This window comes from Schistocerca piceifrons, chromosome X (assembly GCF_021461385.2).
Source record: "Schistocerca piceifrons isolate TAMUIC-IGC-003096 chromosome X, iqSchPice1.1, whole genome shotgun sequence".
NCBI classification, from domain to species: domain Eukaryota; kingdom Metazoa; phylum Arthropoda; class Insecta; order Orthoptera; family Acrididae; genus Schistocerca; species Schistocerca piceifrons.
This window is the reverse complement of record NC_060149.1, coordinates 740,510,436-740,582,524: the sequence shown is the minus strand read 5'-3', so window position 1 is coordinate 740,582,524 and position 72,089 is coordinate 740,510,436. Positions and strand designations below refer to the sequence as shown.

The 72,089-nt window shown below is 43.1% G+C and overlaps 1 protein-coding gene across 1 annotated transcript; it reads right to left on the bottom strand.

The window, feature by feature from the left end:
* Positions 1 to 30,657: 30,657 nt before the first annotated feature.
* Positions 30,658 to 48,379, bottom strand: LOC124722686. The gene is made up of 2 exons (XM_047247828.1): positions 47,863 to 48,379; positions 30,658 to 30,773 (listed from the first exon to the last, which is right to left on the bottom strand). Exons 1-2 carry the CDS (start codon positions 48,362 to 48,364, stop codon positions 30,658 to 30,660), a joined length of 618 nt encoding a protein of 205 aa, XP_047103784.1. The 5' UTR covers positions 48,365 to 48,379.
* Between the last annotated feature and the right edge of the window lie 23,710 nt (positions 48,380 to 72,089).

Below are 72,089 nucleotides of genomic sequence, written 5' to 3'. Positions count from 1 at the left end.
ACCGCAAGAAATACTGTAGACAGATTAGTATGCGTTTCAGTGAAAAAGTATCTACTTAGTTAATAAAGAATATGCTCATTAACAATGCGTCTGCCCAATGTTTTCCTCCAAACTAAACTTTTGCTGGGATTTTAAGTTTTTAGCAGCTTCTCAAACGACTTCGATTCGACGACGTGTAAAGGAATCATGTTCGTAACAAAAAAGTTTACTCTGCATTGGTCTGCACTATCTTGAGGCACACCACTGCCAGTTACTGCAGTGCCAAAGCCTCTCCAATACTAATGTGTCGCTTCCTTCTAACTGGGTTACTGCTACTAGCTTTGCTGTCGATATCGAATGCCCCAAACTGATTTTATGTTTTGGCTTTCCTCGACTGGATCCTGACTTCACAGTTTCTTCAAACTGTGCAGACCACGATTCGTGTGCTCTCCTTATGGGATGTTTCATATTATCAAGGTTCGAAATGTGAGCCCAAATTGTTGATTTTTTAGGCAATCACATTAAAATTCAGCCACGGAGTTCCCTCAGTTTTAGAGCTAGAATCCAATTCCACGGTTTAGTTTCCAAAATTAATCCACAAACAAAAAGTAATACTCAGTAGACATCAACAAACAGCTAATACCTACAAAAAATAGTTATTCTCGCTCGCACTCGATTGTTTACACAATCGCGTGCACCTCGGCGTAGCCACACACATGCATGAACATAACTTGCCGCGGGCGGTTAGGCGTCATTTTTGTCATAAATAGTAGGTAACTAATTAACGATAAATGACTCAAAGAAAGTTAATGGAAGTTAAAGAGTCCTTTAACGTTTTTTTTACATTAACAAAATTTAATCCGTTACTCGAAAAGTTAACTTTGTTGATTAATCATTTACGAATTAACAGTCTTGTGCCCACCTATGCTGTCCTACAGTAAAAGTGAAGTATACACAGTTCTTCTTGTACTTTACGACAATGATAAATATATATAATGACATTCAAGTGGACATGGGATGCATCTAAGTTAAATATTCTATATTGAAGAGTTGTAGTAAAATGAACTAATATTTTATAAGTGTTGTAGTACCCACTCGCCCTCCTCCTGAAGTAAAACTAAGCTGCTACGATAGACAGAAATAACATTGGGTATAGGCTACAACCTTGTCTCACCTCCATCTCAACTACTGCTTTCCTTTCATATATATAGTCTTATTGCTGGTCTCTGTACAAGTTGTAAATAATCCTTTTCTCCCTGTATTTTACCACTGCTACCTTAACAATTAGCCGGCCGGAGTGGCCGAGCGGTTCTAGGCGCTACAGTCTGGAACCGCGCGACCACTTCGGTCGCAGGTTCGAATCCTGCCTTGGGCATGGATGTGTGTGATACCTTTAGGTTAGTTAGGTTTAAGTAGTTCTAAGTTCTAGGGGACTGATGACCTTAGAAGTTAAGTCCCATAGTGCTCAGAGCCATTTGAACCATTTGAACCTTAACAATTGCACGCACTCAAAATGTCCTCTAAAGCTACAAATGCTATAAACGCACGTTTTTCTCTCTTTATCCTATCTTCTAAGCAAGTCGTAGGATCAATATTGCCTCGTAAGATTCTACATTCTCCGTAGCCCAAACTGATCTTCCCCGAGGTCGGCTACTACCAGCTTTTCCGTTCTTCTGTGATGAATTAATCGGTATTTTGCAACCGTGAGGTGTAAGTAAGTGTGCTATTGGTAGACTGAGATTTTTTCTCCTGCAGTTCTACGTTCTTCTGTGTACAGCCTCTGGCAGATACGTGCTGTAGTACCGGAGCCATGGCAAGCTTACCGTAGGGACGCCGCTGAACGTGCGCTAGCTAGAAAGGCAAGTCCCATGCTGAACACAATTCACAATGGGGATAAACACGACGTAAGTACTGACTCATACCTCGAATGCTCTCAGTAAGACTCTTCCCAAGCATACTGATGTGACAAAAGTCATGAGATACCTCATTATACCGTGTTGGACCTCCTTTTGTCCCACGTAATGCTGAAACTTGACGTGGCATGGAGTCAAGAACTCGTTGGAAGTCCCATGCAGAAATACTGAGTCATGGTGCCTGTGTAGTAGTCAATAAATGCGAAAGTGTTGCGGGTGCACGATTTTCTGCACGAACTGACTTTTCCATTATGTCCTATAAATGTTCGACCGGTGGCCAAATAATCCGTTCGAATTGTCCAGAATTTTCTCCAAACCAACCGCGAATATCTTTAGCCCGGTGATACGACACCGATGTTTGGGAACATAAAGTCCATCAACGGCTTCAGATAGTCTCCAAGTAGCCGAACATAACCATTTTCAATCAATCATCGTTCAGCTGGACCAGAAGTCCATTGTATGTAAACACAGCCAACACCATTATGGAGCCACCATCAGCCTGCACAGAACCTTGTTGAAAACCTGGGTCCATGGCTTCGTGGGGCCTGTGCCACACTAGAACCTATCATCAACTCTTACTACCTGAAATCTGGACTCATCTGACCAGGCCACGTCCTCTAGGGTCCCACCGATATCGTCAAGAGCGACGCTGCAGGTGATTTCGTGTTGGTAGCAAAGGCACTCCCTGTGCCCATTAACGCCAAATTTCGTTGCACTGTCCTAACGGATACGTTCATCGTACGTCCCACATTGATTTCTGCCGTTATTTCACGCAGTGTTGCTTGTCTGTGACTTCTGACAACTGTACGCAGACGCCGCTGTTCTCGGTCGTTAAGTGAAGGTCATTGGCCACTACGTTGTCCGTGGTGAGAAATAATGCCTGAAATTTGGTATTTTGGGCACACTCTTGACGCTGTGGATCTGGGAATATTGAAATCCCTAACGATTTCCGAATTGGAATGCTCCATGTACCTAGCTCTAACTTCTATTCCGTATTCAAAGTCTGTTAATTCTCGTCGTACGGCCAGAATCACGTCGGAAACCTTTTCACGTGACTCACCGGAGTACAAACGACAACTCCGCCAGTGCACTGCCCTTTCATACCATGTGTACGCGATACTTTCACCATCTGTATATGTACATGCCATGACATCTGTTACCTCAGTGTAATATCGGTAAAAGCGATTAATGTGTGTGGAAGCTGCAACAATTCGGTTTATAACGTTTCCAATTACTTTTCTCCCACTAACCAATTTTGAGGTACTACAGATTTACTGACTCAGTAAACTGTTTCATTTACATTACAGGCTCATCATCAGATGGTGAGTATTTACAGGAACTCTTATATTCTATATCACATACAGCTTATCTCTGGGAATTTTGTGAAAGTGAGAAATGCTGATTTCGAACAGAATAATGCAGAAAAATTAAGCAATGTATCAAATACCTTTCTAGAGGGTACATTCCATCCCTGAGGTGTGGTACTGAAAGATCTATAAAATATCATCTGCCTGTTCATTAGACCAAAACGTTTTCTAGACACGAATTTGATGCCATGTGTGAATAGGTGGAAGTCAGAGGGTACCAGATATTTTAAATGTTGAGGACTTACGATAATTTCTGCTTAAACCCCTCAGTTTTGCCTTTGTCGAACACGTTTGAGGCCAAGTGCTTATAGTGATGAAAGACTTTTCTTTAACCCAATATTCTTCTCACTTGCTTAGTATTCACTAGTAAACGTCTTATCCCTTGCAAGGCAAAAAATAATAAGAAACCCCTTTTGTATTCTGTCTTTCATATCCTGTCTTTTCTAGCTGATGGAATCGTCATCGTCCTTCCTTTTGTGCAGAGCTATTACTTCCCACCCATTGCTTTGATGTATGTTTCGTTTCCGAAGGTAAGTGGTGGTCTCTCGTCTTATTGACCGTAACAAACTGGAGAAAAAAGTAAGTTGGAGTCTTTTTATAGCCATCCAAACATTTGTTTTGGCATTTGCTTATGGTTAGATTTCAACAAATGCAGTTCCTACATTATAGCCAGTCTTCTTACAATAATTTTTAAGTTCACTAGCCTATCCGCACTCTTTCTTTTGACATGACTATGGCTTCTGCACACATGTCTCATTCCCCATCGCCCAATACGATGCTGTGTACTTCCTCAATGTTTTTCATTTTTTGTTGCAGTTTTGGAGCGTCCTTCACGTGGACGCTGGCCACATGTGAACGCATATACCCATTCTTCAACTGATGTAAACGAAAAAACAGGCTTCTTACATAATTCACCACCTTATGTCGAATTTCGGTTGATGATAAATCGTTTAAAACGTAGAATTTTGTGAGATCAATGTATACCAGTCTACACATTTAAAAAACACATGTGACACGACTAATTAAAAAAAGAAAACAACGTATCTACAAGACAGCTGGGCAGATCTATTTGACTTATATTATTGTACAACGTACAGTAAGACAGTGAAAGGAAAAGTCATAGATATCAATACCATCTCGGTATCAAGTCGAGAACGTTTCACCTTGCTGTCAGATGTGGTCAGGGCAACGCGTTTATGACATGTGTTCGTCTATCACATAATCATATCTCTGTACCTCTCTCTCTCTCTCTCTCTCTCTCTCTCTCTCTCTCTCTCTCCCTCTCTCCCTCCCTCCCTCCCTTCCTCCCTCCCCCTCTCTTTCTTTCTCTTTGCAATCGACTGTTTTGTGAATTGGGACATTTCTGACAGACTGCTCTGTGTCCTGGATGGGAACTCAAACCCATATCTCTGAATCTATTCTGGATAATGCTCCTTCCACCACATATTCGTTTAACCAATAACAAAGAAAAATCGTTCTTTCTTTTCCTTCACAGCCTCTACTTGACGTAGAATCATCCAACTTCCCGGAATGCAAGTGAGGGAAAACTAACTGAAACGCACGCTCTCTCCATTTTCTTGATTGATCAGCAAATGTTAGTTGTAATGTGCGTTCATTACTCGTAGACAGAGTCTCAAGGAAACTCAAAATACACATTTAAATCACAGCAATTGTCTTTTTTTGTCAATGCTGGCAGTTTAAATTTCCGAAAAAAGTTTTGAGGCGTAATAAAAACAGAATAAACATTTCGAAAAAAATCCTTTTGGGTGTAAATCCGCATGTTTATGAAACACTAAAACTATAAAAACTGATGTTTAGGCCGCCGTTGTAGCAGTACGCTTCAGAGGACCGATTCAAAGGTGGTCGAAACGACGGTTTTACATATCCACACATTTACACATTACACTTTGTTATCGTATTTTATTTTCTGCGATTAAGAATACTGAGTTTTACTAGTTTTAATTTTATTTTTGGACATTAGTTTTTAAGCCGGTGAAATTGGATAGTTTGTTGTAGGAAGTGTAGCTCCTCACACAGTGATTTCTACAAAGGGTGCTTAGAAATAGTCTGAACAAAATGGCTCTGAGCACTATGCGACTTAACTTCTGAGGTCATCAGTCCCCTAGAACGTAGAACTACTTAAACATAACTAACCTAAGGACATCACACACATCCATGCCCCAGGCAGGATTCGAACCTGCTACCGTAGCGCTCGCTCGGCTCCAGACTGCAGCGCCTAGAACCGCACGGCCACTCCGGCTGGCATAGTCCGAACATTTTGTAAGGTTGCTGCGGGTTATATCGTGTTGAGAAATAATTGTTAAGACAAAAATTCGGTAAGTTACGCCGTTCCCGAGTTAATCTGCATTGAAGTTATCCAATTAGGATGGTATGCTCGCAATTTCAAGTGGCCAGCCAGACACAATTAGTGTCAGTTGTTATAAAGTAGATGATAACGCCCGAGATTGCTCAGCCTTTGGTTCGAGTTATATCCTTACGATCGTCCCATCTCCTGTTTTTGTATAGGCCTCTTATTCGGTTTTAGGAAACCAAAGGGAGGACGCGTTTGGCGGCACCGTCTCTGGCGGGCTGCTTGAATTTGCGCGCGCAGTGGCCTGGTTGGCTGACTTCAAAGCTCATTAACTCGGAAACAGCGCAACGAATCGATTTTTTTCTTAACAATTATTTCTCAGCACAGCCTATCCTTCTACACCCTTCCAAGCTTTTCAGACTGTTTCTTACCACCCTGTAGAACATGGAAAACGTCAGAATGATAACGATAACTACAAAAATAATCTTCTGTAAGTCTATCTTTATACAAATGGTTGCGGGACGTCGGCTATTTAATGTAAAATATCGAATAAAACACCTTCAACCGTCTAGATTTCCAGTTTTATTTTATTTCAGCACCCAGTTTCAGCGCTACGTTACACCATCTTCAAGCTCACTGACGTTTAGAAAGAATTCTGCCTCTGATTCAGTCAAAATAGGTGCGAGCATTCAATGACACAGCGATCCCTTCGATCGAAGGGAGCCTGAAGATGGTGTAACGTAGCGCTGAAACTGGTTGTTCACATAAAGTAGCAACTGGAAATTTAGACCGCTGGAGGTGTTTTTATTCAACATTTTACAAAAATAATTTGTCGAATTTGGTGAAACTTATCCAGTACGTAGAACAAAAGATTCAGATTAAACAAACTACGAAAACATAGTCCAACACAAACAAATTATATTCTTAAATATAATATGTTCTAAATGTTTTTAACTAGACGTCAGTATAGAAAAATATAAATGATATCAGTCTTCAGTTTGATTACACTGAGTAGAAGCACAGTGCATATAGCTCTGTGTGATGGTGTTAACGATGGTTTTGATGGGCTCTGTGGTAAGTGAATGCCATTCTTTCAAAGTTTCTCTCAGTATGTCAAGGGTCTGGGATGACCGCTGTCAGCTGTAAACCTTCCGATAAAATCCTAAACATGTTTCCTACGATTCACGTTGGGGGATCAAGCCGTAAAACTAATTACTGCAGACACAGGTCCGATGTGGTGATCTGTTTACGTAATGTAAGATGAAAACCTCACGTACCACCTACATACCACACGCAAACATGAAAATCTCTTGTTATAGCTATTAAGAGTTCCTTGTGGAAATGCGTGGTGTCTCGTGGATCCATTTAAATCTATACCAGGACGAAAAACAGACACCCCTCGTCTGGAAGGCAGGATTCGAACCTGCGACCGTAGCAGCAGCGCGGTTCCGGACTTAAGCGCCTAGAACCGCTCGACCACAGCGGCCGGCGATGGAAGATCCAATAGCTTGTCAAGCTGCAACTGAAAGATGACTAGGCGACAAGTAACTTACGAAGCTGTAGACGACATAACATATAGGAAAAGTGATAGGTATTAAGAAGATTGGACCTTGCCGTTGGTGGAATAGCTTGAGTACCTCAGCCATATGGATAGCAGTACCGTAGGTGCAACCACGGTGACGGTATATCTGTAGAAAGACCACAAAAACATGTGATTCCCAAAGAGGGATAGCAGGCTTTTCGGTCGTTGCAGGGGCAAAAATCTGAATGACTGACTGATCTGGCCTTATAACACCAACCAAAATGGCCGTGGTGTGTTGCTACTGCGAACGGCTGAAAGCAATGGGAAACTACGGTCGTAAATATTCATAGTGCATAGATTTCTACTGTGTGGTGAAATGATGATTGCATCCTCCTGGGTAAAATATTCCGGAGATAAAATACCCCCCATTCGGATCTCCGGGCAGGGTTTACTCAGGAGGATGTCGTCACCAGAAGAAACACGTTCTACAGGTCGAAGCGCGAAATGCTAGATCCGTTAATCGGGCAGGTAAATTAGAGAATTTAGAAAGGAAAATAGGTAGGTCAAAGTTAGATATAATGGGCATTAGTGAAGTTCGGTGGCAGGAGGAACAGGACTTCTGGTCGGGTAAATACAGGGTTATAAATGCAAAATCAAATAGCGGTAATGCAGGAGTAAAAATAGGAATGCGGGTAAGCTACTGTGAACAGCATAATTCGCAAATTTTCGTAACCAAGATAGACACGAAGCCCACACCCACCGTAGTAGCACGAGTTTATATGCCACCTAGCTCCGCAGATGATGAGAAGATTGAAGAAATGTATTATGAGATAAAAGAAATTATTCAGATGGTTAAGGAAGACGAAAGTGGGACTGGAATTCAATAATAGGAAACGTTAGAGAAGGAGAAATAGTAAGTGAATATGGAATGGGGGAAAGAAATGAAAGAGGAAGCCGCCTGGTAGAATTTTGCACAGGGTATGATAGAATCGTGAAAGACGGATGTATACGGGGAAGAAACCTGGAGACATCGGATGGGTTCACACTTACTATATGATCGTAAGACAGAGAATTCGTAGCCAGATTTTAGATTGTAAGACATTTCTAGGGGCAGATGTGAACTATATCCACAATTGTTTGGTTATGAACTGCAAACAAACACTAAAGAAACTGCAAAAACTCCTAGATAAGTAGAAAGAACCAGATGCTGTTGACAGCTTCAGAGGTAGCGTTGGGAAACGATTAACTGGAACAGGAGAATGGAATAAAGTAGTAGATGAATGGGCAGATAGTAAGGCAGCAGAGGATCAAATATATAAAAAGACAAGGGCTAGTAGAAATCCTTGAATAACAGAGGAGATATTGAATTTAACTGATGAAGGAAGAAAATGTAAAAATGCAGCAATTTTGTAAGCAGATTTTCGCGATATATATCACGTTTATTGTGTTAGACTGTCGGCATTTCTGGTTTACTCACTCGCCATTCAGACAGCTGTGTCAATGTTCACTAAGCCTTTCTCTGTATACGCTCAATGTACCCTGTTAATAAAAACAGATATGCTTCCAAACACCTGGAAAGTATTCATGTGTGCTTCATACAAGTGTTTCGTAAGCGATCACCTTGTACGCAGACTATATTTTCCCACTATATTTGGGCATGGATGTGTGTGATGTCCTTAGGTTAGTTAGGTTTAAGTAGTTCTAAGTTCTAGGGGACTGATGACCACAGCAGTTAAGTCCCATAGTGCTCAGAGCAATTTGAACCCACTATATTTGCTTTACCTACAAGTGATCTTACTTACCCTTCCACTTTATACCTCTTATTGTTCTTCTCAGTTATGTTTATTACGTAACCAACCCTGTCTTTGAGTCATTAATCTTGTATTCAGTAGGTACTACAGTTCGACGTTTCGTGAAATTCAAAATTTTACATTCCTATACATTAATTGTTAGCTCCCACCATTTGCACCACACTGATACTTTGTAGAGGTCTGCCTGGAAATGCCTACAATTTCTTTAAGATGAAATACGTTTATAGATAATCTTGACGCTCCATCCAGACATATTGTTACACAACCGAACTATTACATTGTCCCTAATGATACGGACGTAGACAAAATATTAACCTATATCCTTCTTTACGGTGACATCATTATCGCCAGCTAGTAAAGCTAACTGATTTTCTTCCTTTCCTTGTTCGTTTCTCCTGGAACGTCGGGATACGTGTACATAAAGAAGAAGGAATTGTTTTCAGCAAGAGCAAAGCTAGGCTTGTTGGGTGAGGGGACGGCGATGCGTGCCGCGCCGCCCGTCGCTGTCGTTATTGGAACGTGACTATTCACTTCTGATAAAAGAGATATCAGCTTCCTGGCGCGGGACAGGTGGCGCCGACAATTAAACGTTCCCTCGCCCCCACACCTTCCATGCCAGTGTCGCCGACGTCATTACCGTATTTATGTCCGACAGCGATCGTTTGTTGTGTGTTAACAAACCCGTGAAGAGGGCGGCTGCTAATATTAATTGCGTTAAAATAAAATTCTCTTCGCGCCTGGTATGCTCTCTAATTGCACTTCCGGCGTTGTCCACGGAAGCGCGCCACACGTAGCGCCAGCTGAGACAAGCTAAGCGCTCTCTAAATATTTTCTCAGCTTTCTGAGGACCTTCACGCGCTTATAGCTCAGGGCTGTGGAGAGACCGGACGTGAGAGCGTTATGCTATTCTGTCTTCTTTACTCCTGCGCACGCGCTCGCGCACGCGCTCTCACACACATACGCACACACACACACAGAATAGTTCAGAAAAAAGTACAGAACACCTTGAACGACTAGAGATAGAACCTTCATACTCACAGGGAATATACATTAGTACACTACTGGCCATTAAAATTGCTATACAAAGAAGAAATGCAGGTATTCATTGGACAAATATATTATACTAGAACTGACATGTGATTACATATTCACGCAATTTTGATGCATAGCTCCTGAGAAATCAGTACCTAGAACAACCACCTCTGGCCGTAATAACGGCCTTGATCCGTCTGGGCATTGAGTCAAACAGAGCTTGGATGGCGTGAACAGGTACAGCTGCCCATGCAGCTTCAACACGATACCACAGTTCATCAAGAGTAGTGACTAGCGTATTGTCACGAGCCAGTTGCGCGCCCACCATTGACCAGACGTTTTCAATTGGTGAGAGATCCGGAGAATGTGCTGACCAGGGCAGCTGTATAACATTTTCTGTATCCAGAAAGGCCCGTACAGGACCTGCAACATGCGGTCGTACATTGTCCTGCTGAAATGTAGAGTTTCGCAGGGATCGAATGAAGGGTAGAGCCACGGGTCGTAACACATCTGAAATGTAACGTCCACTGTTCAAAGTGCCGTCAATGCGAACAAGAGGTGACCGAGAAGTGTAACCAATGGCACTCCATACCATCACGCCGGGTGATACGCCAGTATGGCGATGACGAATACACGCTTCCAATGTGCGTTCACCGCATTGTCGCCAAACACGGATGCGACCATCGTGATGCTGTAAACAGAACCTGGATTCATCCGAAAAATTGACGTTTTGCCATTCGTGCACCCAGGTTCGTCGTTGAGTACACCATCGCAGGCGCTCCTGTCTGTGATGCAGCGTCAAGGGTAACCACAGCCATGGTCTCCGAGCTGATAGTCCATACTGCTGCAAACGTTGTCGAACTGTTCCTGCAGATGGTTGTTATCTTGCAAATGATCCCATCTGTTGACTCAGGGATCGAGACGTGGCTGCACGATCTGTTACAGCCATGCGGATAAGATGCCTGTCATCTCGACTGCTAGTAATACGAGGCCGTTGGGATCCAGCACGGCGTTCCGTAATTACCCTCCTGAACCCACCGATTCCATATTCTGCTAACAGTCATTGGATCTCGACCAACGCGAGCAGCAATGTCGCGATACGATAAACCGCAATCGCGATACGCTACAATCCGACTTTTATCAAAGTCGGAAACATTATGGTACACATTTCTCCTCCTTACACGAGGCATCACAACAACGTTTCACCGGGCAACGCCGGTCAACTACTGTTTGTGTATGAAAAATCGGTTGGTAACTTTCCTCATGTCAGCATGTTGTAGGTGTCGCCACGGGCGCCAACCTTATGTGAATGTTCTGAAAAGCTAATCATTTGCATATCACAGCATCTTCTTCCTGTCGGTTAAATTTCGCGTCTGTAGAACGTCATCTTCGTGGTGTAGCAATTTTAATGGCCAGTAGTGTATATTCTGCAGAAATGATTAGCACGTCAGTCACCTCAGTTCAGTGCGTGTCCTGCTGCCTAGAAGACACAGGATCCGCCATGGGCCCTGATGACGTTTTCCTTGCGTGATGGCATCGATGAGTAAAAGGACGAAAGGTGTAGTATGTTATAGCCATCCATGCTGCATTCTCTTGTTTCCAAAGTTCATCTGTGGTTGTTACCGTCGGGTCACAGCGCTGCATCCATCGTTTAAATATATCCCACACCTTTTAGATTGGCGACAAGTCTGGTAATCTGGAGGGCCAGGGCAAAAGGCTGACATCCTGTGACACGAAGAAGGCACGTATTAATGCAGCAACGTGTGGTCGTGTATTATCTTGCTGGAAAATGGTGCCTAGGGTTGTGTGCAGAAAGCTTATGGCTAAGGGTCACAGGATGTCATTCACGTAGGTCACACTGGTCACAGCGCCCTGACCATACATCAACTGTGATTTGTGGTTGTACACATAGCACCCCACACCATAAGGCCTTGAGTTGGCACTGTATGTCTTGTGTGAATGGAGTCCCTGTTAAGCCGCTTCCTCTCCCTGCGGCGAACCAAAATTACGGTCTTAATTTTCAAACAAACAGAATCTTTATTTATACGAAAACACTATCTGATGTCGTTCTGTACATCATTGCTGTCTAGCATGTTTCTGCACATTCGTCAGAGGTTGGCGGAGAAGTGGACGGCCGGCCGGTGTGGCCGAGTGGTTCTAGGCGCTTCAGTCTGGAACCACGCGACCGCTGCGGTCGCAGGTTAGAATGCTGCCTCGGGAATGGATGTGTGTGACGTCCTTAGGTTAGTTAGGTTTAAGTAGTTCTAAGTTCTAGGGGACTGATGACAGATTTTAAGTCCCATAGTGCTCAGAGCCATTTGAAACATTTGAGCCGGATGTGAACGACTCGGACGTAACCCATGCCGTAATAAACGGTGACGGACTGTCACCCCTGATAGTGTACGATGTGTTACAGTGTTCCACTGTTGCGCCAGAGCCGAGGACGCAGATCTGTTCTGCAATGCTATTGGGACGAGGTGTCGATCTTCTCGGGGATTGGTCTGGGTGGTACGAACTGACACATTTCGTCGTGTTCTGCTGCCTTCCGTCAATCATTCTGCGCACTCCTGTTGTACTGCTGTAACACTTAGTCCCACGCGAGCAGCAATTTCCCGGATGGATGCATCACATTCTCTCATGCCAATAATGCGCTCTGCTTCAAACTCTCTAATTTGAAGGTACGATTCGCGCAAACGTTTGCGAGCCATCCTGCACGTCTGATCCATTAACTTCTGTTTATAGCGACAACGAGAATCGAAGGGACATTTTACCGGTAGGTGGTTTTGCGCCGCGATATCGATGTTGGCCTTGAACGCGCGGGTCGACATGGTTCAGATGCTAATCATTTCTGTAGAACATACTAACGTACAGGTCCTGTGAATATGAACGTCCTGTCTCGTTCAAGGTGTTCGGTTTTTTCTGAACATGGACATATACACACATCAAAAAAAGTTTGGCATCACCTCGATCCCGAGAATTCCGGAATCTGTACAGAAAATTAGAACTGGGATCAACATAAACATCATTTCCACCCTTTTTATTGCTCATGAAGACACACAGTGCATGTTGTACCACCATACAGCGAGACCTTCAGAGGTGGTGGTTCAGATTGCTGTACACACCGCTACCTCTGACACTCAGTAGCACGTCCTCTTGCATTGATGCATGCCTGTAATCGTCATGGCATACTATCCACAAGTTCATCAAGGCACTGTTTGTCCAGCTTGTCCCACGCCTCAATGGCGAATCGGCGTAGATCACAGAGTGGTTGATGGGTCACGTCGTTCATAAACAGCCTTTTTCAGTGTATCCCAGGCATGTTGAACAGGCTTCATGTCTGGAGAACATGGTGGCCACTCTAGTCGAACGATGTCGTTATCCTGAAGGAAGTCATTCACAAGACGTGCACGACGCGGACGCGAATTGTCATCCATGAGGACGAATGCATCGCCAATATGCTACCGATATGGTTGCACTATCGGTCGGAGGATGGCATTCACGTATCGTACAGCCTTTACGGCGCCTTCCATGACCATCAATGGTGTACGTCGGCCCCACATAATGCCACCCCAAAACAGCAGGGAACCTCCATCTTGCTGCACTCGCTGGACAGTGTGTCTAAGGCGTTCAGCCTGACCGGGTTGCCTCCAAACACGTCTCCGACGATTGTCTGGTTGAAGGCTTATGCGACAATCATCGGTAAAGAGAACATGATGCCAATCCCGAGCGGTCAACTCGGCATGTTGTTGGGTCCATCTGTACCGCGCTGCAAAGATGGACCTCGCGTTGGACGTCTGGAGTGAAGTTGCGCATCATGCAGCTTATTGCACAGAGTTTGAGTCGTAACACGACGTCCTGTGGCTGCACGAAACGCTTTATTCAGCATGGTGGCATTGCTATCAGGGTTTCTCCGAGCCATAACCCGTAGGTAGCTGTCATCCACTACAGTAGTAGCGCTTGGGCGGCCTGAGCGAGGCATGTCATCGACCGTTCCTGTCTCTCTGTATCTCCTCTATGTCCGAACAACATCGCTTTGGTTCACTCCGAGACGCCTGGACACTTCTCTTGTTGAGAGCCCATCCTGGCACGAAGTAACAATGCGGACGCGATGGAAACGTGGTATTGACCGTCTAGGCATGGTTGAACTACAGACAACACGAGCCGTGTACCTCCTTCCTGGTGGAATGACTGGAACTGATCGGCTGTCGGACCCCCTCCATCTAATAGTTGCTACTCATGCATGGTTGTTTACCTCTTAGTACGGGCTTAGTGACATCTCTTAACAGTCAAAGGGGCTGTGTCTGTGATACAATATCGACAGTCAACGTCTATCTTCAGGAGTTCTGGGAACCAGGGTGATACATATATTTTTTTTATGTGTGTATAACGGACGATAAAAAGTTTCCGTTTGAATGTAACACTAACCTCTCGTTTCCATATCGGTGCTCATATACCTGCATCAGACTCGCGCTATGTTGCATATGCGCTGCAGCAACGCACGCAAACGGAAGATTTTTGATCGCCTCATATAGATACGCGTGCCTTCGCACATGTAAGTGCATATGAATACATTACACACATCTCCTCCTCCCCTTTCTCTGTCTACTACTTTCCACACAATAAGTGATATATGAACCAATTTGAGTTGAAACCGATCCAGTGGTTTAGGAGGAGATGTGGAACATACATATATACGTACGATATTGCAGTGCTTGTTATGTTAAGAAGAACGATGCAATGTCCCTTCGGATATGCATCCATTATGAAACATATGAAATGTATTTGCAGTTGCAAATATGGACAACCATCAGCTGTATAATAGAATGAAAAGTTTGTGCCGGACCGGAACTAGAACCCAGATTTCTCGCTTTATGCAAGCGGTCGCCTTAGCCGCTTTATCTATCCGTGCACAACTCATGATCAGACCAAACTTCCATATGTCGCCGTCCCTGCGTCACAACCTGTACTCACACACACATTAGATAATTCCCGTACAGTGGAGGACATTTTAACTGAATGTCACTGCCTGGTATCGGCGGGCAAATAAAATATTGCAGTGTTGTGTTATTAAGAAGTTTATGAAATCTTCGTTTGGACATGCACTGCTGACGGTTGTCCTTATTCACAACTGCGAATACGTTTCATATATTTCATAACGTCTGTAGTCGCCACAGTGTCTTTCCATCTTTCTTCTGAACAACACAGCCACTGCAATATCGCATGTATCCACTGATACCAGGCAGTTAATTTCAAGTAAAATGTCCTCCTCTGTACAGGAATTACATAATGTGTCCGAGTACAAACTGTGACGCAAGAACGACAACATATAGAAATTTTGGTCTGGCTGTGAGTCATGCACCGATAGCCTAAGCGGTTAAGGCGACTACCCGTGTAAGATGGGAAACCCAGGTTCGATTCCCCAGCACAAATTTTCATTGTCGTCATTTCATAATATAGCTGATGTTTGTCCGTATTCGCAACTGCGAATGTATTTCATGTACACAGACATACAAACATACATCCATTTTTATACAGGGTGAGTCACCTAACGTTGCCGCTGGATATATTTCGTAAACCACATCAAATACTGACGAACCGATTCCACAGACCGAACGTCAGGAGAGGGGCTAGTGTAATTGTTTAATACAAACTATACAAAAATGCACGGAAGTATGTTTTTTAACACAAACCTACTTTTTTTAATGGAACCACGTTAGTTTTGTTAGCACATCTGAACATACAAACAAATACGTAATCAGTGCCGTTTGTTGCATTGTAAAATGTTAATTACATCCGGAGATATTGTAACCTAAAGTTGACGCTTGAAACCTCCGACGTTCAGTTGCGTGTTGCAACAAACACGGGCCACGGTCGGCGAGCAGCATCTGCAGGGACATGTTTACGATGACGACCGTGTTTACGAGTGTGGCTGTAGTGCACTGTTGTGGTTTGGTCTAGCTGTCGCGGTGTCCCCATGTAGCGCTTGCTGCTATTGTTATTCTGCATTCGTCTCCGCACGCAGACCAACTGTAGTACACCGTGTTACCAGACGTCTGTGATTGTGTAGTGTTGTAGGAACTGTGACCATGGTGTATTCGAACTCTGAAAAGGAGGAAATGATACTCATCTATGGCGAGTGTCGACGAAATGCAGCTGAAGCCTGCAGGGTGTATGCAGAACGGTACCCGGACAGAGAGCATCCAACGTGCCGCACATTGCAAAACATCTACCGCCAACTGTATGCAACAGGTATGGTCGTAGCACGCAAACGGGTCCGTAACAGGCCCGTCACAGGAGAAGCGGGTGCAGTTGGTGTGTTAGCTGCTGTTGCCATGAACCCACACATGAGTACACGGTACATTGCGAGAGCCGGTGGACTGAGTCAAAGTAGCGTCATGCGCATACTGCATCGTCACCGCTTTCACCCGTTTCATGTGTCGCTACATCAGCAGTTACATGGTGATAACTTTAATCGTCGAATGCAATTCTGTCAATGGGCATTAACAGAGAATGCGTTCAGTTCTACCTGTTTACCGATGAAGCGGGTTTCACAAACCACGGGGCAGTGAATCTACGGAACATGCATTACTGGTCCGTGGGCAATCCTCGCTGGTTCAGACAGGTAGAGCGACAGCGACCGTGGGCTGTAAATGTATGGTGCGGAATCATTGGCGACCACCTCATTGGACCGAGCGAGGTGGCGCAGTGGTTAGCACACTGGACTCGCATTCGGGAGGACGACAGTTCAATCCCGTCTCCGGCCATCCTGATTTAGGTTTTCCGTGATTTCCCTAAATCGTTTCAGGCAAATGCCGGGATGGTCCCTTTGAAAGGGCACGGCCGATTTCCTTCCCAATCCTTCCCTAACCCGAGCTTGCGCTCCGTCTCTAATGACCTCGTTGTCGACGGGACGTTAAACACTACCCACCACCACCACCACCACCTCATTGGTCCTCACTTCATTGCAGGGGCCAAAACAGCTGCAACATACATCGCGTTTCTACAGAATGATCTGCCAGCGTTGCTCGAAAATGTCCCACTGGAAACGCGTCGACGTATGTGGTATCAGCATGATGGTGCACCTGCACATTCCGCAATTAACACTAGGCTGACCCTTGACAGGATGTTCGACGGGCGTTTCATAGGACGTGGAGGACGCATAAATTGGCCAGCCCGTTCTCCTGATCTTACACCTCTGGACTTCTTTCTGTGGGGTACGTTAAAGGAGAATGTGTACCGTGATGTGCCTACAACCCCAGAGGATATGAAACAACGTATTGTGGCAGCCTGCGGCGACATTACACCAGATGTACTGCGGCGTGTACGACATTCATTACGCCTGAGATTGCAGCTGTGTGCAGCAAATGATGGCCACCACATTGAACATCTATTGGCCTGACATGTCGGGACACACTCTATTCCACTCCGTAATTGAAAACGGAAACCACGTGTGTACGTGTACCTCACCTCTCATGGTAATGTACATGTGCGTCAGTAAACAGACCAATAAAAAGGTGTTAGCATGTGGACGTAATGTGCTGCTCCAGTCTCTTCTGTACCTAAGATCCATCACCGTTCACTTTGGATCCCTACGTAATTCGGTGCTCTCCGGTACACACGATCGAACAGCGGAGTGGCACTCAAGCGTCAACTTTAGGTTACAATATCTCCGGATGTAATTAACATTTTACAATGCAACAAACGGCACTGATTACGTATTTGTTTATATGTTCAGATGTGCTAACAAAACTAACTGGGTTCCATTAAAAAAAACGTAGGTTTGTGTTAAAAAACATACTTCCGTGCATCTTTTTATGGTTTGTATTGACCAATTACACTAGCCCCTCTCCTCACGTTCGGTCTGTGGAATCGATTCGTCAGTATTTGATGTGGTTTACGAAATATATCCAGCGGTAATGTTAGGTGACTCACCCTGTATATGTGTATTATATGATACAGTTATAAAAGTCGAGGGGCATGAAAGGGAAGCAGTGGTTGGGAAGGGAGTGCGACAGGGTTGTAGCCTATCCCCGATGTTATTCAATCTGTATATTGAGCAGTCAGTAAAGGAAACAAAAGAAAAATGCGGAGTAGGAATTAAATCCATGGAGAAGAAATAAAAACTTCGAGGTTCGCCGATGACATTGTAATTCTGTCAGAGGCAGCAAAGGGCCTGGAAGAGCAGCTGAACGGAATGGACCATGTCTTGAAACGAGGATATAAGATGAACATCAACAAAAGCAAAACGAGCATAATGGAATGTAGTCGAATTAAATCCGGTGATGCTGAGGGTATTAGATTAGGAAATGAGACGCTTAAAGTAGTAAATGAATTTTGCTATTTGGGGAGCGAAATAACTGATGATGGTCGAACTAGAGAGGATATAAAATGTAGACTGGCAGTGGCAAGGAAGGCATTTCTGAAGAAAAGAAATTTGTTAACATCGAGCATAGATTCAAGTGTCAGGAAGTCTTTTTTGAAAGTATTTGTATGGAGTATAGCCATGTATGCAAGTGAAACGTGGACGATAAATAGTTTAGACAAGAAGAGAATAGAAGCTTTCGAAATGTGGTGCTACAGAAGAATGCTGAAGATGAGATGGGTAGATCACATAACTAATGAGGAGGTATTGAATAAAATTGGGGAGAACAGGAATTTGTGGCACAACTCGACTAGAAGAAGGGATCGGTTGGTAGGACATATTCTGAGGCATCAGGGGATCACCAATTTAGTATTGAAGGGCAGCGCGGAGGGTAAAAATCGTAGAGGGAGACCAAGAGATGAATTCAGTAAGCAGATTCAGAAGGATGTAGGTTGCAGTAGGTACTGGGAGATGGAGAAGCTTGCACAGGATAGAGTAGCATGGAGAGCTGCATCAAACCAGTCTCAGGACTGAAGACCACAACAACAACATGATACAGTGGCCATTAATAAGGGGTATGTCTATTCTTCGCCTTTACTAGGGCTTGAACTGTTCTGGGGACAGTTTCAACAAGGTGTCTGAATGTCTATGGAGGGTGCCAGCCCATTTTTCGTCAACAGACGAAATCAGAGAAAGTGGTAATGTTGGACACTTGGGTCTGGCCCGAATTCGACGTTCTGACTCATCGCAAAGGTGTTCCGTTGGGTTCAAGTGGGGACTTTGGAGAGGATTGTCCATTTCAGGAGTGTTATTGTCCAAAAAACCATTGCCTCGCAGATGCTGCTTCATGACACAGTCATCTTCTCTAAATGATTCCTTTCCTGTACGCAGTACACAATGCTGCAAAAGTGTTCATAATCTTCAGCATTTAGCGTTTTCTCACGCGCAGTAAGAGTGGCACACAGTAACCAAGAAACTCTTCCTGATACCGTAACACTATCACCTCCATACTCTACTGGTAGCACTACACATAGAGGGAGGTAACGTTCTCCATCCTTTTAGTTGTATTGCCACAGAGTATGGGGTGATTCATTACTCCAAATTACTAGTTTCCAGCTATACACTGTCCTGTGGCTTCATCCCTTACAGTACCTGAATCGTCGCTTGTCCTTAACCATAGAAATGAGTGGCTTATCAAGAGCTGCTTGACCATTGTAACCCATCCTTTTAACTCCCCAGACGCAGTCATTGTGGTAGATGTACTGCTAGAAGCACTTTAGAAAACACGAGTAATTCCTTCTTTTGAGTTCATGAGTTTTTGCAACCACCCTGTGCAATACTCGACAGTCGTCATCCGTCAGTACATGAAGTATGCCTGGGCTTGGTTTAGCTACGCATGTTCCTTCGCGTTTCTACTTCACACTCACATCACCAATCCGATCACTAGTACATGTTTGGAGTCACTGAGGTCTCCATTCTGATGTTATTGCTTCTCTACTGACAAAATAATACTCCTCACCTGATTTTATAATGACGGCTTCGCCTACCATGACATCTTCCCATTACATAGGGGTGTCCTGGTACATTTGACGAAATAGTATATGTAACTCCAGTTAACGTACGATGTGTGCCGGATGGTAATAGGATACCAAAATCATTGTCCCTCTTTTCTACTCCGTGCCATACGGTACGCAAGAACGATTTTACTCCTCTCTATATGCATGAATTTCTGTGTTTTACTCTAGCGGTAACTGCGCAAGGAGTGTCCTATTCGGATGAAGTAATATGTCTTTTCACTCATACTGAAATCTAAGCTCTCGCAGTGTTGAAAGTAATGCGCTTCCTAGTGCACGTTGCCTTTCTTATAGTGTCACCCACAGAAGTTCGTTGAACGTTTCATTGATGTTCTCGCGCTTATTATACAAACCAGTAAAGAATCGCACAGAACTTCATTAAATCTTCGCCGTCTTTAACTTTAATCAGATTTAGAAAAAAGAAAAAAATCTCGAAACAGTTATAGTCGCTTTTTTGTGTTGACCGGTTTCGGTGAAACATCTACAGACCATATTGTCCATGATAGGGTGGTAACTTTGACAGCATAGGTGAAGTAATATCTTTAGTACGTACCGGTAAGCTATGTAAAATAGCACAAGTTATTTAGTTTGCACAGCTGGCTGATAACTAGAATACATTACTACTTCACCTATGCTTCCAACTTTGACATTATTGTCTTTAAGTGATTTAACTGTAACCAGTCAGCAAGAATTGATAAAAAAGCGACTTAGACTATTTCAATGTTAGCTTTTGATGATTAGTCACTGCAGTTCCCTATACGGTATGTCCAAAATTATAAATTTAGCAGACATCCCAGATCGACGAACAGTTTCCATAAAGTGGTCCAACACGTATTTTTACCATACCCCTGTTTCGTTGTTTGTTAACTAAACTACCTTGTTAGTTTTCCAATAAATCTCAGACTGGCGTCAGCTTTCCCAGCGGTTATATTTATTTGATCTTTCTACGTTAAATCACCTCAGACAGATACTCTCATACAAGCTGCTCATAAAGAGGTGTTCATCACCAATATGGCTTATGTAATTAGTGTTTCTTTCACCGGAAGTAGATTGGAACAAATACATACCCAGATAACACTGGGAACTCAACAACTATGCAGGTAAGAAAAAAATCTCATAGTACTATTAAACTGACACGGGAACGATCTATAATTTTAACTCTGTAAAAAATACGAAATTTTCCTTTTATTCCTCTATAGAAAGTAAATATGTGACCTATGTTAACAACATAGTACATAAAGGAAAATTATATTCCAAAATGATTTATGGAAGTCACTCCATCGAGATGCAAGTATAATAAGACATCTAATAGTAGCATTACGTAGACATAGAATAAAATGATACATAAACGTAATGTCAACAGGAACACTTGCTAATGGCACAATACCGAAACAAGCTTGTCGTGAACTTATGTAATCCATAGGAAGTAAACCATTTTGCAACTAATTTTGTCAAAAATTATAAATGAAACACAAACAACATGGGTGTAGCATTCTACAATAATTTTATAAGCACAGCACTGTTAGTTACATTTTGCCCAGTGGTAAAGACAGCACCCCAGCTTTGGAAAAGAGTAGAAGATATAAAATTACTTGTGACTGTGGGACCTTCTATATACACTATGTGATCAAATGCATCCGGACACATAGCTGAAAATGACTTACAAATTCGTGGCGCCCTCCATCGGTAATGCTGGAATTCAATATGGTGTCGGCCCACCATTAGCCTTGATGACAGCTTCCACTCTCTCAGGCATACGTTCAATCAGGTGCTGGAAGGTTTCTTGGGGAATGGCAGCCCATTCGTCGGTCGGTGAGGCCTGACACGAAGTCGGAGTTTCAAAACATCCCAAAGGTGTTCTGTAGGATTCACGTCAGGACACTGTGCAGGCCAGTCCATTACAGAGATGTTGCTGTGCAATCGCCATCCCTTAAATTGCTCTTCAACAGTGAGAAGAAAGAAGGTGCTTAAAACATCAATGTTAAGCCTGTGCTGTGATAGTGCCACTCAAAACAACAATGGGTGCAAGCCCCCTCCGTGAAAAATACGACCACACCATAACACCAACGCCTCCGAATTTTACTGTTGGCACTACACACTCTGGCAGGTGACGTTCACCGGGCATTTACCATACCAACACCCTGCCATCGGATCGCTACATTGTGTACCGTGAGTCGTCACTCTACACAGCGGTTTTCCACTGTTCAGTCGCCCAAAGTTTATGCTTCTTACACCAAGCGAGGCGTCGTTTGGAATTTATCGCCGTGATGTGTTGCTTATGAGCAGCCGCTCGACCATGAAATAAAAAAAAAAAAAAAAATCGATCAGATGTGTGTGAAATCTTATGGGACTTAACTGCTAAAGTCATCAGTCCCTAAGCTTACACACTACTTAACCTAAATTATCCTAAGGAGAAACACACACACCCATGCCCGAGAGAGGACTCGAACCTCCGCCGGTACCAGCCGCCCAGTCCATGACTGCAGCTCCTGAGACCGCGCGGCATGAAATCCAAGTTTTCTCACCTCCCGCCCAACTGTCATAGTACTTGCAGTCGATCCTGATGCACTTTGGAATTCCTGTGTGATGGTCTGGATAGATGTTTGCCTATTACACATGGTATCCAACGAAACAGCATAGGGTGGTCAGCAAAACATGAACCATGCTGTCAACTAAAATTACTGTGAGGCTGTCCATTGTATACTTTCAGAAATCTGGAACCTGGGGCTATATAAGGGCAGTGAGATAGCAAGGGTAAATGGCTCCCAGGCAAAACTTCGACTTGGCGACTCCTACCACATCTGCTGTCATTTCCTCATTATTTTGATAAATTATTAATGCCCTTTAATGCTTCTATTGAGATCAACACGACTTTACAATCAAGTAAAAGGTATACGTTTTTAAAATAATTTTTTCTACTGTTAAATTCAATTCATGGAACAACACACAGTCCAAAGTCATATTGCTAGCAACAGTGTCACGAAATGTTTTTCATTCATTCTTTTCCGATGAATGCAGAGCTGAAATAAACAAAATAACTAAAGCAACTATTTACAACTTCACTGGGCTGGCTCTTCTGGAATAACGAGATGTGGCTCCATCTAGTGACCAAAAATGAGAAACAAGTGTCTACATACCAGTTTTTTTTACACAACAGTGATGTATGGAGGTCAATGTAACTTCGTGCACGTACAAAACATCGGCTGGTAGGTAAATGATTTGAGTTATAATTCTATGTGACAGGTAGAACGGCCACAAGAGTGCATTAGTGTTGTCTGCGTTCTGTGTTGTGACCTGGCCTTGTAGGATATATAAGTGGCGTGAACAGTATCAGATATTGAGTGATGGCTGTTGAAATTAGCATACACCTCTGTAGTTCCTGTGCTACAGTGGATAGTGATACCACTGCGTCTAATGTACACTCTCGATACATTTCTTGTTCTTATGGTATTTTTAGCTGTTGAATATCAGATTTTCTCTATGGAAGTTTACGAATATCTGAAAGCTTAAATTAGAGTATATTATTAAAAATTATTTTCAGTAATTACGAAACAATATATAATTCACAGAAATTGTGCTCAAGATTTAAACAATAATTTCTACGTAGAAATCATTTCAGTTAAATTATAATCTATGATCTATCGATAAATAACTTTTGTATCTTTTGCTTATGTTACTCCCTGTAGTTTGAATGTAGCAGTTGTAATGTGGCAGGGGAGTCAGAAGAAAGTCTGTTTTGTGTGTTGGTATTGGACAGATGTGAGGAGGCAAGACTGTAACTTGCCTCCATTGCATCCATGTGAAATGTATGCAAAAAGTATTATAGATGGTCAAGAAATGTGAGAAACTGAACTGTGATTATTCAAGTGAGACAAAATATGAATGCGGTACTTTCAGAAGTGTTACAGTCAGGATTATTTCGACGTTACCTGTTTGGTAACGCAACAGTACTTCATTATGGGCCATATAGCTTAATGAAAGAATCACTCCACAACATGAATGGCAGGAAGAGAAAGGAATATTGTTCTTAAACCTAATAAAACCTAGGCTTTTGCAGCGAGTCGTACCCATTTTTATTTCAGGACAATGAGCAATAGCAACTACGACGTCTTCAAGATAATTAAAATGAGCATTGCTATTTGACTTGACATTTACAATGTGAAGTGTAGATATAACTGATCAGCAACCTGTGTCCTGAAATGCAGCTGAAGTAATTATATGTATAGTGTACAGGATGTCCATAATTACAGTTCCAGTTTCAAAATGATGTAGAATGACAACCGCTGCTCAGAATGACGCCAAATTTGAAATGCGTCTTACTGACAAAGAGGAAAAAATTGACCAACAGATGGCGTTGCAAGCGTCTTAACGTAAATGGAGTAGGTTACTAATGACACAAATCGCAATACGAAAGCTATATCGTAATTTCTTTCGTTTTACAGCGTTTCTTAGTTACTTCAAAAAAAAAAAAAAAAAAGGCTCTCAGCACTATGGGACTTAACTTCTGAGGTCATCAGTCCCCTAGAACTTAGAACTACTTAAACCTAACAAACCTAAGGACATCACACACATCCATGCCCAAGGCAGGATTCGAACCTGCGACCGTCTCGGTCGCGCGGTTCCAGACTGTAGTGCCTAGAACCACTCGGCCACTTCAGCCGGCTAGTTACTTCAACATTCTTGGAAGTGTGTCCTGCCTATGCAACTAAATGAAGGGCAGTTTGGTTTTTGCCATACGCGTATCGCTTCTTTTATTTATGAAACATCTTCAATGGCCTGTAATACATGTTTCTTTGTATACATTAATAAATGTATTACGTAGTAGTTACAATATGTTACTATGTTACATTTTGTCACATTTTTCTCTTGTTTTTCGGATTAGAAACAACTTTTGTAGCACAAAAAAGTGGTTCAAATGGCTCTGAGCACTAAGGGACTTAACGTCTGAGGTCATCAGTCCCCTAGAACTTAGAACTACTGAAACCTAACTAACCTAAGAACATCACACATATCCATGCCCGAGGCAGCGGTCGCGCGGTTCCAGACTGTAGCGCGTAGAACCGCTCGGTCACTCCGGCCGGCTTTGTAGCACAAATATCGGGTGTTAAATTATTGTTTGGTGTTGCTTACAATTTTCAGTACTGTCAGTGGAGTAATAAGGACTAACAACACTGGAAATCGGAAGCAACAAAAGTTGTTTCTAATCTGAAAAAACAAGAGAAAATCGTGATAAAATGTGACATAGTAACATATTGTAACTTCTGCATAATACATATATTAGATGCATAAAAAGAAACGTGCTTTACATGTCACTGAAGATGCTTCACAAACAAAAAATGCGAAACGCTTGTGGCAAAAAACAAACTTACTTTCATTGAGTTGCATAGACAGATGACACTTCCGTGAACGAAGGCTATAGTTTGACTGCGCAAGTTCGGCAGTGAACAATTGTGGCAGTGTTAGGACGGAAAAAATCGATTGTTAATTGTCTCGAGGCTAAAAGCAGCATAAAAAGCAAAACGAAATCGGTTTTTAAGTGTCCTGGGTCCAAAGGCCGCGTAAAAAGCTAAATGACATCGGTTTATAATTGTCGTGAGACTGGCGCAAGACATGTTCAGTGTTCTCTACATGAAATGTATTCGCAGTTGCGAATATGAACGCCAGTCAGTTGCATGATGGAATTATGCAGTTCTAAAGCAACGACTGCACACTAACCAGCATAGTCCTGCGAAACGGCATCAAGATGGCGAAGACCCGCGCGCAAATTGGAAGAGCCGGCAGCGGTGGTCTAGCGGTTCTAGGCGCTCAGTCCGGAACCGCGCGGCTGCTACGGTCGCAGGTTCGAATCCTGCCTCGGGCACGGATGTGTGTGATGTCCTTAGGTTAGTTAGGTTTAAGTAGTTCTAAGTTCTAGGGGACTGATGACCACAGATGTTAAGTCCCATAGTGCTCCGAGCCATTTAAATCAACTGGAAGAGCGAGCAGCGCCACACCTCCAGGAAGACAGAGTTAAGTGGGCCCTGTCAATGCTGATTTAACGAGCCGTCCGTCGCTGGTTGGCCTCAGTTCGGTCGCAGACGTCGTGACCATCAGTACTGCGTAATAGGAAAACGATACTTAGCCTGCGTTCTGTGAATAGTAATACTGTAGATAAAAGTACTTGCATCTAGGAGGCGCAGGAATCAAGTTTATTTCCGTTTTAGAAATAAAGTGTCGTATTAATTAGAAAGTTGAATGGCAGATCATTTTGGATTCCTGCCACCGGCGATCGCACCGTCTCTCCTTCCTTCTTTGTGCCTGTGCTGACTCCTTCAGTAGCCGACACAGAAGGAATGACAACAATGAAAATTTGTGCAAGGCCGGGACTAGAACCCTTACTTCCTGCTTCTCGCCAACGGTAGCCTTCGGCTTAGGCTATGCGAGCATGACTCAAAGCCAGACCCAAAATTCAATGTCGTCAACAGTATGTCTATAACCTGTACTCGTACGTCCATTATGTACGAGGGTAATCCCAAAAGTAAGGTCTCCTATTTTTTTATAAGTGCATAGACCTGTTTATTTCACAATGGTTTACGTCAGTTTACAGCTTGAACATTTAGCTATTTTTCGAAATAATCACCATTTATGTCGATGCATTTTTGTAGACGCTGTGGCAGTTTTTGTTGCCGATGTCATACCAGCTCGCCGTCATGCTGTTCAGAAAGTTATGAACCTCTTCTTTCACCTCGTCAGCGGAGCTGAATCGCTTTCCGGCCCACTGTTCTTTTAACCTAGGGAACAAGTGATAGTCACTGGGCGCCAAGTCAGGACTATAGGGTGGGTGGGCGATTATGTTCCACTGAAACTGTTGCAGGAGAGCAACGGTTTGCCGAGCGATGTGGGGGCGAGCGTTGTCATGGAGAATGTGTACGCCCTTGCTCAACATTCCTCTTCTCCGGTTCTGAATTGCTCGTTTGAGTTTTTTCAGAGTCTCACAGTACCTGTCAGCTTTAATTGTGGTCCCAGTGGGCATAAAACGGTTGTCATGACTTTACCGGCAGACTGTTTGAATTTCCGCTGCTTTGGCGAAGAAGGATGCCGCCACTGGCGTTATTGTTGCCTGGTCTCAGGTGTAAAGTGGTATGCCCAGGTTTCGTCACCCTTGACAATTGAGTCCAAAAAGTTGTCCTATTCGGTTGCAAGGCGGTGAAGAAATGCGCGGGACCGGCCGGGGTGGCCGAGCGGCTCTAGGCGCTACAGTCTGAAACCGCGCGACCGCTACGGTCGCAGGTTCAAATCCTGCCTGGGCATGGATGTGTGTGATGTCCTTATGTTAGTTAGGTTTAAGTAGTTCTAAGTTCTAGGGGACTGATGACCTCAGAAGTTAAGTCCCATAGTGCTCAAGGCCATTTGAACCAAATGCGCGAGAAGCATCAACTCGTTGCCGCATGTGCTCCTCAGTCAGCATGCGTGGCACTCATCTTGCGCACATCTTCCGGTAGTTCAATGTTTCCGTTAAAATTCTGTGAGCGGTGCTTCGGGAAACCTCAGGAACCAACGTGCAGAGGTCATCCAGGGTGGTCCGCCGATCTTCACGCTTGCTTTGCTCAACCTTCAACACTGTCTCCTCAGAAACTGACGTCTCCGGCTCCTTTGTTCGTCGTGAATTTCGGTCCGACCAGCTGCAAACTCTCTACACCACTCACGAACATTTTTGACATCCATGCACGACTCACCATACACTTCCGTCAATTGGCGATGGATTTCAATCGGCACAGTGCCCTTTGCGTTCAAAAACAGAATAACTGCGCGCAATTCGCACTGGGCAGTAACATCCAACGGGAGCTCCATTCTCAACGACTGCCAAGCCAAGACAGCGCCCCAGCGCGGCGTGCGCATGTTTACACACAGAGCGGGAAGCACTCTTCACGACAGTGTGACCAACTGCCACACAAACAGAGTTCTGTACTTATGATAAAATAGGAGACCTTACTTTTGGGATTACCCTCGTATATTTTCATATAGAGGAGACATTTTACTTAGAAGTCGCTTGACCGGTGTTTGACGATAATTACGAAATTGCGGTGCCTGTGTTATTCCTAATTACGATGCAATGTTCCTTCGGACATGGACGCATGCAGGGAGAATCAGTGATTCTAATAGATACTGTCTTGTAGCTACCTGGAGGAACCACTGGCAAAAAGAATCGAGCACCGGGAGATACATAGCCTCCAGCAAGCCACTGGAGCTAAAGTTTAGTACGATGTAGCACAAACATTAGCTACAGATTTTTCAATCTGCAATAACTCTTTTTGTACATTCGTTACCTCATTTAACGTCAGCAGCTCGTGCTCTTGTGGTTACCGTATCTGACTCTCTACCGTGGGATCCCATGATCGAATCCCGGCCGGCTCTGTGTAAGTGTGTTATCCTCATCATCATTTCGTCTTTATCGACGCTCAAGTCGCCTGAGTGGTGTCAAACTTGTGATCCCGGTTTCGATTCCCGGCGGAGTCAGGGATTTTCTCTGCCTCGTGATGACTGGGTGTTGTGTGATGTCCTTAGGTTAGTTAGGTTTAAGTAGTTCTAATTTCTAGGGGACTGATGACCATAGATGTTAAGTCCCATAGTGCTCAGAGCCATTTGAACCATTTTTCAAACTTGTGCCACGTGCTAAAATGTCTTACAGTACGTACATTTCACCCCATTTAACAATCGTTACATGTCCTACAATCAAGCAATTATAACACCGCCGAAACGAGAATCTGTGTCCTTTTCTGGATCTTAAATTCTTCTGAATAAGTATTAAGCATCGATTATCACAAGAAAAAGCTACATCTGATGGCAATATTTTACGCCACGAAATGCATCCTGTTAGAATAACAATATATCTCACTCGCAAACATTCCTCCTCTGCTATGATATCTTACCCGTCCATCATAAGTTATTACCACTTATCTCATTCTCACACATAAAACTAATTGTTTCGCGTGCCTCGGTTCTCCTCTGGCTGTTGCATAATGTAGATGCTATCAGCGAAACGTTTCACAAAATGAGAAAACTGGACCTACGAGATGGTACGCCATATATAATGTGAAATCTAATTACAGATTTATCATCTTCATACTAACTAAATCTCCGGGAAGTCTTGGGTTGTGTTACATGCCGAGAGGTGGTGTGGATATTTCAAGGAATATTTCTACAGGTCAGTAAACACGGTCGTTAAAAAAATGTTGTACAAAACCGTTCGCTTTGTACTGTATTGATACCAGTTGCATTTTAACAGAATAATAAAATAAAAATAAAAATACTTTTATTTTCTATTAGCTAGCTTTCTAGTCAATGCAGAGTTCGTCTCAGATTGTAGGTATTTCCAGGTGTTTTAAATTTTACGGCAGATGCAGCAAGCTATCGGAATTGTGGCACTGTTGAAAATAGGGTGAATTAAAACAGGGTGGAAATTATTTAAACTGGTAAACTCTGGGAGGCTGCATGACACCAAAACAAACATTTTTCTCTGATGTCATAATACCTGCGAGAATTTATAATCCGGTAGAGCGCGTGATCAGTCTCAGCACTGGTGCAATTGCACATAACATGGGGACGAATCAGGCGAATGTAAGAATCGTCCTTCATGATCAATTGTAAATCCATTTCACTTACAGCGTGTGCACAGCCTGGAACCAGATGATTATCTAGTCAGAGCACAGTTTTTGCAATGGTACCTGGTCCAATGTCAAAGCCACCAGATATTTCTATCCTCTGTTCTGTTTGCAGAAAAAACAACGTTCGGGCTTTACGCGGTCTTCAACATCCACAGTTCTCATGTTTTGTGTAAAGTTAATCCGTATGCCACATTTACTCGCACTCATCGGTGGCAGTTCTGAGTGAGTGTGTGAGCCCGTCTACTCCAACACTGGACTGTTGAAGACTGGAAATTGTATGGAGCGGTTGGACGTGTACGATTATGCAGACAACCACATCAATCCATGGACCCCGCATCTCAGCAGGGGATTGTTCAAGCTGGTAGAGGCTCTGTAGTGGTGTGGGGCGTGTGCAGTTTGAGTGATATGGGGCCCCTGATACGTCTAGATACTACTCTGACAGGTAAAACGCACTCAAGCACCTGTCTGATCACCTGCATCCACTCATGTCTATTATGCATTCCGACGGACTTGGGCAATTCCATGAGAACAATGCGACACCTCTCACGTCCAGAATTGATACAGACTGGCTCCAGGAACACTCTTCTGAGTATAAACACTTCCGATGGCCACCAAAGACCCCAGATATGAACATTATTGGGCATATCTGAGGTGCCTTGCAACGTGCTGTTCGGAAAAGATCTCCACCCCCTCGTAATATTACTGATTTATGGACAGCCCTGCAGGATTCTTGGTGTCAGTTCCCTCCAGCACTACTTCAGATATTAACTGAGTCCATGTCACGTCGTGTAGCGGCACTTCTGCGTGCTCGCGGGGGCCCTACAAGATATTAGTCAGGTGTATCAGTTTCTTTAGCTTTTCATTGCAAAAGGGGTGTAACTTCTAGGCGATTCACACTTTTTGTAAAAATTCGTTACATGTATTAGCGTCTCCCTAACAGCCAATTCTAATTTAATTTTCGTATTGTACTCGTCTTGCTTGCCTTTCCCCGAATGTGTTCGAGTGCAGATAGGCATATGTCTTCGCCGTGACTGCTTTTACCGCTGCGGCAAAGAGCGTAGAGAACTTGCTAGAAGCACGTTGACACTGCCTAAAGACAGTGGCTGGAGGGCTTTTGTGATGTGGGGCGCGCTTTCCGGCTCTTAGATGACAAACTCGGCGGCGGTCTTTGTGGCGGTGTCGCGGGTCGCAGAGCGCAGTCCGCTGCCCTCCCCTGCACTGCCGGGGTCAGGGCCAAGTAGTGCGATCATATTGACCCCTGACACATTCCGCTCACGTCTCCAGCCGGGGGCTCCACGCAACACCGACCGCCTCAAATGTCGCTTCCGTGCCAGGGCGCGCCTTTCCATCGTAACCGGCCTAACACTTAACTTCCCCTTTTCCGAGTTCCTTACACAGCGGCTGACCGAAAGCGAAAGCACCACGGCCATTCTTCCCGAAGTCTAAATTCAGCTGTCTTTCGGTCTTTTGTAATTCCTGAATCAAAAACATTTACAAAATTACCAGATCGACAAAAGGTATAATTTGGTGAGGCTCAGCTCTGGCTTGTAAAACATTTTTAATTCTGCCGTGAACTGACACAGGGTGACAATTGTTGAACTATATTAAATAAAGGCCGGTCGGAGTGGCCGTGCGGTTCTAGGCCCTACGGTCTGGAACCGCGCGACCGCTACGGTCGCAGGTTCGAATCCTGCCTCGGGCATGGATGTGTGTGGTATCCTTAGGTTAGTTAGGTTTAAGTAGTTCTAAGTTCTAGGGGACTGATGACCTCAGAAGTTAAGTCCCATAGTGCTCAGAGCCATTTGAACCAACCTCTTGAACACAGTAAAAAGAAAGTTAAAGTTAATTTGGCAAGAGAATGAGTTAAAGTAAATGATGCTTGCTAAAAATAATTTTCCTATTAAAACTGCTTGTTAATATGTGGTTGCCAACTTCAAAATTAAAAGTACTTAAGACTGAGGCTTATAAAGTTTTGCTTTGTAAATGATCACATTGATGCCTGTTGTAAATCGCAAAAGGTGAGTCAGTATCTTACAAATATGTTAATTTTGTGTCTCACTGTAGTAAAAGTGGAAACTGCAGTTGTGGAAAGTTATATACTCATGCTTGCTGAGCGCTTGTTTCTTTTGGGTATTGAAAGTGCATATTAATAGTGTAATAAGATCCACAGGTTATCCCTTATGCTCATGATAAATAACAATTAATACAAAGACCACTATTTATGAAAACAATAATTTCTTTATTCAAAGGACAGTGAGAAGTAACCTGTTAGTGAATTCCATTTAACTTTCATTCTAAATAGAATAGTATTTAGTTGAGAGATACTTAACCTGTTATCAGTTCATAATTTTGCAGTGAACTACTTTTACAATTTTTTGTCAGCTAGGAAAATGTGTGAAAAGTAATACTGAACCTATGTCCAATTTATGATTATACAATGAATATTAATAGGAATGTTATAAAGGCCATTCAGTCTGAATAAGTCCTGAAAGTAATAGTGTGTATTGTTATCTGTTACATTTATGTAAATAGTTTGTTCTGCTCTAGCTGTTGGTTCTGTCCTTAACGTTAACATATGCAGGTGTCAGAGTTCATTGCACTCGCGTGTGGCAAAGTATAGGTCGTGTTTGTCCGTTAAAGTTACTCATACTTATTTTCTTGAACAAGAATGTCAATAATTCTCTTGCCTAATTAGGCTGGCGACCGTTTTCCTTATTCTTTGAACAGTGTAGATATGTAAAATATTGTTTGATTCTGACTTTCACTTCCGATAAGCCATCTCCGTTAGGTACAACACGGTCAACATAACAAAATCCCTCTCAGAGGGTAACACTGCTCTGTTGCTTTATATCATAATTGCTTTAACAAGATTGTTTTATTTCACGACCTGCTTCCAACTTTAAGGTTATGGTATAGCAGTAGCAGACGGTAGTGTTATAGATTCTCAACTATTGCGAGGATTTAGTTTCCAGAATAGAAGGCGTGTACCACAAAGAAACCTTCCAATATAAATTTGAAGAGTTAGAGTTAATCACTCCAGTTTTTTTTTTTTCGTTTTGTTCGTAGCTTATTAAAAATGAGACTTTGTGAACAGTGCCTCATTTTCTGTACCACGCTGAATTAAATGTTGTGCAAGTGAAAATCATTTTTCCATTTTGGATTTACCCGATGAATGTTGCAATTTCTTCGGAATAATGTCAGCAACAAATCCCATGGTGGAGTATATGTACAGCGATGGAAGAGTAAGAATTCTGAGAGATCTCAACAACGGCCTATACTATGTTCGCGAACTGACACCGCAGATCTGGCTGAGTGCCCTTTTCAGGGCTACGAATATTTTTTTGCAGAGCACAGAGTTGTCCCAAAATATGACGCCATAGGAGATAATAGAGTGAAATTCAGCGAAGTAAACAAGACTTCGCGTTTCAGGTAACTCACGTTTTCATCATCTTCTTAGCAAAACAGGGCGGTCCAAATGAGCAAATCAACAGCTGTGTGTTTTTTGGTGTCCAGCGCCTGGCAAAGCACGATAGAAACGATTGTCATAATGATTTATATAAATGTAAATTTTATCTATAACGATCAATAGTTGTTAACGAGAAAACGGAGTAGAATAAATAGGTAATGCATATCCCGAATGTCAATTCCATTTTTTTTTCAACGAATACAGCGTGTAACGGATATAAGTGCAGGTATTTCTGTTCGTGATTGAAGACGGTGTGCTGAATAGCATTACGTCAGTATTTACGTCGTATGCAGACTAACAATTCCAGCCATTACAAGTTTTTAGGTTGGTTAATAACTCCAAGTACATGTGACAAGAGCAAGTCATAATGCCTATTTTCCCCTGGAAGTAGGTCAGGTGCTCAAATGTGGACGCGTGGACGCTAAACAGTTAGTCTATACTCATGGGTGTTGTCCACTTAGTGGTGCAGTACGACCTAGCAGGAAACATCAGATCGTAAAGTCTAGGAAGAGTTTGTGGGAAGGCTCTTGGACGCTGATAAAAACAACAAGCACATTGATGTGTGTACATATTAAGGTACAACAATATCTGCACTTATACCCGTTACACGCTGTATTTCGACGATGGACCTCGCCGATTACACTGTTTAGCTGGTGTCCGTGCAACGAATACTCACAGTAATTCAACAGCATCTGGCAGAAACAACTGATTCCCTCATAGAAATGATTTGTTGAAAAATGAAATCGAAACTTGGCTCAACATCCGAAAACTTACCGTTTATTGATCCCACCTGTATAGTCTTAGAGAGTCATAACTGGTAATCTCTTTCGTGAGCTTCATGCTAGTGGATCATTAATGCAAACTTGTAAGATTCGAGAGTAAAAACTGTAGGGGAAGATAGAGATGGGAATATATCCAACAAATAATTGAGGAGTTTGGGTTTAAGTGCTACTCTGAGATGAAGAGGCTGGAACAAGAGAGGGAGTCGTCGCTGGCCACATCAAACAAAATGGCTCTGAGCACTATGGGACTTAACATCTGAGGTCATCAGTCCCCAAGACTCAGAACTACTTAAACCTAAATAACCTAAGAACATCACACACATCCATGAACGCGGCTGGATTCGAACCTGCGACCGTAGCAGCAGCGCGGTTCCAGACTGAAGCGCCTAGAACCGCTCGGTCACGGAGACCGGCTCCACATCAAACCAGCCATATGATTGATGAAAACAAACTGGTAAGTGGCCTTAGTTTTGTTCATTGTTTGTGTAGCATGTAATTCTGTTGGAAATCGAGTTCTGCTATATCTTTCTCTGTTATTTCTTTTTTAGGAATTTATTTGTCTTGTTTAGATTCGAGCCACATCACCCACATTTAGAACTAACCAGGAATTCTATACGCTTTGCTGTTACATGCATTACCACACATGTGGTACAATATAACAAGAGTTACTACTGCGGCAATTGGTAGTAGCAGCAATGGACATGTAGGAAGAGGACTGAAACATGAAGGACAGCGGTCTACAAGAAAAAAGACAGGAGAAGGGATAAAGTTAGATGAGTGACAAAAACCAGAGGAAGAGGAAAAGAAGATTAATTTAAGAAGAATTAAACATTTGTTTCACTATTAGAGGAAGAGAAATCTCCATGGCCTTAAATTTTTGGAGAGAACAAATGAGGATGACAAAACCATGTGTTTCAGTTTTCTCATGAACACAGCATGGAGTTGTATCGGGTGGTTATAATTACAATGCAGCTACTCACAGAGGTCATGGCAGCGAAACTTGGTAGGTATGCTAATGCAGTAATGTTGAATCGATATACACTGAAAAACATTGCTTCCAATTTTGGCCATCAGATGCAAATCTGGCGCTATACCATGGCTGTATGAAGGTATGACATCCACGCTGTCAAATGACAAGACATAGCCGTTAATAAAAGATCAACATTAGCTTTCTTCACTTGTTTCGCTTTTTCTGTCCACAACCCGTTCCCAATCCATTACATATGCAAACATTTATAGACGTCTTTGTTGGATTCATAGCTCCGTATTTGCACCTGGTGGTCAAACTTGGAACTACACTACTGACCATTACAATTGCTACACCAAGAAGAAATGCAGATGATAAACAGGTATTCATTGGACAAATATATTATGCTAGAACTGATTTGTGATTACATTTTCACGCAATTTGGGTGCATAGATCCTGAGAAATCAGTACCCCGAACAACCACCTCTGGCCGTAATAACGGCCGTGATACGCCTGGGCATTGAGTCAAACAGAGCTTGGATGGCGTGTACAGGTACAGCTGCCCATGCAGCTTCAACACGATACCACAGTTCATCAAGAATAGTGACCGGCGTATTGTGACGAGCCAGTTGCTCGGCCACCATAGACCAGACGTCTTCAATTGGTGAGAGATCTGGAGAATGTGCTGCCTAGGGCAGCAGTCGAACATTTTCTGTATCCAGAAAGGCCCGTACAGGACCTGCAACACGCGGTCGTGCATTATCCTGCTGAAATGTAGGGTTTCGCAAGGATCGTAACACATCTGAAATGTAACTTCCACTGTTCAAAGTGCTGTCAATGCGAACAAGAGGTGACCGAGACGTGTAACCAATGGCACCCCATACCATCACGCCGGGTGATACGCCGGTATGGCGATGACGCATACACGTTTCCAATGTGCGTTCACCGCAATGTCGCCAAACACGGATGCGACCATCATGATGCTGTAAACAGAACCTGGATTCATCCGAAAAAATGATGTTTTGCCATTTGTGCACCCAGGTTCGTCGTTGAGCACACCATCGCAGGCACTCATGTCTGTGATGCAGCGTCAAGGGTAACCGCAGCCATGGTCTCCGAGCTGATAGTCCATGCTGCTGCAAACGTCGTCGAACTGTTCGTGCAGATGGTTGTTGTCGTGCAAACGTCCCCATCTGTTGACTCAGGGATCGAGACGTGGCTGCACGATCCGTTACAGCCACGCGGATAAGATGCCTGTCATCTCGACTGCTAGTGATACGAGGCCGTTGGGATCCAGCACGGTGTTCCGTATTACCCTCCTGAACCCACCGATTCCATATTCTGCTAAAAGTCATTGGATATCGACCAACGCGAGCAGCAATGTCGCGATACGATAAACCGTAATCGCGATAGGCTACAATCCGACCTTTATCAAAGTTGGAAACGTGATGGTACACATTTCTCTTCCTAACACGAGGTATCACAACAACATTTCACCAGGCAACGCCGGTCAACTGCTGTTTGTGTATGAGAAATCGGTTGGAAACTTTCCTCATGTGAGCAGGTTGTAGGTGTCGCCACCGGCGCCAACCGTGTGTGAATGCTCTGAAAAGCTAATCATTTGCATATCAGAGCATCTTCTTCCTGTCGGTTAAATTTCGCGTCTGTAGCACATCATCTTCGTGGTGTAACAGTTTTAATGGGCAGTAGTGTATTTTTTTCTGTCGTAAATCGGTATTAGCGTATCTACCAATTTTCGGTGCCATATAATAATTACAGCCCACAATGGGCCTCTGTGAGTATCTGCACTGTAATCTAACCATCCGGTTCTCGGCGTAGACTGCAAGGAAGCTGTTTCAGGAGGTGGATGTCATCACTGATTGCGTCTGGGGAGTGTCCAGTGTTCCTTACCTCCATCGGTAAAAACGGAACCCTTATAGCCTCGCTTTGTTGTCCGTATGTCTGTCGGTCCGTCTCTTAATATCCCTTCTTCTCATGAAGGGATAGACGTACCAGTTTGAAATTTACGTCATTTACTAAAGTCCACGGTCCCTTGGCGGTCTAAACATTTTAAGCTTCTAACTAGGGGTCTGCGTCTACTCCATCATCACCGAATTCCGCCAAATTTTTAATGGATGCAAGGTTGGGCCAGAAAGGAAAGTGACTGCAGCGGGAGTAAGAGATGGCCAAGCGTTCATAAAAAATAGCGTTTCTGACGAGGGCCTGGCGCGGCATGGACTATATTCACTGACGGAAGGAAAAATAGCAGCGGCAAGGAGGAGTTGTGCGACATAAACGAATGTCGGTAGACGTTTTTCTACATCTGGAACATGATGTATATTCAGATATCGCCCACTCGTCACTATGAGGATGCAGATCGGGTTTGCTTTAAACATACACTGTAGCGGCCGTGAACGTCAGTAACCTTTGAGCTGGACGTGGAGAGTTGAAGTTAGTCAAGAATGCCTTCAAGGCGACAAAGGTGCCACTGTCAACACTTTACTGAGTTTGAACGAGACAGTGTGGCAGAGCTACGAGAAGCTGGATCTTCTTTCTGGGATACTGCTGAAAGACTTGGCAGGAATGTGGCCACTGTACATGATTGCTAGCAGTGGTGGTCATGGGAATGTACGGTCGCAGGATGACCGGGCTCGAACGGCCACGTGACATTACCGAGAGGGAGGACCATTGTGTTCGGCGTATCACACTGACTCAAAGACCTGTTAAAAATTGGTTACTTCAAGAAAAGCTTAGATCTAGACGTCCTGTAGCGCGCATTCCACTGGCTCCAAACCAACGCCTTTTGTGATTTCAATGGTGTCAAGCGAGAGTTCATTGGGGGGCAGGGTGGAGGTCTGTTATATTTTCTGATGAAGGCTAGTTCTGCCTCGGTGCCGGTAATGGCCGTGTGTTGGTAAAAAGGTGGCCAGTTGAGCGCCTGCAACCAATCTGTCTGCGTACTAGAGATACTGGACCTACACCTACGGTTATGGTCTGGGTGCGATTTCGTATGACAGCGTGAGAACTATCGTGGTTGTCCTAAGTATCGTGACTGCAAATTTGTACGCCAGTCTAGTGCTTCGACCTCTAGTGCTGCCATTCATTAACAGCACTATAGGGGATATTTTCCAACAGGATAACGCTCGCACACATACCGCTGTTATAATCCAACATGATCTACAGACTGTCGAAATGTTGCGTTGGCCTGCTCGATCTCCAGATCTGTCTCCAGTCGAGCACATATGGGACATCACCGGAGGACAACTCCAGCGTCATCTTCAAACAGCATTAACCTTCCCTGTATTGACCGACCAATTGTAACAGGCATGGAACTCTATCGCACAAACTGACATCCGGCATCTTTGCAGCACAGTGCATGCACGTTTGCATGCTTGCATTCAGCATTCTGTCGGTTTCGCTAGTCATTAGTGAACCAGCATTTCATGACTTATCTCGCACTTACATTAACGATTGATCTTGCAATGTTAATCACTTAAATACAATACCTAGACAAGTGTATTCCAGACATTTCATTACTCTACATTAATTACTTTTCGGTGTTACGATATTTTTCCGTCAGTTTATGTTAGCGTAGTTCCTAAGCAGCGGCTGGCACAGAGGAAAGGGTAGAGAACATCGTGAGGGCCTTCGTGGAAATATTACTTTTTATTTTCAGTTTTTAACTGATTTACATTGTAAATAAACTGAAATAAGTCTACATATATTGTATTTATTAATATTTTCATAAAACGGCATAGAAAGCAAAAGAAAAGTGAAATTTGGTATTTCAACTAAATTTCCAGGAAGGGACTGTACGGCGCACACAAGAACTTTGTACATAAAATTAGCTACTTTTATTATATTACAGTTGATGATTTACCCGTGCTGGGGTGATATTCATCGTAAAAACGGAGGAAGCTGTAATTTTCTCGGCATCTTGCACATTTTGTAAACGCAGCAGTTTTAGAATTACATGGTTGTTTCAAAGTTTCTATAGAAAATCAAACTTGATTTACGTTCATAAAAGGTTCTCTCTCATTGCACATTGTGGCAGATAACCACGCTTGACGCATCAGCTCAGTTCGAATATTGGTAAGGGAATGGGCGTAGCACTGTCCCCAACGGCCGATGGGCCGATTTTACCTGCACTGGGAACCTGTTGTTCACTTTTAGCTGCCGAGGGCTGCTCGAAGATCGATATGAAACTAACGGAATACGAAGTGCTGCAAGCTTTAACAACAATCTCTTCTTAGACAGATATTTACAGAGTCCTTGTGAACGCTATAAGTAGCCTACAGTCAAAAAATGGTTCAAATGGCTCTGAGCACTATGGGACTTAACTTCTGAGGTCATCAGTCCGATAGAACTTAGAACTACTTAAACCTAACTAACCTAAGGACATCACACACATCCATGCCCGAGGCAGGATTTGAACCTGCGACCGTAGCGGTCGCGCGGCTCCAGACTGTAGCGCCTAGAACCGCTCGGCCACCCCGGCCGGCGCCTACAGTCCTTTCTTGGAAATTTATTTGCAATTCCAAATTTTCTTTTGTCTTTCCATTTCATTCCTTTTATGAACACATTAATAAATAACACTCTGAGCATTATTTCGGTTTACTTGCAATGTAAGTAACGCAAAAATTGAAAATAAGAAAAAGGTTTTCGCAAAGGGAGTAGCTCTCATGTCTCTCGGGCTACCGTTCTCTATTTTTCATGTTGCGCTATCCGCTGGCTGAAAACTAAAGTAACATAAATATCTCGTGTCTGAACCGACTCGAGCCAAAAATGCTATTGTTTCCTAAACACTTGGCCATCTGGAGCTCACACTTCTGTCACTTTCATTTCGGGCATATACCTCCATACACCATGAATTTGGACGAAATCGTTGATGACGAACAGGTGCGGTCCCTCTGTCACTGTCATCAAAAGATACGACCCCCTGTAAACACCACTTTTTCTCAGGAACGAGTACAGATATCAAGTTGAAATTTATACCAACCACTAAGGTCTACGATACCTTGGCGGAGTACATGATTTAAGCTTCTAAGTCAATACAGTCAAACGATACGGACATATACGTCACATATTTTGGTGCTCGCAAACTCACTCACCAGAGCCTATTGACGAAATATCCACTTAAATGTCGGAAATGGTAGTATGGCGGCGAAGTTCGTGCCTGGAAACCATGCGGTCGTGGGATCGAATGTCGGTCGGACCACTGATTTTTCAGTCTTAGTTTTAATCTAGCCTTCACGTCCCAACAATGTGAGGAGTCGCCAGAAACAACTCGTGTTTCGGATTCCACGTTAGACTGTAGGTTCCCTTTCCACGGTTGGACGACTAGGGTAGGTTAGCGATACGCAAATCGCAGAAGTAGTGTCCAATAGAAAGACTTGTAACAGGCCATTGGGCCACACGAAATGATTATTATTATTATTGTTATTATTATATATATACACAAAATTCTTTCCAAAGGCCCTGTTAAACACACTAGAAGAAAATGCGGACCAGTTAATATGGGAGTACCAGGCAGTGTTTCGCAAAGGTCGATCTTGCAGAGATGGAACTTAGAAACAATTTTGCAGATGAGAAGATGTAGAAATGCTGTGGTAACTTTTGTCGATTTTAAAAAGGCTTACGATTCAGTAGATAGACAATCATTATTCCACACTTTAGAGGAGTTCAGGATTGACAGGAAAACAAGGTCGATTATTCAACAGGCATTAACAGGTACAACCTCCAAAGTTGAATTCATTGGAGAAACATCAGAAGCATTTCATATCCATACTGGTGTTCGCCAAGGAGATGGAATGTCCCTTCTTCTATTTAACATGGTTCTGGAAAAAATTGTGAGGACATGGGAAAAGGAAATAAAAGGAATTCAGCTTGGGATTAAAAAAGAGCAGAGAATCATCGTGAAGTATCTGGCTTTCGCGGACGGTCTTTCCATTCTAACGAACAATAGAGAGGAGGCCAAACTTGCATTGGAAAAACTACACGAAATCTCACAGAAAACTGGGTTACAAATCTCCTAAGAGAAAACACAGTACATGGAAAACAAATCTGTAGATAATCTCCACATTAGTACTCAATACGGGAAAGTGGCACAAGTTGCCCACTTCAGATATCTGGGAGAGATAATCCAACCATCAGGACTGAACTCAATAGCCAATAAAGATAGAATCTCCAGATTACAAAAAGCATATAAGCTCACTTGGAAACACTATAATAAGACATATATTTCTGTCAATGCGAAACTAAGGCATTTCAACACAGTAGTCCCACTAGAAGCAATTTATGCTGCAGAAACTACAGTGATTCATGTTCATAAGAAGATCAGAAGATTGAAAGCAGGAAAGAAAAGTTCTGAGGAAAATATATGGACCAGTGTTTCGGGAAGGAATTTGGATGAAGAGACCATGTAGAGAGATTTACAAAGACATAGAAACAACAACAGATGTTGACTGTGAAATTATTGGTATATCCGAACACTTCTTAAATAAGGAGATAATTCAGAGGCTTCCTTTACCAGGATACAGGTTGTCTGGCAGCTTTTCTAGGAGCTATTTGCGGTGTGGGGGAGTAGCCATGTATGTGAAAAACGGTACCCCATTTGAGTCAATTGATGTTTCAAAGTACTGCACTGAAAAGGTGTTTGAATGTTGTGCAGGTGTGGTTAAATTTAGTGGAGTTAAACTTCTAACTGTTGTTATTTATAGATCCCCAGACTCCGATTTCACAACATTTTTGCTAAAGCTAGAGGAAGTTCTTGGTTCACTTTATAGGAAATACAAGTTAATTATATGTGGTGACTGCAGTATTAATTGTATAAGTGATTGTGCAAGGAAAAGGATGCTGATAGACCTCCTTAATTCATATAATCTTATGCAAACCGTATTCTTTCCAACGAGAGTGCAAGGGAACAGTAGAACAACCATAGACAACATTTTTGTTCATTCCTCATTACTAGAAGGGCATTCTGTTAGCAAAAAAGTGAATGGCATTTCAGATCATGATGCACAAGTTTTAACTCTAAAAGATTTTTGTGCTGCTACACATGTTAAATATAGTTATCAACTTTTTAGGAAAGCTGATCCAGTTGCTGTAGAGGCCCTTGTAAACCTTATCAAGGATCAAGAGTGGCAAGATGTTTATAGTGCTGATACAGTAGACGATAAATATAATGCTTTCCTCAAGACTTTTCTCGTGCTGTTTGAAAATTGCTTTCTGTTAGAACGTTCAAAACAGGGTACTAGCACAAACAGGCAGCCTGGGTGGCTGACTAGAGGGATAAGAATATCCTGTAGAACAAAGTGGCAATTATATCAAAACGTTAGAAACAGTCAAAATCTAATTGCAGCAGCCCATTACAAACAGTATTGTAAGGCAAAAAGTATGTGGTATGCAGATAAAATAGCTAAGTCTCAGGATAAAATTAAAACCATACGGTCAGTCGTAAAGGAAGTGGCTGGTCTGCAGAGACAAGTTGAGGATATAGAATCAGTGAGTAGTGGGAATGTCCGTGTTACTGATAAGTCGCATATATATACAGTATTTAATAACCAGTTTCTGAATATAGCAGGTGAACTAAATAGAAACCTAGTCCCAACAGGGAATCATATGGCGCTCGTAGAAAAAAGTGTTCCGAGACTGTTACCTGAAATGCTCCTCCATGATACTGACAAGAGGGAGATTGACTTAATAATTGAATCACTAAAGACCAAGAACTCTCATGGATATGACGGGGTATCTAGCAGAATACTGAAGTATTGCTCTATGTATGTTAGCCCAGTACTTAGTCATATCTGTAACTTTTCCTTTAGGAGTGGTCGGTTTCCTGACCGATTGAAGTACTCGGTAGTGAAGCCACTTTACAAAAAGGGAGACAGGGATAATGTTGACAATTATAGACCTATTTCTATGCCATCGATATTTGCTAAAGTTATCGAGAAGGTTGTATGTACAAGGTTACTGGAGCATTTAAATTCACATAATTTGCTGTCAAATGTACAGTTTGTTTTAGAAATCGTTTAACAACTGAAAATGCTATATTCTCTTTTCTCTGTGAGGTTTTGGACGGATTATATAAAAGGTTGCGAACGCTAGGTGTTTTCTTTGATTTAACGAAGGCTTTTGACTGTGTTGACCACAAGATATTACTGCAGAAGTTGGACCATTGTGGAGTAAGGGGAGTAGCTTAAAATTGGTTCGCCTCTTACTTTAAGAACAGAAAGCAGAAGGTAATTCTCCGCAATATTGAGAGTGGTAGTGATGTTCAGTCCCAATGGGGCACTGTTAAGTGGGGCGTTCCCCAAGGGTCGGTGCTGGGGCCACTGCTGTTTGTTATTTATATAAATGATATGCCTTCTAGTATTACAGGTGATTCAAAAATATTTCTGTTTGCTGATGACACCAGCTTGGTAGTGAGGGATCTTGAGTGTAATACTGAAACATTATCAAATAATGTAGTTCATGAAATAAGTTCGTGGCTTGTGGAAAATAATTTGATGCTAAATCTCAGTAAGACTCAGTTTTTACAGTTTCCAACTCACAATTCAACAAGAACTGATATTTTGATCAGACAGAATGGGCACATTATAAGCGAGACGGAACAGTTCAAGTTCCTAGGCGTTCGGATAGATAGTAAGCTGTTGTGGAAAGCCCATGTTCAGGATCTTGTACAGAAACTAAATGCTGCTTTATTTACCATTAGAACAGTATCTGAAATAAGTGACAGTTCAACACGAAAAGTAGTCTACTTTGCATATTTTGACACGCTTATGTCATATGGTATTATTTTTTGGGGTAATTCTTCCGATTCAAAAAGGGTATTTTTGGCTCAAAAACGGGCTGTTCGAGCTATATGTGGTGGAAGTTCGAGAACCTCTTGTCGACCCCTATTCAATAGTCTGGGAATTCTGACATTGCCCTCACAATATATATTTTCTTTAATGTCGTTTGTTGTTAGCAATATTAGCTTATTCCCAAGAGATAGCAGCTTTCACTCAGTTAATACTAGGCAGAAATCAAATCTGCATGTGGAATGCACCTCCTTGACTCTTGTGCAGAAAGGAGTGCACTATTCTGCTGCATCCATTTTCAATAAGCTACCACAAGAACTCAAAAATCTTAGCAGTAGCCCAAACGCTTTTAAATCTAAACTGAAGAGTTTCCTCATGGCTCACTCTTTATATTCTGTCGAGGAGCTCCTGGAAGAGCTGAAAAATTAAGCAAATTCCAGTGTCACATTGTTGATTTTCTTTATTTAAACTTACGAATTGTCGCCTGAATACTTTTCTTGTATTTCATTTTATCTGTTTCTACTATCGTGTTATAATTTCATGTATTGACTCGTTCCATGACCATGGAGACTTCACCTTAATTTGGTCCCACAGAACAATAAATAAGTAAATAAATAAATAAATAAATATATAGAAAGAGAAGGATGAAATTTTATGGACATATCAGCAGGACGAATAAACGCAGGCTCACAAGCCAAATCTTTGAGATAGTAAACAAGAGCAAAAACATGACAAAGTGGATCACTGAAACAGAAGAAGATATTAAAGAACTGAGGATCACACAAGACAACATAAACGATAGAGAACTGTTAAGAAATATCATAAAAAACACACACTTAAACAAGAACACACGGAGAACAAACGGGAAAACGATGGTCGGAAGAACGCAAGAGAGGAACGTATGAAGAGAATTTGGGAAGAACGAAGAAAGAAGAAGAAATCATGACTCCTCAAGTTCAATCGCTCTCTTAAATGGGAAAAATCGAAAATAATAATAATAAAATATAATTAAGTTTGTATGGAACGCTCAGCGCGGCACTGGCACTTGTCCTTTTATCTTTTTTATTTTATTTATTTTTTCGTGGGTACAGTTTAGATGCTAGTTAATTAAGCTCTCGTGTTGCGACAGAGATGAGGTGAGAGATTGAGATTTTCACTCTGCAGCGGAGTGTGCGCTGATATGAAACTTCTTGGCAGATTAAAACTGTGTGCCCGACCGAGACTCGAACTCGGGACCTTTGCCTTTCGCGGGCAAGTGTTCAACGAACTGAGCTACCGAAGCAAGACTCACGCCCGGTACTCACAGCTGTACTTCTGCCAGTACCTCGTCTCCTACCTTCCAAACTTTACAGAAGCTCTCCTGCGAACCTTGCGGAACTAGCACTCCTGAAAGAAAGGATATTGCGGAGACATGGCTTAGCCACAGCCTGGGGGATGTTTCCAGAATGAGATTTTCACTCTGCAGCGGAGTGTGCGCTGATATGAAACTGCAAGGTTCGCAGGAGAGCTTCTGTAAAGTTTGGAAGGTAGGAGACGAGGTATTGGCAGAAGTAACGCTGTGAGTACCGGGCGTGAGTCGTGCTTCGGTAGCTCAGTTGGTTGAGCACTTGCCCGCGAAAGGCAAAGGTCCCGAGTTCGAGTCTCGGTCGGGCACACAGTTTTAATCTTCGAGGTGAGAGATATTTGAAATGTGTACTAAGAGACGTGCACACTGAAGTCCAGTGATGTAAACGCTGCGTGTGGTTGTCACGAAACTTTTATAGTCGCCGCTGTCTTAAATCGGCGTATGAGGTACTGTCTTGTCAAACCAATAGTTGGTGAAACGCACTCTGAGAATGAAGCAAGACTTTGAGATCAGCCGGGATGATTATGGGAAACTGCTCTAAGGTAAAGTAACAAGTCGTCGATTGTATTCCTGCAACCAGTCGAACGCTGTGAGTCGGATTTTGCACCGTGTCCTTTCCACGGAATCACAGATGTCCAGTTGACGCGATTTTCCGTTTCGAATCACTTAGTAACCCCGTGACGCTCCCGTATTGCCTAGCAAATCATGAAAAAAGGATTAGTCAAAAAATGCGTAACTTCTCTTTGCAGTGATGGAGAATGAAGAGTTCCACAAGTGAAACGAGCGCGGGACTTGCTGTATGAGCATTCCGGCAGTCGGAGGCGTAGAATTCTTGCGAATCCTTTGGGACTGTGTAAGGGGGGGATGAGGCATGCGCTGAGTCAGCGGGCGCCGGATAAAGGACCGTGACTCTCGGAACGCGCCGGAGACACACAAGTGCTCCACCGAGGGTACACACAAAGCATTCGCGTTTTACAGAGGAGCTCACTGGTATTATAGTCGGTAGCGGCACTTCAAACAGAAGTCCATGCGAACACGACAGTATAATAGTGTTAAATGACTGCTCCCGCGGCTAAGAAGTGTATACATGGCGAGGAGGCGCTCTTTGCCTCCCACCACCGCCGCCGCTTTCACCAGCCAGTCCCTCTGAATAGACTAATCATTATCCTCTAAGTTCATAAAGCGAATGTGATTAGTGATCATGTTTAAAATTATAGGTGGCCGGCGAGCATGCCCAAGGCCAGTGTTGGTGGACTTGTTGTCGGACTAAAGGATTCTAATTGGATATACCGCGAGTTGTTATTGGTCGTGACTGAGCAAGATTGGAAGCGAGCAGGTAGCGAGTGCCATATTCCTTCGGCAGCGCTGCGCTGTAATCATGCGATCTTCATACGGACGCCGGCGAGGGGTCCGGCCGAGACCGATGCCGAAAAACCTAACCGCCCGTCCAGAAGGCGACCGCTGCGGCATTCTCCAAATACTTCCGCCGTCGTCGCAGGCAGCCTTTGAATAGGGAGCTTAGCGCCCACAACAATTCTCTTATTTAAGTTCCAAGCACGTTCTGTGCTAAATCCCACCTATTTGCTAAGCGTTTCCTCTTTTATAGTCTATTTTTGCCCTGATTTCTCTGTACACATATACAGTTAATCGAACCGCGTTTTCAGCAGCGTCCCGTTGAATTTACTTCTTAAGCTGTTGGCACACGGACCGTGCTGTTGAACGTTAACGTTGAGCGTGCCAAGTTCAACATGCTGCTGAACGCGCAGGAACGATGCGACTTGTGCATATGGTACGTGGCCCCCAACGTGGTATACGCGATCGCAGCGCACTCCAGCGGCAGTTGAGGGATGTTTTTAGTTCGCAAATCACACTGTTTACTCAACGGGAGCGTGTAGAATTCCCACGTTAGCTCTATTAAAACGCACATTTCCTCCATCATCCACGAAAAGGAAAGTACCATATCCAATCAATAAGGACACAGGCTTATAAAAGTTCCTCTACAAACAGTGCGGTACAAATTTGGAATACTTCTTCGCATAAGATAAACATAATTTCATCATTCCCACATTTTATTAAAACCCTAAAGTCAGTCTCACTTGATCACTGTTCCCACCCAGTAGCAGAATCTTTGCAACATGTGAATTACGAAGCGTAAAAGAAAAAGAAGCAAAATATCTTTATACAAGTAGCGCAAGCTGTCCTGTAGATTAAGCCATCGAACAAAGTCACCCCTCAAGAAAATGCTTACATAACATCAAATATTATAGTATATACTTATATTAAATTAATAATAAAGTATCAGAACCTAATAAAAACACGAATGTTAAGAAAAAAATTTGGAAGCATCAAGACGCGAACCACCGCCCCGACAAACAACTCCATACAGGACAGTGACACTACTCATTACGCTGTTTCTTTCTTTTTCTTTTTTTCTTTTTTTTTTTAATCGATATGTTTGGTTGTTGCAGACGTCAGGTGACGTCCGTTCAAGTTCGTTTGTTGATCCTTCCACTCAGTTTTTTTCTTGCAGACGCCAACCAGCTCTCTGACCGAACACGCTTTCCTTTTTTTTTTTTTAGGTGCATGCATATATTTCACTCATATTTCAGTCATTTTTGTCATACTTACATGACACTGTCATTTGTTAATCTAAAAAAGCTGCTGCACAACAATTATACTTTCTGTCTCACAGACTATATACATGCAAAACAAAATTTCAGCAGTCCAAGGTACAGCCACTGTTCATATACATATGAACAATTTTTTGCACAGAACAAGTTGGTTTCCAAGATCTGCATTTCAACACTATGATGAGAGGTACAATAAATATACTTTAAGAGGAGACTACTTTCTTTCAGATCTTGCCGAAAAAATTCAGTCAGAGCAATGGTCCTTATTCTACTTTTGGCATGTAAAACAAAATTGTAATAGGTATAACCAAGGAATGTTTCTGTCAATTTCCACATAGAATTTAGCACAACTGTACCAATCTGTTTATTAAGTGCTGACTCATAAATGTCTAATCGTTGTCGATGCAGTTCTGATTCAATCAAATTACGTGTCTCTTGTTTCTTCTTTCTCTTTTGTGTTGTTTCTGGGGAGTCTGGACTGGCTAGTTCTCTTTCCACATTATAATAGACAACAGTAGAATCTTGTTCCTTTATTGCTAATGTTATGCTTTTTGGTGAGGTGTTACGGCACACTTCGTTTTGAATATTTTCAACCCATGCTGGAGAGATGTCTGATGTGATTGACAATAGAATAAATATTTCGTCACTTTCAAAGGATGCAGAATGTTTGCCAGTCAGATAGAAAAAATCATGTAATTCGTTGTAATGATGACGAACGTTCCACAGCTTTTCCACTTCACACAGCTCCATATAAATCTGAAAATCTACTGCAATTTTTTGTTGATTCTGGCATCCACTCTGAATCATTTTCTGCAAGACCGGATGAATTTTTCGGGCAGTCGTTGCCATTGCTTCCATATCTTAGTTGTAATGTTGTTCGAAATCTTTAAATACAGCAATGGTGTATTCTATCCTACATTTTCTTTGTTCCAGAATCAAAATAAATGTTTTTTGGCACCTGAGCCTTTTTTAATCAATTCGACTGTACTTTAAATCACTACACGTGTCAATCGCCTTTTTAGCATCAATTAAACAACCACCCTAAACTCAACACTCACCCAGCACGTGTACAACTGGCTGGGCTACCGTGCCAGCGTTTAAGTAGCCTACTCTCATAATACGCAAGTTACAATAATTCTCATTATTTTATTGGATCGAATCACACAGTTAACAACGGGTTTTCCAGTGATTCTCAATTTTCTGGTGCTCAGAAACGGCACATATACATATAGGCTTGAAATGAATGCCAATAGGGCGCCCCACAATTCTGTACTGAAGGGAGACGGCGTGCGTGTGACGTAGGTAGCGTTGTGCTATCTTATTGGTCAACGCTCAGACGCACGCCCAGAATATCTGACATGCCAGATATCGCTCTGCACGTTCGGAAAGAGTCCCGAACGTGCTATTCCACGCTATGACGTCAGAAACTCGGCACGGTCAACGCTCAACGTTCGGATGCGCGGTCTGTGTGCCAACGGCTTTAGTGCTGTCAAGGTTCAGGGAGTTTCAAGAAGATTCACTTGATTTCATGAATGAAAAGAGAAACTGGGGTTAAATTTGAACTTACTTATAGGACTATAAAGTTTTTATTTTCAAAAGAACCTTTCGATTTTACAATACGAGGGCCGTTCAATAAGTAATGCGATACTTTTTTCTGAAAGCTTGTTGGTTTTATTAAAGATTCATTACATCATATTATTCCCCAATCTTTTGGCTACAAAACCTTATTTGTCGACTTAATCTCTGTTCAAAGCGATGACATTATGCCACCTTACTTCGAGGGCCTGTATGCCCGCATGATACCTCTCTAGTGGTAGACGGCGGAGCCCACGTCTTGCTGCATCCTTCCCACAATTCACATACTGCTTTCCCACTGAGTGTATCCTTCACTGGGCCAAACTGATGATGGAAATCGGAAGGTACGAGATCCGGTCTGTAGGGTGGATTAGGAAGAACAGTCCATTAAAGTTTTGTGTGCTTCTCTCGGGTGCGCAGACGTGTGTGAGGCCTTGCGTTGTCATGGAGAATGAGGAGTTTGTTTGCATTTTTGTGGCGACGAACAAGCTGAATTCGTTTCTTCAGTTTCCCGAGAGTGCGTACAGCCGACCGGCATGCGGGAGATCGAACAGGTCCGTGTGACCTTGTTGAGGTGATGACAAACTTCTCGCCCAAAGATTCACATTTCTTCCGTTCACTATCAGCTCTCTGTAGGCATTCTGCAGGCGCCTATGAATATCTGCGATGCTCTGGTTTTCGCCATTTTGAAGGCTACGTAAAGCGCTGGCACCTATCAGAACTTCGTGAAAGTGCAGGGGCTGAAGCGGGAATATTCCTCGACGTCCCACAACAAATTCTTCATTCTTTCAACCGGAACTGGCCGAAAAAATGTGTTACAGTACTCATTGAACACCCGCCGTAGTACATCTTTTACATACATTCACATTAAACCTTTGGATGCCTTTTTCAATTGCATTTACGATCAGTGTTTACACAGACATTTCACAAATGCTCAACGTGCCTTCAATCGGACACACCACAATCAATCAAATGACAGTCTCACGCGAGTATGTGCTGTTGCTATGCGGCTGTGTACTTCACCCAAAGTTGTTGGAAGAGGAGACGCACAGACGGACTGTTTGAAAAACAATCATAGAAAATGTCACATACCCTGAGATCATGCGACAATGGAGGCCAATGATGCAATGCGAGATTCCTATATGCTTTACGAGCGATCCATCGGTGAGACGGCTAGTTGTTAAGAAATGCTCTTACATGCAGGCGCAAGTGCGATGGTTCTCTGCCTTCTTCAGAAAGAAAATTTCTGCATGTTCTCGTAATTGTGTAAAAGCCAGCTCTTCAACATATCCAGCCATGTGATTCCTATAATCAAGCGAGCAAGTAAGCTGCTGCTGAGAGAACACCACCATCTAACATATTAATTGGCAACTTATAACTGACGATGCACAAGTGAAAATTCACCTCCAAGTTCCTATCTTGACTCATGTAGAGGATACAGTCTTGTGAAATCGGATGAACGTTTTTAAAACATCCTATATTTACTGAATATGCATAGAAAGAGTCATTCTTCACGCTTAACCGTTACTTACTTTTACGTTCGAAAAAGTCTCTTCCCGATTTTCCTTTAATTTCTTTAAAAATAATCTGTTGTGAATTATGGAGTTTGTATTGCTTTTGACGATCTGGCCATACGGTTGATGAATAATACCGACCTGTTGGGATAAGCTGTATTGTTAAACAGCTAATCTGGTTCATGGCTTTTGGTTCGTGGTTACCGTTTAAGGTTGCCTATCTAACGGCTTCAAGGGGTATGAAAATTTGATTTACAATTTCGCACATAGTTAATTATCAAATTTAAAAATTTCAAATGTTATCATCATTTACTCATTAACAAGTATAATCTTATGTTAAAGGATTACAACAGTAAAACAAGAATGACAATTACAAACCGTGTAGGATGTATGTCTTAAGGCGACGTAACTCACGGCGCGCAGGTTATGCAGACTATATTCATCCAGAAATTGAGGATGACAGCAGCGACTTCCAAGAAACTTCAGACATGATTTCAAACATTTACGTAACTTTTTCTTGCTGATACCATCGCTTACTACAAAACGGTTCAAATGGCTCTGAGCACTATGCGACTTAACTTCTGAGGTCATCAGTCGTCTAGAACTTAGAACTAATTAAACCTAACTAAACTAAGGACATCACACACATCCATGCCCGAGGCAGGATTCGAACCTGCATCGTAGCGGTCTCTCGGCTCCAGACTGCAGCGCCTAGAACCGCACGGCCACTCCGGCCGGCGCGCTTACTACATTTCGCTGTTCACGCAATATAGTTTCAACGTCAGGTATGAAGTTGTACTTTATTACCTACTTAATACTAACTGTATCCGCAACACATTTTGCACACAATACCACTGAACTAGATTTTGCTTACAACGCAGGACAAATTACTCAAACTATCCTCGTCGAATGTGTGATAGGAAGACCACTTGTCGACTTTCAACAAACTTTAAACATAATATCGAAACTTTTTTGTACTTTTTAGCATACATGCTTAACGTTCCATATTTAACATATTTACCCAGTAGTAAAGTAAAGTAATCAAACTTTTGAAGCTGTTTTATACATGGGAATTCGATTCCTTAAAGAATCGGAGGTTTACTGAATGAACTGACTTAATATTCAGACGGGGTGAATTTCGAACTGACTCTTCGAACGCCGGTCGGGGTGGCAGAGTGGTTCTAGGCGCTGCAGTCTGGAACCGAGCGACCACTACGGTCGCAGGTTCGAATCCTGCCTCGGGCATGGGTGTGTGTGATGTCCTTAGGTTAGTTAGGTTTAACTAGTTCTAAGTTCTAGGGGACTTATGACCGCAGAAGTTAAGTTCCATAGAGCTCAGGGCCATTTGAACCATTTTTTTTTTGGCTCTTTGAACAACTTGACACTGATTTCCCGTTGTTTTGCTAACTAACTTCAGGTGAATGACGTGATGGTGCCTGCGACAAACCTATCCACGATTCATCTCTTTGTCCTTGTCCAATCTGAACTGAATCTCTGTTTACAAAGAATTAGATGAGCGATAAGTTAAATATTAATCAACTAAGGTAATACAATAGTCAATACGACGTCTCTGGTTCTGAAGAAGTAAGTCTGAAATTAACATCGAGACATCCTGACGTACGTTTTTCGCGATTTCCATACATTACTCGAAAGGAATGCTGGAACGGCTATTTTTCAGCTACATCCTTGATCAGTACGATAATGCGCTCCGTCATTCATGACCTTGTTGTTGACAGGACATAAAGTCCATATCTTCCTCGTTCCTAATCTTCCGTCTTCACTATTAATTACACGAATGTAAAATTAAACGAGTGATTAGACTGAGCAGCTGGGAATTCTACATTGATTATAAACCGATCAATAGACGCTCTGATTCCCATTGATTAGCCAGGCCGGCCGCGGTGGTCTAGCGGTTCTAGGCGCTCAGTCCGGAACCGCGCGACTGCTACGGTCGCAGGTTCGAATCCTGCCTCGGGCATGGATGTGTGTGATGTCCTTAGGTTAGTTAGGTTTAAGTAGTTCTAAGTTCTAGGGGACTGATGACCACTCATGCTAAGTCCCATACTGCTCTGAGTCATTTGAACCATTTGATTAGCCGATTTACAAATCAGTTATAATGCTCAGACGTGAACTATAGTCGCACTTTCACTTAATCGTTAGTCGTGTAATTTAGACTTTATACATTAATGGGGAGAAACGATAATGAACTTTTACAAACACCTCTCAAAGACGCAATCGTTCACGCATTTACTTTTCATGTTGCACAGTCAAGAGTGGTAGTCCATGGACTGATCTGTATTCTTATCATTATTTGCCTAAATCATTCCATTTTCGCGTCACATGTCATGTTTTACATTGTGGCTGAGCTGTCGATTTGAATTCTTCTTCGGCAGATGTACAGTTTTTCTGTGGTTTAGCTAGAGCTCTTGTTGAGATACCTCATCACTTAGCGAGTGGGTGAAAATGCGGAAACTCCGCGAGAAGAGCATGCCTCAACATAAATACAGATGCTAGCCAAGCCTGCATGTTGCGCTGTTGTATTTGACCACTAGCGGCACCTGTGCCATGTCTAAATACGTTACAAGTGTCAGTCGTGGTCAGAACAGCGTTCTGTGTAGTTGTGAGTGCGTTGTTGTTGTTGTTGTGGTCTTCAGTCCTGAGACTGGTTTGATGCAGCTCTCCATGCTACTCTATCCTGTGCAAGCTTTTTCATCTCCCAGTACCTACTGCAACCTACATCCTTCTGAATCTGCTTAGTGTATTCATCTCTTGGTCTCCCTCTACGATGTTTACCCTCCACGCTGCCCTCCAATACTAAATTGGTGATCCCTTGATGCCTCAAAACATGTCCTACCAACCGATCCCTTCTTCTGGTCAAGTTGTGCCACAAACTTCTCTTCTCCCCAATCCTATTCAATACTTCCTCATTAGTTATGTGATCTACCCATCTAATCTTCAGCATTCTTCTGTAGCACCACATTTCGAAAGCTTCTATTCTCATCTTGTCCAAACTATTTATCGTCCATGTTTCACTTCCATACATGGCTACACTCCATACGAATACTTTCAGAAATGACTTCCTGACACTTAAATCAATACTGGATGTTAACAAATTTCTCTTCTTCAGAAACGCTTTCCTTGCCATTGCCAGCCTACATTTTATATCCTCTCTACTTCGACCATCATCAGTTATTTTACTCCCCAAATAGCATAACTCTTTTACTACTTTAAGTGTCTCATTTCATAATCTAATTCCCTCAGCATCACCCGACTTAATTAGACTACATTCCATTATCCTCGTTTTGCTTTTGTTGATGTTCATCTTATATCCTCCTTTCAAGACACTGTCCATTCCATTCAACTGCTCTTCCAAGTCCTTTGCTGTCTCTGACAGAATTACAATGTCATCGGCGAACCTCAAAGTTTTTATTTCTTCTCCATGAATTTTAATACCTACTCCGAATTTTTCTTTTGTTTCCTTTACTGCTTGCTCAATATACAGATTGAACAACATCGGGGAGAGGCTACAACCCTGTCTTACTCCCATCCCAACCACTGCTTCCCTTTCATGTCCCTCGACTCTTATAACTGCCATCTGGTTTCTGTACAAATTGTAAATAGCCTTTCGCTCCCTGTATTTTACCCCTGCCACCTTTAGAATTTGAAAGAGAGTATTCCAGTCAACATTGTCAAAAGCTTTCTCAAAGTCTACAAATGCTAGAAACGTAGGTTTGCCTTTCCTTAATCTTTCTTCTAAGATAAGTCGTAAGGTCAGTATTGCCTCACGTGTTCCAGTGTTTCTACGGAATCCAAACTGATCTTCCCCGAGGTTGGCTTCTACTAGTTTTTCCATTCGTCTGTAAAGAATTCGTGTTAGTATTTTGCAGCTGTGACTTATTAAGCTGATAGTTCGGTAATTTTCACATCTGTCAACACCTGCTTTCTTTGGGATTGGAATTATTATATTCTTCTTGAAGTCTGAGGGTATTTCGCCTGTTTAATACATCTTGCTCACCAGATGGTAGAGTTTTGTCAGGACTGGCTCTCCCACGGCCGTCAGTAGTTCCAATGGAATATTGTCTACTCCGGGGGCCTTGTTTCGACTCAGGTCTTTCAGTGCTCTGTCAAACTCTTCACGCAGTATCATATCTCCAATTTCATCTTCATCTACATCCTCTTCCATTTCCATAATATTGTCCTCAAGTACATCGCCCTTGTATAGACCCTCTATATACTCCTTCCACCTTTCTGCTTTCCCTTCTTTGCTTAGAACTGGGTTTCCATCTGAGCTCTTGATATTCATACAAGTCGTTCTCTTATCTCCAAAGGTCTCTTTAATTTTCCTGTAGGCGGTATCTACCTTACCCCTAGTGAGATAGGCCTCTACATCCTTACATTTGTCCTCTAGCCATCCCTGCTTAGCCATTTTGCGTTATGTTGGAGCTAAATGACTTCGAACGTGGGAAAATGGTTAATGCTCGTATGGTGAGTGCTTCCATAAACAAGGTAGCCCAAATGTTTTATATTTAAAGAGGCACCGCATCGAAGATTTAAACCGCATACTGGAAAAGCAGAAAAGCATCATCCGCTGAGTCACAACGCGGCGAACATGGGTGTTGAGTGATCGTGACAGGCGCTCGTTGAAGAGGACTGTGACGGAAGATAAGGGGACGATAGCTGCAAAACTCACTGCAGAACTGAATGTCGCACTCGCAAACGCTGACAAAAAAAAAAAAAAAAAAAAAAAAAAAAAAAAAAAAAAAAAAAAAAAAAAAAAACTCGAAAGGAGCTCCATAAGCAGGGAACTGCAAGGCGAACTGAAATTCCAAAACCGCTCATCAGTGATGCAAATGCCCCTCACAGGAAACCATAGCGCCGGACCCATAAAGCCTGTACTCTGGAGCAATGACAGAATGCCATCTGGTCATATGAATCTTATTTCACAATGTTTCCAACTTCTGGCCGAGTTGACATCCCAACAGTGAAACATCGTAGGGTTTAAGCTATGATTTGGGCAGCCGTATCGTGGTGTTCCATGGGTCCACGATTACTCTGCAAGGTCGCATTATTGACAAGGATTACGTGACCATTAGGGATGATCAGGTCCATCCCATGGTACTACCCAAAGAGATTCTGGTCATACATAAAGCACACCAGTGGCAAGACACGATCAATACCTTCACTGTGCGATAACAACGGTGAAGTCTCTGATGTCAGTGCCACTAAAGCAGAGTTATTAAACACAGTTTTCCGAAATTCCTTCACCAAAGAAGACGAAGTAAATATTTCTGAATTCCAATCAAGAACAACTGCCAAGATGAGAAACATAGAAGTAGATATCCTCGGTGTAACAAAGCAGCTTAAATCACCTAATAAAGGCAAAGCATCCGGCCCAGGTTGTTTACCAGTCAGGTTCCTCTCAGAGTATGCTGATAAAATATCTCCATATTTAGCAATTATATACAACCACTCGCTCACAGAAAGATACGTACCTAAAGACTGGAAAATTGCTCAAGTCACACCAATACCCAAAAAGGGAAGTAGGAGTAATCCGCTAAATTACAGGCCTATATCACTAACGTCAATTTGCCGTGGGGTTTTAGAACATACACTATATTCGAACGGCCGGCCGGAGTGGCCGTGCGGCTCCAGGCGCTACAGTCTGGAACCGAGCGACCGCTACGGTCGCAGGTTCGAATCCTGCCTCGGGCGTGGATGTGTGTGATGTCCTAAGGTTAGTTAGGTTTAATTAGTTCTAAGTTCTAGGCGACTGATGACCTCAGAAGTTAAGTCGCATAGTGCTCAGAGCCATTTTTTGTATTCAAACATTATGAAGTACCTCGAAGAAAACGATTTATTGACATATAGTCAGCACGGATTCAGAAAATATCGTTCTTGTGAAACACAACTAGCTCTTTATATTCATGAAGTAATAAGTGCTATCGACAGGGGATGTCAAATTGATTCCATATTTTTAAATTTCCAGAAGGCTTTCGACACCGCTCCTCACAAGCGTCTTCTAATCAAACTGCGTGCCTACGGATTATCGCCTCAGTTGTGCGACTGGATTCGTGATTTCCTGTCAGAAAGGACACAGTTCGTAGTAATAGACGGAAAGTCATCGAGTAAAACACAAGTAATATCCTGCGTTCCCCAAGGAAGTGTTACAGGCTTTCTATTGTTCCTGATCTATATTAACGACATAGGAGACAATCTGAGTAGCCGTCTTAGATTGTTTGCAGATGATGCTGTCATTTACCGTCTTGTAAAGACATCAGATGATCAAAACGACTTGCAAAATTATTTAGATAAGATATCTGTATGGTGCGAAAAGTGGTAGTTGACCCTGAATAAAGAAAAGTGCGAAGTTATTCACATGAGTACTAAAAGAAATCAGCTAAATTTCGATTACGCGATAAGTCACACAAATCTGAGGGCTATAAGTTCAACCAAGTACTTAGGGATTACAATCAGAAATAACCTAAATTGGAACGATCACATAGATAATATTGTGGGTAGAGCAAACCAAAGACCGCGATTCATTGGCAGAACACTCAGAAGGTGCAACAGATCTACCCAAGAGACTGCTTACACTTCGCTTGTCCGCCCTATTCTAGAGTACTGCTGTTCGGTGTGGGATCCGCATCAGCTGGGACTGACGGATGACATCGAAAAAGTACAAAGAAGGGCAGCTCGTTTTGTATTATCGCGAAATAGGGGAGACATGATACGTGAATCGGAGTGGCAATCGTTAAAGCAAAGGCGTTTTTCGTTGCGACGGATCTTCTCATGAAATTTCAGTCACCAGTTTTCTCCTCCGATAGTGAAAACATTCTGTTGGCACCCACCTACATAGGGAGATGTGATCATCACAATAAAATATGAGAAATGAGAACTCGCACGGAAAAATTTAAGTGCTCGTTTTCCCCGCGTGCCGTTCGAGAGTGGAACGGTAGAGAGACGGCATGAAGGTGGTTCATTGAACCCTCTGCCAGGCACTTTATTGTGAATAGCAGAGTAATCACGTAGATGTAGATGTAGATCGTTGTTTCCCAGTGGTCACGCTGTGTTCCAAGACGACAGTGTCCCAGTTCACGCAACTCTCATCGTCCAGGTATGGTTTTGTGCGCACGAGAGTGAGTTGTCGCATCTCTCCTGGCCAACACAGACACCAGGTCTCAATATTATTAAGCCTTTGTGGACTTCTTTTTAGGGAAGCGTGCGTGATCGCTCTCCACCTCGATCATCGTTACCTGGACTTGCTGCTATTTTGCAGGAAGGATGATATAAGATTCCTTTTGAAAAACATTCAGAGAGGGCTGGAGGCTGTGTTGCGTGCCAATGAGTTTTCTGTTCCGCCTTAGGCATGGTAATGTGTTGTGTTTTTGGCGTTTCTATATTTTTCACCAACCCCTGTGTGTGTCACTGTTATCTAGTCTATAAAATATGTGTAGAGTTACGACGTGACCTGAAACAAAGACCTGTTGTGACTACACTGTAACTGAGAGTTGATATGTCTATTTCATTGACAGAAAATCGTCGGTAAATCAAAAAATGGTTTTGAGTGAAATAAGTGATTTTCGAGAAAGTTGGAGCTCTGTCGCTGTCGACTAACGCTGTCGTTTACCCACAACTATTCGCATTCTCACGATCGAAAACCATAGCAAGGTGGCGTCCCATTACATCACATTTCATGGGTTCAAAAATGGCTCTAAGCACTGTGAGAATTAACATCTGAGGTCATGAGTCCCCTAGACTTAGAACTACTTAAACCTAGCTAACCTAAGGACATCACACACATCCACGCTCGAGGCAGGATTAGAACCTGCGACCACAGCAGCAGCGCGGTTCTGGCCTGATGCGCCTAGAACCGTTCGTCCACAGCGGCCGGCTTTCATGGGTCTCAAGAAGTTCTTCAAGGAAAAAGAAACGTGGCTAATATTTAATCCTTACATGCTGATACTAGTGTCCGTCTGTCATATGTACTAAACTGATTATTTAGCAACGACATGGCTTGGTGTTTTGGCTTCTATCGCGAAACGAAATGTCAGTGCTTCGAAAAAAAATACGTTTAAGTTCAGCCATAATAAACGGCGGCTACCAAATAACCAAACTAAAATTCACGGTGTTCTTTGAAAGGAAGTAAGTAAGTGTGTAAGTTTAGGGACTAACGTCCCGCCGACCCCATGTCATTAGAAGTAGAGCACAAATAGAATTGGGATATGATTTGAAAGGAAACTGACAGTACTCTTTGAAAGGAAGAAAAGAGAAAAGACATTTTTATTCAAAGACAATGATTACACTAACGCCACCGCGATTCATGATGGTCTCCTGGGCGTTACAAAAGGTGGGACATGGTTATTAATACATATGTTATCACCATGGACATAAACACACGCTGTGCAACGTGTTTTCATGCTGGCCACAAGAACGGTAAGTAGTTCTTCTGGTTGTTGTTGTTGTGGTCTTCATTCCTGAGACTGGTTTGATGCAGCTCTCCATGCTACTCTATCCTGTGCAAGCTTCTTCATCTCCCAGTATCTACTGCAGCCTACATCCTTCTGAATCTGCTTAGTGTATTGATCTCTTGGTCTCCCTCTACGATTTTTACCCTCCACACTGCCCTCCAATGCTAAATTTGTGATCCCTTGATGCCTCAAAACATGTCCTACCAACCGATCCCTTCTTCTAGTCAAGTTGTGCCACAAACTTCTCTTCTCCCCAATCCTATTCAGTACCTCCTCATTAGTTACATGATCTACCCACCTTATCTTCACCATTCTTCTGTAGCACCACATTTCGAAAGCTTCTATTCTCTTCTTGTCCAAACTGGTTATCGTCCACGTTTCACTTCCATACATGGCTACACTCCATACAAATACTTTCAGAAACGACTTCCTGACACTTAAATCTATACTCGATGTTAACAAATTTCTCTTCTTCAGAAATGATTTCCTTGCCATTGCCAGTCTACATTTTATATCCTCTCTACTTCGACCATCATCAGTTATTTTACTCCCTAAATAGCAAAACTCCTTTACTACTTTAAGTGCCTCATTTCCTAATCTAATCCCCTCAGCATCACTCGATTTAATTTGACTACATTCCATTATCCTCGTTTTGCTTTTGTTGATGTTCATCTTATATCCTCCTTTCAAGACACTGTCCATTCCGTTCAACTGCTCTTCCAAGTCCTTTGCTGTCTCTGACAGAATTACAATGTCATCGGCGAACCTCAAAGTTTTTATTTCTTCTCCATGGATTTTAATACCTTCTGGTAGGGCGACCCATTCCTCTACCACCGAGCGAGGTGGCGCAGTGGTTAGCACACTGGACTCGGATTCGGGAGGACGACGGTTCAATCCCACGTCCGGCCATCCTGATCTAAGTTTTCCGTGATTTCCTTAAATTGCTCCAGGCAATTGTCGGGATGGTTCCTTTGAAAGGACACGGCCGACTTCCTTCCCCGTCCTTCCCTAATCCGATGAGACTGATGACCTCGCTGGTTGATCTCTGCCCTCACACAATCCAATCCAATTCCTCCACCAGCGCGGGGTGTTGGATGGTTGCTGGTGCATGCGGAAGTGCTGCAATACGTGTCCCCCCCCCCCCCCAAACCATATACGCCGAATATGCTCTCGTTCCAAGGACTCCTCCACATGAGCTGTTTGATGCGATCACGCGTTGTAATCAATGAAAATAAAGTCAGGGCAGAACGCACATGGGGAGGAATACAGTGTCAGAATAACGATGTCTGATGAGCAGACCTTGTTCAAGGATTTGGAGGTCAGTACGCCCATGCAACATTATGTCTCTGCCGCACCATGAACCTGGACCACCAAAAGGATCATATCGACAATGCTTTCTTACCCTCATATCGCATGAGGTGGGAACACATAATTCACTCAGGAACATTGTCTCCAGTTTTGCGACTTATGTATGCACTTTGGGTCTTCTCCAGTTTCCTATTTCGGAACGAAACACCCCGAGTAACACATTATCCTCGCCGATTAGCGCATGTACATCGTGGGTCAAATAAAAGTGGTCCGGAGAACAGAGTTCCAGGGTACAAAGAAACACATCAGAGAAAAGTAAATACAGTGCTAACCTGATATAGCAGATGCTGAAAGTGACCACCATTCATCCCTTGGCACTTTGGGCCCTGGTTAGCAAGTTCCTGAAGGCGGATTGAAGATGGACTGCTGGAATTACTCCAGTCTCATCCGAAATGTATTGCTGCAGTTCTTGAAGACTATGAGAGTTCCTGCGATACACCTTGGACTTGAGAGCTCCCCACGCAAAGTAATCACACACTGACAGATCTGGTGACCAGGTGGCCAACTAGGGCCGCTACCAGTGTGACCTCTACTAACAGCTTTGCTCCATCCTGTTGGAAGTAACTGTAGGTCTTTTCCTCCTCCGTTAATGCTGCCACAAATTCACGATCAATCGAATCCACTCGTCCGGGCCACTTTTATTCTTTTATTTGCCCCATCCTGTATAAGTGCAAATATCGCTCTGTAGATACAGTGTAATATGCTCTGAGCCAAAGAAGGTTGATGGCAGAAACACCGACAGGTTTTTGTGTCGAATCTCAAGTGATATATATATATATATATATATATATATATATATATAACGAGGGTTGGAACTTAAATAGTGGCATAGCAGAGCCTGTTCTGTTGACGGTGCGAATGGAGCGGTCTACTGCCTGTCGAACCTCTGGAACAGTTCTGAAGCGAATGCCACGAAGTGGTTCCTTCATCTTCCGAATCAAATCAAAGTCACAAGGACTTAAGTCCGGGGAGTACGGTGGATGGTACAGTACTTCCCAGTCCCATCGACCGAAAAGAGCAGCCACAGCTTGCTCTGTATGCGCCCGCACATTGTCGTGCAAAATGATGGGTGGGTTGCGCAGAAAGTGTCGCCACTTCTTTCGCAAAGCTGGTCCCAGGTGATGCCCAAAAAACGAACAATAATACGGTGCATTGACGGTCTGCCGTGGAGGAACGTAATGTGTTAGGATAACACCATCACAGTCGTACACGAGAATCACAATAAATTTAGACTGCTCTATTCGCACCATCAGCAGAACAGGCTCTCCTAACGGCATACTACGCCTTCCACATCGCTGACAACGGGTTCTACACAACGCTGCTGACTACTTTGAAGGACAGTAACAGGTGTAAACATTTAACTGTTTTGTATCGGTTGTGAATAAATAGTTGCCACTATTTAAGTTCCAACCCTCGTATATATACATGAGCTGTTTCTACATTGTAATGTCTCTTTCGTTACTGTAGCAGAGAAATAAGTACAAGTTATATTCTTGAAAGCGGTAGTTCACGTACTCGGTGACAAAGATTCGTCAAAGTCGCAGCACCAGAAATGAGATCTTGGCTAAAGTATGCAGCTTCTTTGCTTAGACCTGTTTGGTACGTTAGATGTATGTATCTAAAGTGTGAATACTGTAATTCTTGTCTGAGTAGAGTAACATGGCGTTTCTCTTGTTGTAGATGGATCTGAAAATGAAGAAAGAGATAGAATATTTTCAGGTACGAATAACCCTCCTATTGAGAACCACGTTGTTTCAAAAACGAAATTTCGGCTCCAAGGGACACTGTGTTGTACGTCCACTGTGGACAGGAGCCCTCGGAGAGGTTTGGAGTTTCAACAAGAAAAATTAGAAAATTTAGATAAAAGGCTTTTGCATCTGAATGCGGAACGATTCTACTGGCCCCAACGCACATTTCGAGTAAGGACGAGAAATTAGGGTTCGTCCATCCCCAGACTGCTGTTAACGTTTCAACTACATTTATGTTGTTGTTACCTTAGTTCATGGCTGCTCCCCCACTCCAACCCCTCTGTAGCGAAAGTTACTTGGGGTGCTGGTGTCGTCGAAATTCCCACGTTCCTCGCCATTATATCACACTGTTGACTTGTTGTGTTCACGAAATAGTAAAAAACATATGAAGTCTTTTTTAAAATACAAGTATACACACAGTGTAGAGCACGATACCCAGACGGATTTGTTTTTCCACGTGGACTGTGTACTTTTTTGTATACGGACTTCGATGTGTCAAAAAATTCAGTGTGTGTGTGTGGGGTTCTCTACACTAAGTGCACATTTGTATATGAAAAAGGTGCTTTATATATTTTTGCTATTTCGTGAACACAAGTAGTGGACAGTACAACATAATGACGTGGGAGTTCGAAATTTTCGCGACATGGTGGGAAAATACAGCCAACAACTCATGTAAACAACAAACAATGTAATTCAAGCGAGAGCAACCGTCTGAATACGAATCTGTCGGTTAGAAATCGGTAACAGCGCTATTTCGGAATAAAGGATATAACATTATTAACAGTGGCTAGTTGCTGTTTTCTTCTTTACAAGAATCAACCTGTACGATCAATTTTGCTAGCCGAAAGTTAAAGACACCAGAGTGGCATTTCGGACGTAACGCTTGATTATGAAAACAAGACACAGAAAAAATCAAGACACCTTCATAGGATCTGTCGACTTATGAAATACGATAGACAGTATAAAATGGTACAAGATGTTCGAAATTCTCAGGAAAATGGACTTAAGCGAGAGGGAAAGACGGGCAATGGATTGAAAGGATACAGTACCGCCCGACATTGCAAATAGGTACAACATACTTCATTATTTTTGTCAGAAGAACACATTTTTTTTGTAAAATAACTCAATTTCAATTAATACAGCGAAGCCGGATACCAGTGTGGGAAAGAATGACAATTTATTTATTTAATTAATCACATGTGCACTCCCACAAAGTACACTCCTGGAAATGGAAAAAAGAACACATTGACACCGGTGTGTCAGACCCACCATACTTGCTCCGGACACTGCGAGAGGGCTGTACAAGCAATGATCACACGCACGGCACAGCGGACACACCAGGAACCGCGGTGTTGGCCGTCGAATGGCGCTAGCTGCGCAGCATTTGTGCACCGCCGCCGTCAGTGTCAGCCAGTTTGCCGTGGCATACGGAGCTCCATCGCAGTCTTTAACACTGGTAGCATGCCGCGACAGCGTGGACGTGAACCGTATGTGCAGTTGACGGACTTTGAGCGAGGGCGTATAGTGGGCATGCGGGAGGCCGGGTGGACGTACCGCCGAATTGCTCAACACGTGGGGCGTGAGGTCTCCACAGTACATCGATGTTGTCGCCAGTGGTCGGCGGAAGGTGCACGTGCCCGTCGACCTGGGACCGGACCGCAGCGACGCACGGATGCACGCCAAGACCGTAGGATCCTACGCAGTGCCGTAGGGGACCGCACCGCCACTTCCCAGCAAATTAGGGACACTGTTGCTCCTGGGGTATCGGCGAGGACCATTCGCAACCGTCTCCATGAAGCTGGGCTACGGTCCCGCACACCGTCAGGCCGTCTTCCGCTCACGCCCCAACATCGTGCAGCCCGCCTCCAGTGGTGTCGCGACAGGCGTGAATGGAGGGACGAATGGAGACGTGTCGTCTTCAGCGATGAGAGTCGCTTCTGCCTTGGTGCCAATGATGGTAGTATGCGTGTTTGGCGCCGTGCAGGTGAGCGCCACAATCAGGACTGCATACGACCGAGGCACACAGGGCCAACACCCGGCATCATGGTGTGGGGAGCGATTTCCTACACTGGCCGTACACCACTGGTGATCGTCGAGGGGACACTGAATAGTGCACGGTACATCCAAACCGTCATCGAACCCATCGTTCTACCATTCCTAGACAGGCAAGGGAACTTGCTGTTCCAACAGGACAATGCACGTCCGCATGTATCCCGTGCCACCCAACGTGCTCTAGAAGATGTAAGTCAACTACCCTGGCCAGCAAGATCTCCGGATCTGTCCCCCATTGAGTATGTTTGGGACTGGATGAAGCGTCGTCTCAAGCGGTCTGCACGTCCAGCACGAACGCTGGTCCAACTGAGGCGCCAGGTGGAAATGGCATGGCAAGCCGTTCCACAGGACTACATCCAGCATCTCTACGATCGTCTCCATGGGAGAATAGCAGCCTGCATTGCTGCGAAAGGTGGATATACACTGTACTAGTGCCGACATTGTGCATGCTCTGTTGCCTGTGTCTATGTGCCTGTGGTTCTGTCAGTGTGATCATGTGATGTATCTGACCCCAGGAATGTGTCAATAAAGTTTCCCCTTCCTGGGACAATGAATTCACGGTGTTCTTATTTCAATTTCCAGGAGTGTAAATCCCTACATCCAGTTTGGTGAGATTTGTGAAATGAATGAATGTATGGTCGTCTGCTAACCGCAGATAGTGAATGTGAATATACGATCATCTTTGAGTCGATCCTTTGGCCACCTTTGGTGGGACCAAAGAGATGAAATTTGCCTGAGCTTTGAGCGCCTGAAATGTGGCTGACCAATGCGATAGAAAGGTGCTCCCCCACTTCGACAGAGGTGGGAGAGAACCTCAAGAACGGCCATGTCTCAGCAGTCTGCCGCTGGATCTTGTGCTGTTAAGGCCTGTTTTAGTTGTGCTCCGTAATGACGAAAGAGTGGAGACATGGTATGCATGTGGAATATTTAAGAGTAGTTTGAAATAATAATTTCTCTATTTCAGGAACTTTTGTGGGGAGAATTAAATGTCAGGCAGGAAATATTAATGGGATTGTAGTAATCTTCGGAAGTGACCAACGGTCACAATGAAATCATGTGTAGCAATAAGTTGAAATACTTCCGTGTGCTTAAGCTGAATTACTAGCGGGTGTACAATAAGTTGAAATATTTTAGAAATAGCGTGTGTACCATAAGTTGAAATATTTAAGAAATGGCGTGTGCAGGACTTGAAATTAGAGACGAGTACTTCCACGTGGTGAGTACTGTGTGAGTCTCAATCTGTGTATGAGACAAAAGATAAAGAGAAGTACTCGTCCATGGTATCAGTTGAGGACTCGCGTGTGTGATGAATACGTTCTTAATATTACTTTGCGTGATATGATTCCGTGTGACGCTAGCTAGATTCAAACTCTGAGAGAGAAGCAAGGTGAGTCGGCCGTCTATCCAGCAACGCCACTTGGCTTGCATTGCACAGGAAGACGTGCATATATCTCTAGAGTTCATAGTAGGAAAGTGGAATTATGAAGTGGGGCAGTGTCGTGTGAAACTGGGATAAATATTAATTGAAGTGGGAAAGCTGAAAGTGATAATGTTGTGACTATTCTCTGTGTAGTATTTCATGTTGTAGTGTGGTGTATGTCATGTAATTTGGGTATGTGTGGTTTGCATGGGAGAGTAGCGAGGTAGTTTCAAAAGATTAGTGGGTTATGCTTGTTCCTTCGGTACCGCTCGGTCTGGAGGAAAGTTTAGTGATGATGATTGTGAGAATCGAAGTGTGAGGTATAATAAAAGATCCACCATCCTATCCAGAAAGTGCACTGTAGCGTTAAAAATAATAACGAGACCATAATATAGAGATTCACCATTGTAAAGCCATGCCCACTGGGCGGAATTTCTCATGTGTTATTGTTGTAGGTTGTAGAATTTGTGTGATTAGGTTAGAGAATTTATCGGAATAAATAAGATAGTGAAAAGAAAAAGATTGGTGGACTTTTCCTTCGAATTGTATGTTGTCATAATGTCCCGAATTTATAATGTGTGCGCCATTCATATTCAGTGCGGTGGCCACGTGTTGACAAAAGCCGTTAAATAAAAGACAAAAAGAAAATGTGGTATTGGCAGTGCGTAGTGAACAGTCAGAGTTCTGTAAATCACTGATAGTCAGATGTGCGTTTCCGTTGCGTATTAATTATATAGGAGGATAACTTGTAACTTAAGTGTGAGTACTAAAGTTCATGTTACTCGATAAATAAGAATGAATCCACTCGCTTGGCAGACCACTCATCTTGCGGGCCTGACTGCTTGATGCCACAGTATGAGCAAGGCATGTGGGTGCCTCTCAGGATGACCAAGAAAGAAAGGTAATAACACAGAGACGTAATCTTTCGCCCCAACTGTTCAGTCTACACATGGAAGCAGCACTGACCGAAATGCAGGAAAGGTTCAGGAATGGGATTAATATTCAGGGTGAAAAGATACCAGTTACGAGATTCGCTAATGACATTGCTATTATCAGTGAAACTGACGTAGAGCTGTAGGAATGTTGAAAGGGAACATACCCTAAAAATCCGTAGTGGTACGGTTGAAAACCTGTATCATAACAGAGTACGCTCTCAGGTACAGAAGAACTATATACATTCTGCTTAGGGCTCCCAGTCAGCTGGGTCACGATAACGAATAAGTTCCCTGTATCATGCACCTAAATGTATTTCTTTTACCCTTGATTAACCCTATGGTTCGTTATCTTTCCTGATGGGTCTTTTTGTTACGTACATTAACGATAATTGGCCCGTCTTAAATAATGTCGTTTCATCAGCCTATTGTCAGTACTCAGAAGATTTGCAGTTAATGAAATAGGGACGATTTGACCATTCCACAGGCAAGTGAAACAGTCCGCTGAGTAAGACGAAGATAATTCAAAAAAATGGCTCTGAGCACTATGGGACTTAACATCTGAGGTCGTCAGTCCCCTAGAACTTAGAACTACTTAAACATAACTAACCTAAGGACATCACACACATCCATGCCCGAGGCAGGATTCGAACCTGCGACCGTAGCAGTCGCGCGGTTCCAGACTGAAGCGCCTAGAACCGCTCGGCCACCGCGGCCGGTGCGAAGATAATTTCATGCAGTGATAGGTATTTCAGAATTTACCCTTCTGCCACAATAGACTTGCATAAAAATTAAGCTTTCATGGGCAGATTTGAAAGCTGAACAAATTAAATGAGTGTGTAGACAATTTCATTGCTAAACACTAAACTCCGCCCAAACAGGCCATGAAGGCCCAACCGTACCGACCGGCCGCCATGTCAGCCTCAGCCCACAGGAGTCACTGGATGCTGATACGGAGGGTAATGTGGTCAGCACACCGCTCTCCCGGCCATATGTCAGTTTACGAGATCGGAGCCGCTGTTCTTAACCAAGTAGCTCCTCAGTTTGCCTTACAAGGGCTGACTGCACCCCACTTGCCAACAGCGCTCGGTAGACCGATGGTCGCCCATCCAGGTGCTAGCTCTCCTAGTATCGTTTGCACAGGGGCCATTTTGAATGTGCTGAGAGAAAGATTGTAATCACCCACTCCAACAGCATATTGGTGTAATTTTTGCGCAAATAAAGCTTCAGTTAATCGTGGAATAAATTATACAATAGCGTCATCTGCAGCTGTAGGTACACTATCTGATCAAAAGTATCTGGATACCTGTTAGTGGGCACAGATATCGAATATGTCCACCCTTCGCCTTTATGACGCCTTGAACTCTGCTGGTGACACTTTTATTGAGGTGTCTGAATGTCTCTGGAGGAACGGCAGCCCACTCTTCCACAAGAGCAGAAACCACAGAAGGTAGTGATTTGGACGCTGGGGTCTGGAGCGAAGTCGTCATTCTAACTTATCGCGCAGGTGTCACATTGCTTCCTGGTCGGGACTCTGGGCAGGCCACCCCATTTCATGTTACTGTCCACAAATCGTTGCCTCATAGATGCTGCTTTATGACAGGTTACATTGTCATGCTGATGCAAAAAATCTGAGTTTCCGAACTGCTCCTCTGCTGAACGCAGTACACAATGCCATAAAACTGTTCATATGCTTACATATTTAGCGTTTTCTTAAACGCAATATAGGGACCACACGACAACCACGGAAAACGGCCCCATACCGTGTTAGCACTTCTTTTGTACTTCACTGTAGGCACTACACGTGATGACAGATAACGTTCTCCAGGCGGTCGTCAATCCCAAACCCTTCCGTCGGATTGTCACAGGGTACAGCATGATTCATATCTTCAAATCACTCATTTTCTGTCATCCACTCATTACATAACTTCAAACGTCGCTTACCACTGGTTACATAATTGTGTGGCTTATGGGGAACGGCTCGATCGGTGTACACCAATCCTTTTAACGCCCAACGCATAGTCAATGTGCTTGGTGAACTGCTAGTAGCACTTTGGAACTCACGAGTGATTTCATTCCCCTGATTTCATGCGATTTTTTACAGCCACCCTATTCAATACTCGACGGTCCATGTCAGTCAGTACATGAGGTCTGTCTGGTCTTGATTGAGCTACGATTGTCCCTTCGCCTGTCCACTTCACAATCATATCACCAACAGTCGACCGGAACAACTTTATAAGGGTTGAAATGCCCTTGATGGGATTTGTTACTCAGATGACATCAGTGACTAATTCACGTTGGGTGTCACTCAGTTCTCCTGACCGACTAATTTTGCTCTTGCTTCTTCTCTGCTGACAACACAATACTCTCCTTCTCCCTTTATATTGGAAGATCTGCCTCTCGTGACACGTAGTTTTTCCTTATTACATAGGCGTGTCTGGATATTTTTTATAAGATACTGTATGCGGCATTAAATGTCCATATTACCATGTTAGGAGGAGGTGTTCAGATGTGATTGATATGGTTATCGAGAGAGTTTTGGAACAAAGACATCAGTTGTGAACTATAATCCTGCTCCGTAAAGCACTAAAGCAGCACCTGGACCTGATGACGTGGGTAACTGTGTAACTGCAAAAAGCCTTGTCGAGTGCAGAGAACATAAGCTATTGAGGAATAAAACGATAATATTAACGTAGTACCTTGTTAGAATGATACTTCTGTAGCGTCTGCAGATATCAGAAAGACACAGGTGGAAATCTCAGAAAACGGATAAGCGACATCATGTCACAGAAACCGTTTCTCATCTGACGTGGCAGTTACTTTTCATTGTTCTACGCTATAAGCACAGTTTTACCATAGAGATTCGCCATGTAATATCGATAAGAGGTTTCCCAGTGGCGTTAGAGTCTATTTGACAGCTCTTCCTGCAGGGTGACATAGTGTCTTAAAGATTGCTGGCACCTATCAGTGTCACAACCCAGTCCGTATCTGTACACGTCCCTAGCTATTAATAAGCAATTGTTAGGAATTTAGATAATTACTTACTCACAATAAAGTTTATTGAAAAAGTATCGAACTAGAACAACAAATGCTGCCATGCTTATTGCTCCGGAAGCAGTTCGTTGCCCTCCAACCAGAAATCGTCTGCGCCCAAGACATCGTTCCTAATTTTACGTTAGAAACAGGAGACAGATGGTTACAGCGTTCTCCATTTAGAAGTTGTTGGTTATTGCTGATGATGGTCAGGTAATTTCCTTTGCGGAATTCGATATTACGGCGGCATGCGACTTAACCTGCTGCCAGAAGTGTGAGTTTTCGGGCGTACATCCGCAGCCGTTTCGCGGTTATTCTCGCTCTTTAAAACTAGGTATTACACAAATCGCCTAAAAATCAACAATCTTGTCGTCCATGAAACTTTATCAAAAACCTTGTCCTCCATTAAGCTTATGAAGAGGCACATCACTGCTCTATCCCGCCGACATACGTGACAGTAGTAATAGAACATTTAAATAGAGCTCCATAGGATTATAGTAGTCTCTCCAAAAGCAATGGACGTGTACGTAACAGCACAGAGACAAGAACGGGTCGTCTGCTGCAGTTACTCATCTGAAAAAAGTGTGTGCCGTGAACAGGATGTCTCTCAACAATTGTGCCCATGTAATCCAGCCTCAGTGGCGACACAGTATGTCACCTGTTCTGTTTCACACGGCATGTAAATCAATATCCACTGACGGAGCAAAGTGACGTAGTAGTTAAGGTATAAAGTGACACTTGGTACGAGCGGGCTTGAAACCCACGTTCGACCAGGTAGACTGAGGCATTCCGTGGTTTTCATAAATTTCATAGCGCAACTAGCGATATGTTGGGCTATTAGCTCCCATGCTCATCTTTGTCCTGTCCAACTTGTACTATGTTTCTAATACCCTCATCGTCAACCGGACGTTAAACTCTGTTCTTCATTTCTTCCTTTCTCTTTCGTATGTTTATATTCTTGGTTAATACCGATGATGTATGTAAATTGTCCATTGGACCTCGATGTTTCTATGATAACCAGCCAACGGATCATTACAATTTATCTTTTACGAAAATATTTTAAGCCAGTAGCTTTCTTCATTTTCTGCAGTCAGCTTCGATAGAATAATTACCGAGCAAGTTGGTGTAGTGGTAAGACACTGTATTTACATTCGGGAGGACGGCGGCTCAGATCCTCGTCTGACTATCCAGATTTATGTTTTCTATGGTTTCCGTAAATCGCTAAAGACAAATTAAAACTGATAGATCTTTGAAAAGCACTCGGCTGCTTTCCTAGCCCGTCTTTCCTTAGTCGGAGTCTGTATCAAGACTATAATGACCTCGCTGTCGACGGGACATTTTCAACCATTGCTCCAGAACTGGCCACGTTATGGGATATTAAAAAGGACAAAGGTACTTCTGTAGTTCTCTTCTTCCTGGTACTACATGCTTAAAAAAAGCCAGAAATTCGCATTGAGCATAATCTAGTCAACAAAGATAAAGGATTCTGCTTTAGCAAAGAATGGCAATTTGTGCCTGGCATGGTGGGGCAACAGGAGTGACGGTGCGGTTTGTGATCTGCAGGGCCTAAAGGTAGCAGCTGGTCTCCTTGCCGAAAATTGTGCAACACCAACGATTCAAATCCAAACAACTTCCGAGAAGAATTTAAAAAAATCTATCAGTTTTAATTTGCCGAGAATTTTTTCGAATATAAGATAATATTAAACAAAAAATGCGGAACACATTGCTAATGTTTATAAACTTGTTTTTACAAAATACTTTAATTTTTTGTGCCTGACTGATGACGTTAAGACCCAGAAGCACGTGAAACCTGTGCCTCTTAACAACACCGATGAGTTAGTGAATAAGAGGAAGGAAGGGCGCTTCGGTCGCCTCGGAACTGGGGCTGCGGCTACGCGCGTACAGTCGTGGGAAGAATAGCGAGGCTATTTAGGCAGGTCCATGACGAACACATGACCGATGCCAGGCCGGGTTTCCACGGGACACCATGGAGGCTCAACTATGAGTTTCTCGGTTCCGACGAAAGCGTTACTATCAGGCGTAACTATCGCAGTCAGCAATGTGGGGGCGATTAAGATCAACGTCTGAGAGTTCTCTAGTAAAAGCAAAAAATTATCCTTATTATCACTGATAACTCTCTATACTGTCGCCTTTTATGGGTTATGTTTGATACTCCACAATACCTATAATACAATTCTCGAGGTTGGAGAAAAAACTTAGTAGATTAACTTGAAAGCTGCTACTGTCTGTTGAGACTTTAACCTGAGTGCATATCTGTTATAATTCGGGTACTAAAGCCCAGAAACTATTCTCCTTCTTGACCCATGAATAAATAGCAACGTGGTCTGACATCTATTAATGAAATATTAAGTCGTAAGCAAACTTTCGTAGCACAATGGATTACATGAAGGGGCCACTAATGTGTTAAAGCAACGCAGAATTGTAACCAAGATATTCAGTCATTCTAACAAAA

Coding starts and splice junctions, on each gene's coding strand:
- LOC124722686 (XM_047247828.1), bottom strand. CDS start 48,364: ATGGAAGCAATGGCAACGACTGCCCGAAAAATTCATCCGGTCTTGCAG. Junction 30,774..47,862: donor AGCACTTAATAAACAGATTG/GTACAGTTGTGC, acceptor GGAATGTGTCAG/GGGTCAATATGATCGCACTA.